The sequence below is a fragment of the Apus apus genome, chromosome 4 (assembly GCF_020740795.1).
Source record: "Apus apus isolate bApuApu2 chromosome 4, bApuApu2.pri.cur, whole genome shotgun sequence".
Lineage (NCBI taxonomy): Eukaryota > Metazoa > Chordata > Aves > Apodiformes > Apodidae > Apus > Apus apus.
In genome coordinates, this window is record NC_067285.1 from 102,373,631 (window position 1) to 102,429,563 (window position 55,933).

The 55,933-nt window shown below is 43.7% G+C and overlaps 1 protein-coding gene across 2 annotated transcripts; it reads right to left on the reverse strand.

The window, feature by feature from the left end:
• Nucleotides 1-2,761: 2,761 nt before the first annotated feature.
• CRMP1 (collapsin response mediator protein 1) lies at nt 2,762-52,798 on the reverse strand. 2 transcript variants are annotated; one of them, XM_051619569.1, is made up of 14 exons: nt 51,889-52,798; nt 35,175-35,263; nt 29,938-30,122; nt 28,217-28,381; nt 23,109-23,170; nt 22,116-22,196; nt 18,760-18,828; nt 16,651-16,771; nt 15,418-15,574; nt 10,861-11,002; nt 9,093-9,263; nt 7,690-7,869; nt 4,988-5,153; nt 2,762-3,797 (listed from the first exon to the last, which is right to left on the reverse strand). In XM_051619569.1, exons 1-14 carry the CDS (start codon nt 52,258-52,260, stop codon nt 3,706-3,708), a joined length of 2,052 nt encoding a protein of 683 aa, XP_051475529.1. In that variant the 5' UTR covers nt 52,261-52,798; the 3' UTR covers nt 2,762-3,705. The 2 variants fall into 2 exon arrangements, with proteins under 2 accessions (XP_051475529.1, XP_051475530.1); XM_051619570.1 differs by lacking the exon at nt 51,889-52,798 and adding an exon at nt 49,290-49,688.
• Between the last annotated feature and the right edge of the window lie 3,135 nt (nt 52,799-55,933).

Genomic DNA, 55,933 nt, shown 5'->3' on the forward strand with positions numbered 1-55,933 from the left:
CAACAGTCATGTGCTGAGACCTAACTGCTTTACCCGTATCACTGCAAATACTTCATGAGTTATACAATGCTCAAAGAAACAGCATCACAAAACCTGCATATTTACTTCATTATAAACCTCTTCCACACAGTTTCTTTTTAACTGATACCTCTCACTAGCGTCACTGAAACATAATCTGAAAAGCTTTTGCAAAGTTCACCAAAATCATGGTGGAAAACTATCCTCTAGACTGTTTGTTCAGATGACTCATATTTAATACTGGCCAAGTCTACATGGCAAGAATTAGCTGGTGCCAAGTAGACTTGCTTGACAGTGATGGCAGAGTCAAAAGGGGACCCTTTGTCATCGTGCATTAAGCTGTGCAACTCCTTGCTCCTGCAAGCCATAAATGCCAAGATTTTAAATGGGTTTTAAAAGCACCTTGACAAATAAATTCATGGTATAAAAATGCCCTGTCAGCCACAGAGATGCTTCTGCTTCTCAAGAAATTACAACGCACTGGAAATGAGGAAAACTTTTAGAGTACTATTAGGATTATATGTTTGCTCTTTTATTCTGGCTTTCTTCTGTCCAGAGAACATGGTCATCTGACCATCGTAAGGATTGCTAAGATAAACATTTAATGGCTGGGACAGCTGTCAGTTTTGGTACAGTCATCATAAGACAGTACAGCATAATTAACAGGCTGTGCTACAAACACTAAAATTCAAATGTAACTGCATTGCTCTGGAGCAAACCGTAACACAAGACAAACTGGTCAACTCATTCAGGAAACAATCCATGGATCCAGCCTTCTCTTCCACATCAACTGACTGACAAAGATAGTCCTCAGGCTGGTCATCAGGGCTAATTTTTAAGGGGTCTGCAGTTGGCAATAGGGAAGAGCTAGTTTTACATCATTAGGACTGTATCAGGTATTAAAAGGTCACAGGCTTCTTGCAAATTTGTAGAAGCTTGATGATTCAAAAAGCATGAAAACCTTTCATTGTTTTCATGTCATTAACAGCAGCTCCCACCTGCAAGTGTCCAAACTGAACGTCTCCCAGCTTGGTGCTCCAAGGGAGCAAACTCAAGGATAGTTTCCTATTCTGCAGATGTATTCAGCATCACCAGCTAATCCACATTTTATTTACTGTTTTACAGATGTAGGGGCAGGGCATTGCTGTGAAATAGGACTTGAAGTGGTAAGAGAAGCACCACTTACCTTGCTTGGTTTAATCCCGTGTGCACATGGCATAGCATGTGCCAGCTGAGTTGATCACAGTAACCATCCAATTGAGGCATCCTTCACTTCACCTGGTGAACATGCAGTAAGTGCTCCAAAAAAAATGCTGCTTCAATCACATCCAGGTCGTATTGCATGTCCAGAGTGGAGGGACCCAGGCTCAGGACAGGATCTGCAGGCTTCCTGCAGGCTGTCCCTCAGCTGTGGCACAGGAGCACTGGTCAGGCCACAGGGGCTTACGAACATCATGGCCACACCAACCTAATTAATTCTTCTTGGAGAAATCATTGTGGAGTTAAACTGACCTGACAAGTAGAGCAGTGTTTGCACAGAAGCACTAAACCATGAAGTGCCTCAAACACCCACATATGTATTTACGCATAGAGACTTCACCCAGGAAAATAAATGCGTCTTAACAACAGTGGATCTTGACTAGCTTGGAGGGAAAGGGTTCTTTGGTTTAGGATGTTGTTTAGTGTGTATGAAAAATGCAATGTCAGTACTAGTTACACTGCAATCACTTCTGTCACCCCAAGCATGACACACCTCCTAGATCAAGTAAACATTTTAATTGGAGGTGAGCAACCATTGCTACCTGCACAGACACATGCAAGAAAAATCACTTAAGGAAACTTCAACTAGCAGTTTCAAATTTTTCACACTGTATTCAGTTTGCCACATGGTTTCACAAACCAGCCTTTTTTCTGTTTTCAGGGTTAGATTACCAGAACTGTTGCTAGGTCTATCTGTGCCAACACAATTTGTTTCTGCATGGAAAGGATGGACCAGAGCTAAGTGATCAACCATCCCAGCTAGATAAAACCATTCCACTGGCACCATGCTGCTACAAGACTTTTCCTGGTGCAGCTTTGTAATGTAGACAAAATAGTATAGGGCCAAGGGGAGGTGTTTTGCTGACTGCTTAATTTCACAGCATCCCACCCTCCATCGCAGCCCACTCTTCCACAACATCTACAACACAATCAGACAAGAAGCAAGTGATAGAAAAGGTTTCTTTACATAGTTTGTGAAAGAAAGCATTTCTTTCACTCAGGTCTGCTTTCCTCACCTTACCTGCAGCGTGTCTTGTTCATGCTGTGCCTTAACACTGTCCCAGTTCAGTCAGCAAAGAAAACCAGTATTAAGTCAAATACAGCTTAAATCAAACTGGAGCACTGCCTACTGGTTCTGTACTATAGATAAAGGTCTTGGCAATCAGTTACCATTCCAAGCAAATCAAATGCAGTCCTGAAGGTCTTAGGAGAAAGATGATTTAAGTCTCATTTGGCCAAAACTGAGGTAGCTGCAATGTAAATGGTAAGTATAATTTTACTGGGAGCTCTGTTTAATTAAGACAGATTATGGCATGCTACAGTATGCATATGCAGACATCCATACATTTAACACCCCTCGTGATATAAGGTGGTTCCTTCTTTCACATCTTGCCAACCAAAAAGACAAATTCTGGAGTTTCTCCATTTTAAGTTTTCAATCATCCAGCAACAGCCCTGGAAAGCAGAGGAAGACACTTACCCATCAGTTAATTTCCTTTATTTCACAAGCTCTGAATTCAGAAATTGAACCACGACTAGTAGATCTTTATACGGTAGAGTAAGTAAAAATGCATGTGATTACAAAGGAAAAACTTTGTACAAAAAACTTTAAAAATCCGACGGCAACTTGGATTATCTGTAAGTACCAAAAATCTCATGCAAAGGAGAGCACTACTGCCCAGGTGGAGAAATCCCTGCAGGGGTGGCAATGGCATTGGTATGTATAAATTATGGCTCTGTCTAAAATGGAAACAAGAAGGACACAGACTTGGAACATAGTGAGTGGGAACAGACGGGTGCTACAGAGACCATTTGTCATTACGTGTCCCAGTGATTTTTTGTGTCTGAGAGAAGAGCTTCTTGGGTTTATAATAAATTAAAGATGAAACAGAAGCTGCCTATACTACTCTACTGCATACTTTCAAGATGGCCATTTTCTTCCTTCATAAGTGTTTTTGGTGGTGTTTCTCGAATACGAACATTAATCTTGGCATTGTGTCTAGTCAATTGTTGGCAACGTGTTCTAAAGGGACTCACGCACAGAATGCAACTTGCATAAATAACTCAGTAACATGCATTAACTACTCTAATACAGCAAAAGGGTGCAAAGGAACCATCATTCAGTTACAAGACAAAGCTAAAACCTGTAGTCACTAAAGGAGCAATGGAAGCACCATGCTTTAAGGTGACTATGGCATGAAAGCACAATTGTGAGGCAAGTAGTTCCAAGCAAACACACCACACTATTATCACCTCTTCCTATACAAACAAAACAAAACAAAACAAAAAAAAAAAAAAAAAAGACATTTCAGGTTTTTATTTCCATTAGTACCAAATAAAACCGTGGGTTCGATAACACAGATATTGTTGGGAACAGACATTATTCCCATGATCTTTCATCTTTGTGTTTCTGTCCATCATCAGTTTTCAGCCAAGACTGGTAATATTAGAGCGACCACCAGGAGGTGCCACGATGCGGTGGCCAGTACGGCGTGGGTTATTGTCATCTATCTGAGCTCCTGCAGCAACAGAAAATCGGGAAACAAAGCTATGAAAAGGAAAGAACAAGCAGCTATGAGATTTAACCTGGCTAGTTCTTGCTATGCTTCCTGCACATCACCCTCAGCACATTTCTTTTGAGCCCATAGGATCTCTTAAAATGCTCTCAGTCTCTGGTTCTGCTTAATGTCATAGGAACACAGTAATGTGTTTTTACCTCATTCAGATCCAATTCATAGCACTAGATGCCTTGGTAATACCCAGATCCAGCAGTGGACTGAAACCACAACTTCAGATGCTTATGAGAATCCCATTTATCCGTAGCTATTTATTATCAGAGTTGAAATTTGTAAGCACTTTTTTTGCTTTATAGAGATGCATGTATCTGTATGTGCTCACCATAGCCCCAGGTGCATGGGTAGTCCAGCTCACCAGAAGGGTTTTTTAAAATGTTTGTTCTCTTTGGTCTTTCTTCCCAAAGTTTAATTTAGTTTCTAAAGACAGGGTCTGTCAGGGATGAAACCTCCACCATTGGCTCCCACAGGAGAGAAAATACAGTGACTTTTCTAACATCATAAGGAGCTTCTGATCTACCAGTTGGGCTGCAGACTTTTGAAGGATAAGGATTTGACACACTTGTAATTATCTTCACATTCCAAGAATTATTTCCAGCAACCCCAAAGGATAATTTTCCAATCCATTTCTTATGTACCATGGAAAATGTTTTGGGCACCAAGAGCAAAGAGAGACAAGAAATACCCTAATCTGCATATTAATAGCTTCTGCACATAGTTTGCCTACCATGGACAAGGACAGTTGAGGTTTCTATGTCTAGCAGTTTCTGCAGATGTTGCAAGAAAGAAATCTGAGATGTCTAAGCCACATAAGTTGTACCAGGCCCACGTACTTACCACAAAGGGCCTCAGACATATCCACCACAGAGCTCAGCTAAATGCAATGGGCCCAGTAAATAATATTAAAAGACCACATGGAGAAAAAAAAATAGCAAAAATTTTGAATATCTGACAGTTTGTAAAATACTCCTAGTGAAATAATGTAGAAAAACATATACATACATATATAAGCATATGCATGTATGAGTATATATAATCCTTTCATGTTTGATTAAAGAAGTTATTAGAATTGAAATTTATCACCCGTAATTCACCCTCACAACTTTAAAACATTCTGATGAGTCAGGCTGGCTTACCTGATAAGCTAAAATTGGATTGATGAAGGTTTCTGATTGGTGGGGGCTGGTTTTTGGCAGGGGAGGATTTAGTTGAGGGTGCAGGAGTTGCATATTTTGGCGTAGCTGGGATTTCATACACTGGGCCATCATACATTCCTCTGGAGACCCCTTGCAGTCCTCCCACCTAGATCAAGAGGAGAATAAAATGCCAGACACTGAATGTTCTGATTGATACCCCTGCCTATAGGCAGAGACCACTGACCACAGAGCCATATTCTGCATTCTCCTAATTAAAAACACTTCTATATTCTCATCAAAGCTACAATCTGTTTTATATACAAAGGAAATTAGAAAGCTTCCTCTGTCAATTTTTTAAAATATATATACAAAATTGGAAGACAGAGATCCTTCCCAGTCAATGAGAAGAAATCAGATTCAAAAGAACAACAGGTCTGGCCTGAGATGTTTCTTTTAAGTAAGATTAGTCACCATCGCCTCCTCTCTCCATTCAGAGGCTGTTCAGCTGCTGAATCCCACTGTGGTGGTTGCAAGACTGACACCCACTTCACTGACTGCAGCAATTTCAGTCCTACCTGTATTCTCTCTGCTCCTCCCCTTCAGATATCTCATGATCTTCGTTAGAACTCATGGAAAAAGGATGGCAAGCTTTGAATTAAAATTTAAGAACTTCCCACTTCTTGTAATTAACTAGAAGATCAGTTACACACTGTGGCATGGAACCTATCCTTCATATTTGTTAATAGAATGCCTGTCATTTGAGCTCTGCTTTCAGGTTGACATCTCTAGATTTTATCCCTGTACAGTTCCTTTAAGGAATACAAGAAGAAAAAAACAACACAGACAAAAACAAACAAACAAACAAAAAAAACCCCAAACAATCATAGCAGCTGTACTGGCCTTAAAATCATGGGAATATAGAAAATAGTATTTTTTAAAACAGTTCAAATTCTCAGGAGGAGCCCGAAGCCATTGAATCGCAGAATCCAAAGCTCATAAAAAAAGATCAGAAATTTGTGGCTTACAAGATTACTGTTTCAGAACAATTTCCCCAACAGGTGAGCAGTGAAATTAAAATACCATATAGGAAGGACACTATTCGCAGGGGTCTGATCCAGGTCTTACAGGAAACAATACCTTTTCCTTGCTTTTGGTGACAGGAACATCAGGCTCAGAAGAGCCACAGTTTCTCAGGCTGAGCTAAAACTTAGTGCCCAGAAGGGAGCAGCTGCTGATCACAGCTATGAAACCATCTCAGAGGGATCCACAAAGGCAGGAATTTACACTGCTATCCCTGTGCCAGGGATAAATTCTAACTGTTATTCTGTGCCAGTTAGAGCTCTGCAGACCCTTGTTTGACATGTTTTTTTCTATATTCCTTTGTCATGCACTGACATATTCAAATGGCTGATAAGATCATCACTGCATTTTTCTGAGTATTTCCAATCAATAGAATTTGATAATGGGAAAAGAAATGCAGACATGAATCTGCTCTCCCTTCCTTTCAGCAGGCAGCAGAGGGAGCTGCAAGAACAAAAATATCCATCTTTCCATCTTTTCCTTTTGCAGACTTAAGTATCTAAAGGTAAGTATTTCCTAAGAATCTAAAATCAACAATCTTTCCCAAAATCCAGGCCACACATGAGATGCAGGGTACTTGGCCCAATTACTTTTATGCCAACTCCTGGTATAAGACACCACTGTCTGATATTTATTTTTCCCGTGTTGTTTTCACTATGTAAATTAAATTTATATAATTTATATATGATTTATATATGTTAAGATTATACTAATATATTGTTTTAATATGAGCATTAGATTATTATAATCTACTTGATATAGCACTCCCATTTGCTAAACTCTTGAGGGGTGAGTCTGAAGAGACTTTCATCTAAATTATTAATGTAAAAAAAGTGTAATACTGATTGGTACTTTTGGTACTTTACAAAACTTTTGCAAATGCATCTGATTTTTACAATGCCTTTTCTCCTTAGAAGAGCAGACCTTTTATATGACACATCTTGACAGAATTTTTATGACAAATGATGAAAGATAAAACTTATCAACTTGCTTGTAGACTTAATTCCAGCTGCCATCCCCACAAGTTGTAATACATGCTTGGTTGAAGAAAATATGGGATTTAGTCAATTTATCCTGTTACCTGTCCTCATACAGTGAATTTCTTGCTCAGAAAGCTCAGTTGTTTATTCAACACAAGAGAAAAGTTTTCTGAGCTGTGAATGCTGCTAACACTCTGCTCAGAAATGCATCAACAACAGTTCAGAGATGCCAAATATCGTGAGTCTCCCTGGCTTGCATGCTTCTCTTTGCACCGTGACTGTTCAGTATGCAAAGTAACAATTTAAAATTCTCATTTTCTTCTGGCTAACCCCCCTCCCAAAGATGTTTTCCCTTTCTCCTGAATTTAAACTAAAAGTAAATTCTATCACTATTCCACCTCCCTTTTCCCACTCTTCCACAGCTGGACATAAGGCAGTTATGCCCAACTGGCCATGATACGCGCTACCCACTGAAGCTCACAGTGTCAATGGGGTTACATCAGTTCACACTTACAGAGGAACCAGAGTTTTGGTCACTTTTTGAGCAGGTCATATATAGTCTGATATGGACTCACTACAATAATGCTACTGAGTTTCTAGAGTGTATGGCTATAAAGAAGATTAAATAATATCTGGCATTACCTTATTCCTGATTTTGATGCGCTGGTAGAGATATTCAGGGAAAGGTTTGCGAGGGATGAAGCGGCCCATTCCCTTGTTTACGTGCAGATTTCCATCTTCAAACACAATCTTCCCTTGGCTTATGACCACAAGAGGGGCACCATGACACTCCATTCCTTCAAAGATGTTGTACTCAATGGCCTGCAGATCAACCAACATGTTTACTGCAAGTTCAGTACAAGCTCTCTTTCAGTTAGTAAATTATAATTTGTATATATAGTAATATTTTTAGACAACAGCTGTGAAGGGGTGTATACAATTGTTTTGTCTGAAGGAAAAGCAGTGCATTATGATAGTAAATGATTTAGAAGAATTTCTCCAATCAGACTTTCCTGAATCAGATTTTTTCTTTCCACTGCTCACTTACCATCAGAGCTTTACTTCCTTTCTTTTTGAGGACTTTCTATATTTACCTGGAGCCTCTAGAAGTGCAGTAGCCCTAACAAGAAAGAAAATTATGACGCAGCTGCCAGATTCCCACCTTGCATGCTCTGTGAATGGGTAAGGGAATTTCAAAGGGGCCAGCACACATATTTCTGCCTGAAAAAGCCTAGAAAAGACCAGGAAAGCCTGAGTCTAAATGGGAATGACTGTCAAAGGGCAGGTTATTATTACTTTCTTGGAAATACAGACAGATCCTGAGACAGGGAAATAAAAATTGAAACATCTAAACTTACTTTTTAAAGGTTAATAAAGGTTTTTGTCTTTTCAATACAAGGCATATTACTGGATTTCCAGTAAAACGCTGGAAGGAATTCTCCAATATAAAAGAGCAAAGCACCAAACACAAGTTTGAAATACACAACACAAGATAAAACCTGTCACAGTCAAAATCAAAGCACCTGTGAGTCACTGGTACTCTGCCCTAAGGGCAGAGAAGTACACAGCAAAGCTTTGGAATTAAACAGAAAATCCCAGCCATGAAGCTGCTCAAAGCTGTATTATCAAAATATTTAGTCATCTGTCATAACTTAGAATACTGTTGATTTAATTGTGCGATTTTAACATCAGGTGCTTTTCAGGTAAGCAAAACAAAAATAAAATTACTCATTTTAAATTTATCATCACAGCTTTACTAACCTCAGCTGCAGATCTGCTGATTCACGTCTTTTTACAGATCTGCCACAAGCACACAGAAAATAGTGCACTGGTATATGCAAAGAGAAATAAATCCTTCCTGATCCCAGTGCTTCCAAGGAAAGATTTCAATACATTCATTTTCAGAAACATCCACCTATTTTAGAATAGGAGCAGGCAGTAACCTCACTCCTCTATATCCCATATATTTGGTGTTCAGATGAATTAGATCAACATTTGAAAAGCAACAGAGACCTTTTTCTTAGTGGTTTTCCTTTTCTCCTTACCGATTTATGGCTTTTAGCTGTTATAGTCTTCACCTTATCAGGGTCCCAAATAACCACATCAGCATCCGATCCTACGGCAATCCGGCCTTTTCTTGGATACAGATTAAAGATTTTGGCAGCGTTGGTACTGGTGACAGCTACGAACTGGCTCTCGTCCATCTTACCTGTGGCCTAAAAGCAATGTGACTTGAGCAGAACATGCTTATAAAATGGGGTTTACACTTCAGAGTGCTGAATGGTCAGGGACATACAGGAAGGCATGTGGTTCCTATCTATATGGTGTTGTTGCATGGAACAGGTTTCATCAAGCAGGACTTCATACAAGGCACATTACTTGGGAGTTTCAAGTAAGTGTGTTACTCCTGGCATCCCAAAGAGCACCCAATAATACCCAATAACGCAGATGACACCATCAGGATGCTCAGTTATCTGAAGTCCCTTTCTCTACACACATGCCTGTGTCCTTTGTTGCTAAACCTAGTAATTCCCATTTAAATGTTTTAACAATTTAAAACCCAAGAAACTTATATGAGTATTAGAAGATTAAATAAAAGATTAAGATTCAGACTCTTTTAGAAACATTTCTTACTATTAGTATTAACAAACCTATACGTCTAAGTAATAACACACCACTTACTGCCATTCCTTGCCTGGAGAAATGTCACCATTAATTGAATTGAATTTTTTATACAGTCAGTGATGACTTAGCAGCTCTACACAACAGCACTTTCAGTTCCCAGTAGAGTATTTTGGGGTCTTCTCTGGCAATAAGCAAAACCAACATGCCAAGGAAGAACAACAGTGCCAAACATTTTTATATTAAATAAACGTTTATGTCCTGCCTGGTAAAAAAAGAGATTTGCAAAATATAAGCTACTCAGTGGTACAGGACCAAATATTACCACCTGTAAATCCCATGTTGCAGCCCTTGATGCAGCTCCTTCCTTTTGTGGGAATAACAGAAGGGAAATATCACTGGCTGGCTGCACTTTTTGCCTGCTCCCCCACCTTGCTCCTACACGGCATGTATCTGAAGCTGCTTCTGTGCTTGGAATCTCAATAGTGGTCCCTGAAGAGGTTATTAAACAGGGTCTGGGAGAAGTGTTCATGAGAGTATTGTAAATATTACCACTTCTCAGTTTGCAATATGCATTTGAGTGCAAGGCAGTGTAAGGTCATGAGTGGGTGTGTACACAGGTGCGTATGTGAAGATGGACAATGGAGGGAGAATATAATTATATTTTAGGATCCATGGAACCATCAACAAATTTCTAACTTACAGTGGCACCCCACTGCAAAATATGCCAGTTTGAATTACACGCAATGTTCTCCTTCAAAGCATTTTATAGTCTAGCCTCAGGCTCAGCTGCCATCCATTTGCAATTTCTCAACAACGATGAGGCACTTCTCAAATTCAAACCATCCATTTATCACGTTTATATGGGGTCCACTTAAAAATCATTAAACTGCTCCAGATCTCTGAAAAGCATCCACTCTGACACAACTGGAAAATTCAGCAACGGAATCTGTGAAGCCTCAGGTCTAATACAATATGATTGTGTTGTGCTGTCAGAAGTGAAACACAGCCCTGAGTTCATAAAACCAGAGAAGGTTTTTGAAATAAACAATTCACCTCACAGTAGCACTCTCTCTGGGAATTCTCAGAAATACATTAGAAAGTCACATTAAGTACTATCCAAGAGTCTCCTGGCTTTCATTATTCAGCCAACATCCAATTTCTTTGTAGTCCATAAAAGTAATTACTTACTACAGCTTTGTCCCATACAACAGTCATTCTTTCCTCAATTCCATTGACCCCTTCAGGAATCATAGTGAAGTTGTCCTTTCCAATGGCTTTCTGGGCAGTGCTATAGGGGCAATGTCCGCTTCCTGTCACCTGCAGGTCCCCACTGTGGAGTTAACACACAGAAGGGTTAGACCAGGCACCACCAAGATTACCTTGGTCTCAGACTAGCTGTGAATGGACGTTTCAAGCATACACACCAGAGACACAGGCTGTAAATCATATCAGCAACCTTGATATATTGGCTACAGATCACTGAAGAGCAATAATGGCTTTGGACATCTCCACTTTCCCCCAGGAGCACCCTGAACTCCCAGATTACAGCCCCCAAGGGTTTCAGGCTGTTATCAACAGAGATCAGGCACAAACCCACTAACCAAGACAAAGGATTATTCTAGGATTAAGGAAGTGATCAGGAGCTTATATGACATGTCTGCCACTCTCAAGATCAATTAATTCATAAACATGCTGGAAAAAAATAGCAAATTTTACAATGCAAAGTCATGACCATCAAGCTTGCTTCCCTGTATTTCTCCCGTGCACATATTTTCTTCTTGGAATTCTTACATAAATATTTCTTGTCTGACCTTCCAAAACAAAAACATGAAAATAAGAAATGGGAAGTTTTTAATCAGGTAGTCTTCTTATAAAACAAAAAAAAAGGGTATAGTTCAAATCAAACATGTGCTCTGGGTTTATCTAACTAAACATCTTACACCAAAAAAAGGATGGAGGAAAACACAAGTTGTTACCAAATAATTATGCTTTTATTTAAGAAGTCAGTTTTTTCAGCCTTTGAAACAATTTTTTTTTGCAGAGAGCAGAACTGCATCACAGCTGCTCTCAGGAAAAAGGAGGAAAAACACAACCAATATGCAGAATATTGCAAAAATAGAAAGACATCAAAGAAGACAGGTTCTTCAATATCCACAGGAAACAGGTGATATTTCCAGGTCTTGATTAAGCTTACAGGACTCAAGCACATTCAGACACACTATGATTTCCTTCTGGAGGACAACGTTCCCAAAAGCCTGTCATCCTTTCATTTAACTGATTAGCTAAGTTCCAGCTCTGAACCACATGAACAAACCTGGTCCATAAATTTAGATTCCAGAAAGCTAACAAACAGCCAAGAACAGAGGAAAAAAGTCACACATCAGTAATTCTAATGCAATTTTCTGAGCTGCCAGCCCTAATGATTGCTGACAGTCAGAGAAGAACCTTTGGCTTTTTTTCTAGTTCTTCAACATGCTCACAACCATCCATCCAGTTTTTAGCAGAAGCCAAAACCATGTATTTAATGGAGAAAAAGCAGCTACATTTTAGCTATTCCTGATCATAAAAGACTGCCTGGTGTTACTCCATAGGATTAAACCAAATCCATCAGTTAAACATTCATTTATTCCAAGACATCATTAAAGTCAGAGGATTGCAATGCCTCTTCTTCCTTTTTGTGGCTCTTCTGTCAGCTAAGCCTCTTGTGCCTTACCTCCCTTCTCTTTTATGCACTTTAATGACTACAAGCATGAAAATATGAATCTCACAGCCAGGCCCTGTATCACTGTCCATTTCCCTGAGGTTAGTTGCGCTTCTTACACCACACTATTAATTCCTACATCTGACACATAAAAAGGAGTTGCTTCCTCTGAACTCGATTCTTCCATCTCCTCTGACGTTTAATGACATGCACTTCACTCCCCAGTCTAATCACTAGAAGATTTCTGAAGCTGAAGTGTGTCACTCGAGAGCTGCCAACACCTCTCGGTCAACTCCACGGGCACTCCTCCAGTTTAGACATACTCTACTGTCATATGGGGGATAAGCATAAGATCAACCACAAAACTGAGAGACAAAAAGGGTTCACCATGGAAAATATCTCCCAAAGAAGGAGTGATCAGAATTAACAGTGGACAAACATGTAACTTTAAATACCACATCAATATCTCATCACCTTGTTCTTCCTCTTAAACAAGGCTTTCACAGCAGATTACATCTTCCATGAAGCACCAAGACCTCACATCTCTAGTTCAGAAGAGATGACCTATTATGGTGGCAATAACACAGCAGTACACCATGGGAGATGAAAGCTATCCTGGGCATATGGCCCACAAGTGAAACAAGGACCAAATATTCTGAGGCAAATCTAATCTGCAAACCGCATAAAACATGCTGGATTTTTATACATTCAGCTTTTCAGTGAAAAATCAACACTTTCTGTGGAAAACAGCAGAAGCAGTACGCTGCAGGCCTGCTGAGGAATGCTAGAAGGATTTTTTAATGAATGCAAAACACTTGTCTCCAAATTAACAGTACAATAGAAAACATCATCCTTGCAGAAAATTCCCCACAAATGCATGGCAAACTGATACAACACAGTTCTTTTTTTAGTTTCACAGTATAGATTTAAGGTATTAAAACTGAAAGCAGGCTAAGCTGCTGTCATTTAAGATCTAGGACTTTAAGCCACTGGAAAAAAAAGCCATTTTTGCATGCTTGAAGGATAATGAAAACTTCTGTGACTCCTCAGTTTGTATTTCTCATGTTAGTGTTAAAAAAGTCATTATTTGGATCCCAGTTCTAAAAATTTTCTTGCTATTTTAGTTAATGTGTTTTGACCCACATACTATTATTTTGGGATTCTCTTCTAGAAAACATATAGCTGTGTCTGATAAAGAACAAAACATTCTGAAACACTTTTACATATGCTGGCTAAGAGCTTCACCCACACACAATGAGCTTCACTCTTTCCAATGCTAATAGCAACGGATCAGAGCAGAAAAGTAATTTTTCTTCCTTGTCCTTATTTTAAGCAACAGAAAGCTCAATTATGGAAAATAATTTCTGCCATCAGACAGTCAACAGCAAAACAAATCCCTGCATATTCTGACCAGAACCACATGTAACTCAAAGCTCAACTGTGCATTGATAGTGCCCTCCATGCAGCATTATTAGGGCAGCTGAGTTAAAACCTGGGTTTGGTGGACTGCACAGCCTGACCCTCTGTGTGCAAGGAGAGATGTGTACATACTGCAGCAGTGGCACTGACTGATGGCAGCTTCCCATCACACGTATCTGCCCATCCATCTGAAAGGCAGTTCTGCCCAAGCCTGATTACACATGCAGGAGCCTCACATGAGCAGCCACACTGGCACTGCCTGCCATACAGCCTGTCAGTTAGTCAGCTGGAAAACTAACCTCAGGAGGCAATGGTTTCTGAAGATCAATGGCTCACTTTTACGTTCAAATTCTACTGCTCTATCTAGAGCACTGGAATCCCTAGAGACGGAAAGCAGCAGGTGAGATGAGTGCCACCACATGGCATTAAATAAGGTCTTGAATGGCAAGCTGAGTTTGTCACTCCAGCATTATCAATCTGTGCTGGTGGGACTTCAGCTGTGAATTCCAGTAACATTTCATAGGCAAGGAAATACTTTCAGGGATGGTTTTACAGTCTGGGGTGCTGGCAAGGCATTGCTGTTGTCTTCTTTTCTATACAAGAAAGACACTTCTCTGTTTGCTACCTACATTCCTTTCATCTCTAGTGATAATCCTCTCTCTGCTGATCTGAAGACAGCCAGCCCATACCCCTATCCTGTCAAGTGATGGCCTGCAGTCACCTACCTATCCCCACCCAAGTCCCTGACAGTCTCCTTTGTAATCCACTCTAGCCACTTCCTCCTCCCTGACATAGCTTCTCTATATGTACCACTTATCTATGCTGTCTTCCAGTTTGGGGATCCTGAAACCTATAAAGACACAAGGCGAGCTAAGGGTGAAAACAGGCTGCAAGAACTAAACACAAGTAAACTTACACAATTTTGGTCCATCCCAGGTGAATGCAAACTACCAAGTCAGAAGTTTTCAATGCCAAGGAGCTAAAACCACTGACCTCTGCTACAAACACTTGCAATGTAGTTTAGGACAGCCTAATTCTCAAAAGTGCTCACAGCTTACAGCCCCACACTAGCTTTGACAAAAACTGCACCAGGAAAGTTTTCTCAGTACTAAGTATCTCCATAGTCAGAGACAACCCTGATTTCAGAAGCTGTGCTTGCCAGATATAACCAGGGCTTAAAACTGAGTCTGTTCTCACAGATGGGCTTCTGTCCACCAGGCTGTTTCTTATGCTGGACAGTGAGGATGCCATCCAATCACACATTAGCAATTGGCTGGAGAAAACAGAGAACGAGAGAGGAAGCCAGTTTGAAGTCTGGATTAAAGACTATCTAGGTGTACAACTAGGAATCCCTTGAAAAGCAGAAAGCAAAATAATTAATTCCTGAATAGGCAGCAGTTGCCTCTCTCTCATGCTAACTAGGCATTGGAGAGTACATGCCTGCTCACCTCACTGACAGCCTAACCACAGGGATTTAACCACCTGGTTTTCTACACCCCTTTTATGCTTTTCTGTGTATGAGACCAATCTAAAGGAAACTGAGCTTATCCCTAGATGCTTCACCCCACATGGCTTTTGCACTTGCCTGATCATCAGCCTGCAAGAAAAAATAATTAAGGTCTTACCATGCTAAGAGTGAATTTAAGTGATCTGGAGTGGTAGGATCAGGGCTCAGAGGTGGCGAGGTCACAAAAGCTGCAGCCTTGGCCCAGTTTTTGCTCCAGTAATGTGTCCCATCTGTCCCCAGGCTGGCAGTGATCGGCTCTCCAAAAACAAGGGGACCTTGGGGAAAGCAAGGATATACAGGAACCCATTACAATCCACTCTCTCTTCAGCACATTATACTGCTTGCTGCATGCAGCCATGTATAATTTATGCATTATTACATGGCCACTGGAGTTCCCATAAAATTAAGCAGCCCTGGATTTATCTATATGATAAAAAATTAATCAGGAGGCTCTCTGGGCTACACATGGTTTTGATCAGCATATTTACAAAGCTCCCTTTTTAATCTAGAAGGAGACAGTTCAGATCTGGTTTTAATTTGTACTGTTCTAATCACAGCCATGTTCTCTCTGTTGCTCCAATTCAGGGTGCATTTAAGTGGAGGATGGGCTCCAGCAGACAGATGCCTTTTTACTACTCCCAGGTTGGGTACAGCACCAGCAGATAGCAGCATATCATCCCCAGCACCTTACTCCAAGTCTCCAGAAATACAAGTATCAAGACAATATTTTGCTCTTTAGCTTTTCCGTATTGCTCACGTGCTTTGTAGCACCAACCAGCAGAATAGTCCTGACTCACAAATACAGCTTCAAAAGCAGCTGCCTCCAGGATCACATGTCCCTTTTGGGTGCTTTGTAACCTGGATCCCTCCACAGCCCCAGCAAGCAGTGTTGATCCACAGATGTACCCAGTGCACATCTGATGTGGCCCTCCAGCAGCAAGGCCAGGAGGAAGCACCAGGCATCTCTAACAGCAGGTTCTCTGCCCAAGCCACCCCTTAGAGGGTAATACCCCCAACAGGCATAGAGGATGTGCTAGACTGTTAGAAAATGTCTCCCTTCCGTGAACAGAGATACAGCAGTCTCAGAGAAAGGTTAAAGGAAAGACAGGATAAAGAAGAGTTACAACATTCAAGAGCACAGTTAGCAGAAAGAGTTTTTCAGCTGAAACCTGTAGAAGGATTTCTCTTCATCTCTCCGAGCCATAAATATTTAGGGTCTGTGATGTGTTACCATTCCTTGGTAATCTTTCCCTGTATCTTGTAATTTGGGTCAAGATATACAGGTTTTTTCACTGAAGTTCTATTCAACAACAACAACAAAAAGTCTAGGGGGGAAAAGGAAGTCTCTTACCTTTCTTTCTGGCCAGTGCAATGATATCAGCTGCACTCTTGCTCATCACCTTGGTAATGTACACGGGGCAGTTTATTCGACTGGCAATGGTGATGGCACGGAAAACTGCTTCTGCTTCAAGCTGAGGAAAACAAGAAGGAAAAAGTTAACTGCAAAAGCAGACTGAAGAAAAAATTACCTGAAGGACTGAATCTTATTTCTCAGCGTTAAGCAACAACTCTTCAGGGGTTGATTCTGCTTTTTCCAGAGAGATGCAGTGCTGGGAAACAGGGAGCTAATCCAACCTCAGACTCTTTGCCTTAGGAGTAAGCACAGCCAGGCTGTACCTGCTAACAGGGTACAGCTGTCCTGGCACAGATACAGCTCCCTGGGTCACTGCACCCCAGGAAAGGTCACATCTAAGGAGCTAATGGGGTCCTCCCCATCTCCCTCACATCTTTCTGTTTCAGACTTTTAGCGTGCAGTTGGAAGGAGAATGAAGCAAGGAAACATTGTCCCAAGTCGGAGACAACACCCGAGCTCTCCCTGGCAGCTTACCCTATACAATATGTAAGGATAGGATGACAGTGAATGTAAAGTATTCCCAAACAGCAACTTCAGCACTATGGACTGAATTTAGCCCATAATCCATAAAAGCCTTTGAAGCATTGCCCAGTAAGTACCCTCTGTCAGCCAGCATAAGAGCAATGTCCTCCCAGGGAGCCATCTGCGACATAGGCACACAAAGCAGTTATCTTCAGACAGAGAAACAGTGTTTCCCAGTGGCTCTGGAGACTCCCTTTCCCAGTCGGACTCTCAGTATTCACATCTTAATACCTAAAACTCTGTTGTGACTTAAAATACTGACTCGATAGTACAGAAATTTCTCTCCAAAAGTTGTGCTAGAGAAGTTGAGCAGCTTAGCCTTTCCAAAACTACTTGACTTCATTCTTCACAGTTGCATAAATATTTTTTCTTAAATCAGACTGTCTGTTCAAGTTGTGCTAAGACTTCTATCACAACATTTGCTCTGGAAGCCTCAGATGCACCTGCAGTAGTGCTGGTCAGAAAGGACCTCTGCATGGTCAGAATGACACAAAATTCCTTTCTGGAAACTACAAATGCAGATTTTCCTTAGGCCTTGTTCTCATTAAAAGGAAACAACTTGATTTTTTTTTTTTTTTTTAAGAGTAATTTATGTGGAAAGTAAACAGCAAAGTTAGAAAGTACATAAACAGTTCAATAGAAGAATGTGACCAATTAAGCTGATTCCTTTTGCCTTGGGGAGAGGTTATATAAAGATCTGCAAACCACAACAACCTCTTCAAGTTTAGCCTCAAATCCCAGGACCTTGTCTCTTCAGTCTTGAAGAAAAGCAGTCACTTCCCACTACCACTCTCCATCATCCCATTAATGGTCTGAACTGCGTACATTAAGGGGCATCCATATGTCTCCACCTTTTCCTTCTCATTAAAGAAACCCTTTCCAGATGCCCAAAATGATTCATTCCAGAGCCTGCTTTTTATTATAAGAGAGCTGCATAAAACAAGCTGCTTCACAGCATCTTTCCATTTTCATATATTTGCATTTCTACAGCCTGCATTTCTGCTAAAAATATTTCTGCTGGCATAAATGTCAATTTATATGTAGGCAGATGCATATGCCTGGTATATATGTACACATGTATCCTATAGGAGGTTTTCAGCCAAAGCATTTTAATGAATGCAGTTACTCCAAAACCTAACCCACAAGCTCCACTGCTGATTTTTACCCTCATAAACCCATTTTTTGATAATCACAAATCACATCATAAGCGCTACACTCAAAAAATACATGTATGTCTGTGCCCAGGACAGCAGGAGTTGTGACTCCTGAGTGTACAAGGACCTGCTTATCCCCAGACTGAGGGAACACACCAGCTTCAGCAGCAAAGGGGATTTCAGGCAAATAAACAAGCTGAAGGGGACCTTGAAGGGGACTTTAAATAATACTGGAAAAGGCTGTGGGAGAAGCAGAATGTTGTCTTCCCCAGTGCACGCATCTAGCATCTGCACATACAGAAGCCAAGCTCCAACACTACGTGTTTGACAAAATATTTGCAGGAATGACAAAATGAATGAAGTCTCTCACCTCCTCAGGCCTGCTCAGGGCGTGTCCCTCAGGTCCAGTGATTCCCATCTCCAGGATACGCTTTTGTTCCTGCAACAGAAGAAATAAATGCTGACAACTTCTCCAGGATTAAACCCTTGCCCTGGCCATCCTCTGGCAGATTAACAGCCATATTGCCTGACTGCCCCTTTTTTCTCTGTGTAAAGGCAGCTGCATAAGCCTGTTGCTGGGGTAGGAGGACTGAAAACACTGGCTCTAAACTGGTCCCATGCCACCCTGGCATCTGCTCCAGGCAGGAGAAGATCAGTCTCTGCAGGGCAATAGAGCATTATTTGCATCTTGAGCCCTTGGGCTGCACCATCGGAAATCTGCTCTGTCCTCCTGAAGTCTTACTTGACACCAAGACACCAACCCAGGGAACAGGCTTCAATCCATACACTAAGTAGTAACTATGGATATTTCCAGCCTGCAATTCTGTCTTCACTCGCAGAAGTTCCTCCCTAGCTGCGATCCATGAAGCACTGTTATCTTCCCTCAACTTGTAGCATTGCTAACACTTCATCAAAGACTTGCCTCTGACATTCAGTTTTCTGTAACACTTTTTTTTTTCCTACAGAGTGAATCACTAAAATTATCTTTCTACAAAAGCAAAACAGTGCCCTCCAGTTCTGAGGGGATGGTGTCCATGCCAAAAAGCCCATCTCAGGACCAATGGAGGTTTGTCAGAAAAAATCTCCACTATCCAGCTTCACAGCAGTGCAATCAATTTTTAACATTAAATAAAAAGACTCACCTCTCTTTTAATTTAAGGTCAAGCAGTGGTATTAGAATCAATTTCGCTTTTTGTGGAGAATGGCAGTCAACCACTTCTGATCTGGTTGGCCCAGGTCTGTCAGCAGAGCAGAAATGGGACCAGAGCTGCTGATGTACCTCTGACCCTGCCCTACCCATAGGTCTCTAATGAGCAGAGTTCAACAAAGGTAATGACTCTGTGCCACAGACAAATGTCGCCTGGAGACCAGGATGAAGTTACCAAACATACTTTACTGTGTCATCTAATAAATATTTGATCCCAGGTCCCTGAGGGTAAAAAGCTCACACATAACCAACATACTCCAGCAAAATCTGAGCAAGTTAATATTCACTCATACTTTTGCCTTTGCTGCAACCAGTCAAGGCTGATGAGGCATTAATAGATATTTATTAACCTGACTTTGCATAATTTAGATTATTTCAGTTAGAAAATCATGTTTCATAGGGATTCTTAAAAATAGCTGTTCTAAATCACTAATGCAACAGCTCTGAATAGTGCCAGTTAAAGACTTCAGATAATTAAAATACAACAAAATCTAAAGTTGCAACCACATAATACAAAAATAGCAAGATGGCAAAAATGGAACACAGATTTGCATCTTGAAGGAATCATAAAAATCAGATCATATGATAAAATTACCCACTGTAAGAGTATTTTATAGTGCTAATAAGATAGAACATCTGTTTGATAAGATCAAATTTGGATTTTCACACATCATAGTCCTGCGAAACACTGCTGCAGGCAGCTTTCTTTTCACTATCCAGATAATTCTAAATAAATGCATAGGAAAGACTAATTTTACAAGACATGGCAATGGTGAAGAAATATGTTGATATATAACATAATTTCTTGACTACTTCCTCTTTTCCTAATAATGTGTGTTTATATTCCATTATGATATATTAAAGCTGATCAAAGAAAAATGTAACTGAAACATATTTCCATGAGAAATGCAATTCCACAAGTGCATCTTGATTCTAATGGGAAACATACTAGAACAACACAGGTGTTATTTGATTTTTTTTATTTTGCCATTTCTACACTAATACTGACTTACTATGCTTCTTATTATGAATTTTCATTCAACTGGATTTTTTATGTTGTATTAAACCCATCAATTATATATTTTGGTAATTTCAAATCATGCCAGTCTTCATGGGAATTTTTCTCCCCTCTTGAATCCAACTGATGGTTTTCATCTGGTTTCAGTGGGGGAAGGACACAACTGTACTCTATGTGTCTGTTGACACCCCACTAGTAACTTCAGAGCCCCATGGTTATTTTGGCCAAACTTGAAGGGAAAAGGAAAAGAAGGCTCTCAAAGGGGGTAAATTCCTACTAGGCAGATAAAGGACAGAATTTTCTTCTTTTTTGAAGGAAAAAAAAAACACAAATAACCTCACGTGAGCAAGAGTCCTTACACACTGCCCCAACCATGCAAACGTTCACTTGAGGTTTTCCCTTAACCATGAGATAAGGTGATTTCCCTAGTCTAGAGCTCAAAGACAATTTGTTGTTATCTATTGTAATTTCCCTGTCAGCTCTGCAGTCTAACCTTTAGCTGATAAAACAGCAGATAAAGAGCTCAACAGATAAATCAGTCAGCTCACTCAGAACCTTAAGGACCTTGGAGGGGCTCTATGCACATACATGGGATCAGAGGAGGGTGACATCCCTGCAACAGCCTCACAAAATTCACCTGTACAGATGTATAGAGTCATAACAACACCCGCCCAAACCCACTCATTCTGTGTTAAAAGGGAATCCTGGCCTCTGAAAGATGAGCAGGAGGCCTGCTATCAGCTGCTGTCCTTGGGATGCCTCTTTATATGTGCTGTGGCACAGACCAGAGCTACAGCACACTCCAGTGTGAGGACAGTACCTACATGGGGGCTTGACCTGCAAACAGTGCACTGCAGATCCGGGACACTGTAAAGGAACATACTGAATTGAGCCCAGTTTCCTGGTTCTGACACCCAGCTTCAAGGAGCAAGGCCTACATTTTAATGCACAGTTTTTAAATGTTTAGAAGATCATGGTGGTTTCTTAGTCTCAAGCTTCAGTGATTTATATGAATATTCTAAAAAACAAACAAACAAAAAAAATAGGTCTGCAAGCTTTAACACTCACTCTAAACTCACTACGTTGCTTATTCTGTCAGCTGCAGCAAGGGAAATTAGCATAAAGCTTCCCAGCTCCACTTTTTGTCCCCAAAATCTCAAGCAGGCCTGCTTCAAGGAAGTCCTGCTTCACTTGTCTCCGCCAGATTCAGAAGAGATCTGCATGCTTCCTTCTGACCCGTCACCCAGTCCTCATCTGCTGCCAAGGCAAGGAGCTGTCTGGATCACTGCTCTACCTCATGGATGCTCTGCCAAAGCATGCAAAAGGGCCTCCACCTCCTCATCCCAGAGGTTATACCAGCAGTGAGGAGGACATCAGGTCAACTTAAGGCACTTACCAGGTAGTTCCTTTTTTCCTACCCATATTCTGACTGGAGGATTTTACTTCTCCTCCCTCGTCTCTGTCTTCTCACAAAGTGAAGCAAAAATGACAGTTCACTCACCTGAGCTATCAAGTCTCCATTTTCAGCATGGACCAGGATAACAGCCCCAAGACTTTTTAGAAAGGTAAAGGCTTCATAAAGCTGCAGGTAGTACAAAGAAGGAAACACTGCTGAATAAGGAAAACACATGACTTAGCACTCAGACCTCTCTGCCTGTTTAGCTCCTTCTATGCTGGTGGAATTCACAGCCTGCAACATGCACATGTAAGCAAGGTAACAACAGGCATTACTCTAGCCACACATTAAATATTTTGATGTATTTCTCTTGGAAGTTCCAACAGGGAGTTGAATTTAACAGGCACTTCCTCTCAGAGCATATTTATATATTATTATGTCTAAAATTCCAATTAAAACCACATGGACTGGAGGTGTAACAACAGTTATTTAAGAGACCAAGAGTTACAGCTCTGGGAATAAGAAAGAAACATTTTCTGAACTGAATAAACAAACATTATTATTACTAACAGATGCCATTGTCCATTACAATGACCTGGTACTTCTGAGCGGGAAAGCTGAAGAGTCTGGAATCTGTAATGAGCTCTGGACAAATAAGCTCATTGTTATCTCCAGCCATAATGAGAAAAGGCCACCTCCCCCAAAGAGCAACTCCATTTAGCTGTTTGCAGCAACTGGGAAACACTTGAAATCTCAGAACTGCCACTGCCTTGAGTGTTTCATATTTTCTTCCCCCTCTGACCTAGAGCTCTTGAAAGATAACAGCAAAATAAAGTGAGGGCAAAATCCTGAGCAGCGCTGAATGGTTGCAATGTTGGGAGACACCAGAAAATCTTTGCAGCAAGTGAATGCCATGCAAATGTACAACACAGCTCAGGACTGACCCTCCAGAGAGAACTCCTCCACTGCATATATCCCCAGTGCCACTCAGGCCAGTGGGAACATTTAACTGGGATTCAACCTTAACAACCCCTCAAGTGTTGGGAGATCACAGAAGAGAGGACAGATCACAGCAATGAAAAGCATTCAGAGCAATACCTGGCTGTCGGACATTTGGTACAGATCTTTGTAGGCCATGTAGACTTGAAAAGAGTTCACACCTGTTCCAAGACAAAATTCAAAGGTGTTGCTTTGTAAGTGGATTCTTAAATTGTGTTTGAACAAAAGCTTCAGGTAAAATAAGTCATAGAATGTGTCTGGACTAGGCTTTTCACCATTCATTTCCAGAAATACAGTACGGCTCCACAGCTTCAAAGACTAGAAGCTTGAATCCTCTCTTCTCTGGGGCAATTTGTTGGACTCTGTGGATTACCCGTGTTCAGCCCTGCAGCAACCCAACCACCACCACATGAGATGGTAGCTAAAGCAAGCATGTAAAATTTCTAAAGTGTAAAAAACCTTGTGTAAGGTTCTGTGAATCACTGGTTTTCTTTTTAGCTTTCTTTATCTAATCAGGAAAACATTTCAGCTTGACCTGAAACTGTCCTTTTAAGTAGATAAACTGCTAGTTAAATTCCTGCAAAGTGCTAAGAAGCTGTAGGACCTGTGTATCTGAACTTGCACATAAACTTGTGAGTTTTTTGACCCTACTGCCCAACGTACCCAGCTTAGCTGATGGCAGACACTGGGAAGGCATGGAAGCAAAGCCTGAAACCAGCTAGAAGAGCAGCTCACCATACCTCTCCTTTCACCTTCCGAAAACAGAAAGATTTATGTTGGCAGTCATACAAAACCATTAAAGATGACAGCTTCAAATATAAGAAATCAGTAAGAAATGCTAATGTTGAGTATCAGTGGCTAAGAACCATCTGTATTCAAACCAGTACAAATTTCACTATTGATTTAAAATATTTGCTCAGAGGGATGATATAGTTTTGTATTTTAAGGGAAAAGGAATACCACACATCTTCTGTTCATATCTTCTATACATATGATTTCATATTAATTTATAAATTTGCCTTATGCTTTACTCTACTGACAACATTCCCCATTTGGTAGAGGGACCGATCTCAGATTTTTCTAGCATAAAAGAAAAGTAAATTCTAAGCTGTCTAAGCTGTGTATGCTGCATTTCAAAATAGCTGTCTTGAAAACGGCGCATCCTGGGGCAAGAGGAAAGAGATCTGTTCGTGTTGGCTACACCAAATGGATAAGGCTCTCTGATGAAGATACAACTCCTTCGTGAGTCTAAAAGGCACAGAGATATCCTCAGGCAGAAGGTATGACTGTTCACACTCACACAAAGAATTTTTTTTATTCACAATCACAAGATTAATATACCCCAGGATACATGCAGGATGAAACCTTGAAATGATCATGGAATCACAGAATCTTAGGGGTTGGAAGGGACCTCAGAAGATCATCTAGTCCAACCTCCCTGCCAGGCAGGATCACCCAGAGCACATCACACAGGAAGGCGTCCCGGCGGGTTTTGAATGTCTCCAGAGAAGGAGACTCCACAGCCTCTCTGGGCAGCCTGTCCCAGTGCTCTGTCACTCTCACAGTAAAGAAGTTTTTTCTGATGTTTACGTGTAACCTCCTATGTTCCAGTTTGTACCCATTTCCCCTTGTCCTGTCACTGGACATCACTGAAAAAAGCTTAGCTCCATCTTCTTGACACTCACCCTTTACGTATTTGTAAACATTGATGAGGTCACCCCTCAGTCTCCTCTTCTCCAAGCTAAAGAGACCCAGCTCCCTCAGCCTTTCCTCATAAGGGAGATGTTCCACTCCCTTAATCATCTTTGTGGCTCTGCGCTGGACTCTTTCAAGCAGTTCCCTGTCCTTCTTGAACTGCGGGGCCCAGAACTGGACACAATATTCCAGATGCGGCCTCACCAAGGCAGAATAGAGGGGGGAGGAGAACCTCCCTTGACCTACTAACCACACCCTTTTTAATACACCCCAGGATGCCATTGGTCTTCTTGGCTACAAGGGCACATTGCTGGCTCATGGCCATCCTCCTGTCCACCAGGACCTCCAGGTCCCTTTCCCCTACACTGCTCTCCAGCAGGTCAGCCCCCAACCAGGACCTCCACATGGGGTTGTTCTTCCCCAGATGCAAGACTCCGCACTTGCCCTTGTTGAATTTCATCAAGTTTCTCCCCACCCAACTCTCCAGCCTGTCCAGGTCTTGCTGAATGGCAGCACAGCCTTCTGGGGTGTCAGCCACTCCTCCCAGTTTAGTGTCATCAGCAAACTTGCTGGGGGCACACTGTTCTCTCATCCAGGTAGTTGATGAAAATATTTAATAGTACCCTGGTATTACTTCTTCCTGCTAAGGCCAGGCAACTCAGGGAGAAATACAAAGCAGAAGCTGGCCTCTCCTTGCCGACTTCCATGCTGAGCAAATCCAGCCTGGACCATAGAGCCTCATCAGCCTGTAAGCCTGTCCTTTCTTCTTATTTTCCATGTTTTCTCAAGTTCCCAGAAAACAAGGATGGCCTTCACTAACTGTAATCCCTCAGCCTATTCCTCATTATACTGTTTCAGTGTACTTAGAATGTACCATCCTGTCTTGCAAAGAGGGCAGTAAGGCACAGGAATAGGTTGCCTAGGGAGGTTGTCTATGCCCCCCCGGAAGTGTTTAAGGCCAGGTTGGATGAGGCTTTGTGCAGCCAGGTCTACTGTGAGGTGTCCCTGCTCATAGCAGGGAGTTTGGAACCTGATGACCTGTAAGGTCCCTTCCAACCTGAAACATTCTGTGATTCTATGATTCATTGGAAACACGTGGCTTTTCAAAAGACCTGGTCTATGGCCTATTGACCTTAATGCTTAATATTTGTTATATAATATATTGTTAACATCCTCCTTGCTCTCACACCAGGAATACTCAACAGGATCCTCTCCAAATTCAGCCACTGCTACAGGTTTGTTTGAACAGTGACAAAGTGCAGTAGTTAAGGGAATGAGTGAGGTATCTGTCAACACATTTCAAACTGTTGTTACTGTGCACATACTTGAGAAGCCCAGTCCCAAATCAGCTGCTGAAATTCTAGAAGCCTAGAATCAACATTTAGTGCTACAAAATCTCCAGGCCCTTCCAAAGCCCGTGTCTCCTCAAGTTAGCTTTGTATTGATTGAAAACTGATTAATTATTCAATTATACTGCATGACAAAGCACCTCAACAGCAGCTCCGTGAGCTCCCCGTGCTGTGATTCTATTAGGCACACACAGCACTGAAACATGATTAACTGTGCCGTTATTTGGCTAACTCACCCAATAGACAATCAGCTGAGGACAAATTCAATCCAGATTTGCAGATGATGAAAACCAGTGTCACTCCATTGACATCAAGTCTATTTGCACCAGCTGGCTCAAAGGTTCCCAGTTATCAGCAGGTATTATCCATTAATTTGAAAGCCCCTGCCACACTGAAATATTTCCTATTGTGCTTGTGCTGTCATGCTGGCCCTTACCTTGTGTCTCCTAACACATAATTCACATTGACTGCCCGAGACATACTGCAGCATCCATGAGAACGTGACCTCCCAGTGCTATTGCCACCAAAGACGCCACCAAGGCCTCATCACACACCCCAGTTTGGGAACCAATGAACAGATCCCTGCTTCCCCTGAAGAGTGAAAGGTAGGTCAGACTTTTATTGAAAATTCACATTTATATAGCTGGAGAGAACTATTAACCTAACTGTCTGCACCAGGCTTTTAATGTAAGCCCTAAGGCAAATTTGGGAGTGCTGAGCCATCTGTGATCCAGGAGCTCTGGAAAATGGTATCTAACCTTTGAAACAAGGCATAGTACACTTGTCTGAGAGTACAGTCAGCTAATGCACAGCAGCTTATCCCTACTAATGCTGAGAGCAGGGAAACAGCACAGATTTGACACCATCAGTGTTGATAAATGTCACCACCCTGTAAAAATCACCTATATTATAAAGACCTGTGTAAGAACAGCTGCAATTTATCTAAATTGTGTATAATCTTGCTGACTGAAGGGTTTTGATGCCTAAAATCTGGTTATAAAGCACATGCTGCTAGCATGCTGCAATACAGAACAAATTCCCCTATGTGACTGCACCTCCATAGTTTGTCAGTGAACAACTGCTAGCTCAAAAACAGGATTTTGCTTTGTTTTTCTACTTTGATAGTACATTTCTGTGTAAAGAGATTTATTTCAAATCTAAGTCATCACTAGCACCAAGATACCCTCCATATATGAAACTGCCACACTGACCTGGCATGCATGGAAAAGGATTTATGAGAGGTTTTATCTCCACTATTCTGGAGTGGTAGCTGGAGTCCAGACAGGGTAAACTACAGCAACTCACATGATAGTAGACCTGTTATTTGAATTGAATCAAACCCATAAGTATCTTAAATAGATTCCTAAATAAATGGCCTGTTTTTTGTATGTCCTGAAAGAAAGCATCTTCTAATAACTTCAGGAAAAGCCACCAGAGACCAAGCACTTGAGAAAACCAGGACATTTTGTGAATATTAGGTACCTAAGTTTAGCATCATTTTTTTCTAATAACTTGAACCTATTCTAAAAATATAGGCATGTTTCACAAAAAAAAAAAGAACAGTCTTGCAAATAAATTATTTTAAGCCATTACTGAGAAATGAGCAATAGCCTGTGGAGACCATTTCTCAGACATATATGCCCTTCATATTTGGGCTTAATTTGAGGCAGCTAAATGGGCAGATTCCAGTCCAGTTAAAATCTGAACCACTACATTTAAATGTCTTATTCTCTCCATTCATGAAATAGAGGATGTAAGGTGACAGGGCTGATTACGCTAAATGCTGATTTTTGAGCTTTATCTTAAAGCAAAACGTAAGCATGCAATGTCTGAAACTATTTTCCACCTGTACAGGCAAGCATAAAATGATACATTTGCATCAGACAAAATACACATCTTAATCTTCCATGCCTATAGTGATGTAAGCAAGGCCTCCATCCATCTTGCTGCTGACTAGCACTGATGCACACAGCTTTAGGTCCATTTTACAGAGCAAAAGTGAGTATCAATGTTCAAGGTAATGCAGACCCTTGGGCAGCATGGCCAGTGCCTGTGCACTTCTGTTCTGGATAATGCATTCATTAAAATAATTCAAAATTTCACCTCTATATAGCAATTCAATAAAAACAAAACAAAAAAAATTACTAATTTTCGTTCACTAACCTTTGTCTTGCACCAGTATTTCCAGCTCTTCTCGAATCCCATCAGACCAGCTGGTGATGTCCACATGGAGAGAGTAATCACAACAGGATTTGGTGTCAGCTGCCTCATGCCACTTCTCAAAGGAGGCCAGTAAACTCGATCCAGGTTCTGGAAACACGTGGTCAACTGAAAAAGGGATGAAGCGTCTGTTACCCAGAATGCACACTGTTCAGATTCAGTGCCTGCAAGTAGCCTTTCAGCACCTTGGCCAAAGTAGCAGCCTGGCAGGCAGGCTGTATGCAGACCATGACTTTGGGGTGTCAGCCAGGTCCTGCTGCCTCAGATGCAGTAGACTTTGTGGACAGACTATACTAAAGCTGAGTCTGGCAACCTGCTTGGTGCAGCATCAACAGACACACTGTGGGAGATCCAAATATCTCACACTTCAGGGAACATCTGTTTTTCCCATTACTGTTTTGTAGGAGACCACAAGTTCTGGACTTCCCTGTGTTTATTGTCGGATGTGTTCATTTCCATGTATTTCATAGTAAGCATTATTATTAACCAGTGCCTTGCAGTCACTGGATTGGCCCACTCTGCCTTAAGAATGTATCAGTGGAGGTGCTGAATGCTTTCTAAGCAGCCAGAATTGGGAATATAGCCAAGGGTCTGAACAGAGATGATTTAGAGCACAAACACTCAGCCACGCTACATGGCAGATCAAGTGGGCTGCAATTATGCATCTTTACTGCCTCAAGGCTTTCTTCATCTTATGATGCCACAACGTTTATTGACACAAAATAAAGACATAACTACTTGTGCATATATAATTGTATTTGCAGAGCTAGGTCAAAAGTAAGTATGGAAATAAAGCATGATGGGTTTATTGGTGGCATTTGCAAACTCAACGCTGCACAGGAAGCCTCAACGGAAGGACATAAACTAAAAAAACAATTAACAAAAGTAATACACAGCAGTGCATTTTGTGCTTATTGCCAGAGATTCTTTCAGCAACATAGTTAAGAAATAACACCACTCAGGAAAAAAAGAAAAAAAAATCCACATTCCAATTCAGTGAGAGTAAAACCCCACTGAGAAGCTCCTCTACACAAGGAAGCTAAGACAATCTATGTCACCTGAACAACTACTCCACAAAGTCTAACGAAGAGCCAAGCCACTGCTAGTAAGGAGGAGATATATCTCATCCTGCCATCTGGCAGACAGAAGAAAGGTCTTTAACAACTAGAAACACTTCTCCCTTCAACTGAAAAAGATATTTCTCCAGGACATCTCTTGTAAGGACTTCCTCAATTCCTGGTGCCAAATCCAAGTTCATAAATAAGCACCTTGCTAGTTCCAAAGCCCCTGAAATACCACTAGGTGGGAACAGTGCATCTTAGTCAGATTTTCTGTGCCATATACTTACAGTACTAATTACATTGTTTTTCAAAAAACTCAGAGTAGGTGTATTATCCCTCAGTCCTTGCTCTGTATTTCAGAGAAAAATCCAAAAGACAATTCCCCATGCCTCTCTTTCTTTCTGAGGATAGATTCCTTTTCAAGACAACCCTGGCTGACAATGATGAATGGATCTCCACACACAATGCCCAGAAATTTGAAGATTCATTGCAGAAAATCTCAGAAAACCAGTATGAAGCCTCCTGTAACTATCCCTGCTGCACCCACACGTACTACACCAGCTGCAGCCTGAGGTGGGCAGAGTTTGCGTTGCCAGTACTCACTGATCATTGTGGTGCCCCCTGCTAGTGCTGCTTTTGTGCCTTGATAGAAGTCATCAACAGCAGTCATCCCTTGGTAGGGCTTTTGTAGGTAAGTGTTGACATCTATTCCCCCAGGAATAACCATGCGCCCATTAGCCTCTATGGTCTTGACTCCTCCAGGAACAATCAGATTCTCTCCTATTTGTCTAGGCAGCAAGGAAAACCAGTATTAATTAACAAAGAAGCACAGGGGACAGAAGCTATTTGAGGCAGAGAGGGGAGAGGAACATAGGGGCCATACAGAAAGAAGGGGGACCCCAAAGGCAAGATGAATTCCAAACACCAGCTTTGGCCACTGGGCACAGCACTGGCAGAACGAAGCACCCATGAGCCTGCCCATCTGGACCATGTGCTCAGGCTGCTTTGCATTGATCTAGTGGCCAATCAAGAAGCCATAATGCACCAGCATTAAAAAAAAAAAAAAAAATTTATATTATTCCAATCTTCAAATAATTACAAATATGTACAGTTAGCACTCTCTTGGGGGCTCTGATTTTGTATATTAAGTTCTTAAATGAACACAGAAAAACACAGATCAAATATGACAGCAAGCTGGATTTGTAAATACAAGGCAGAAGCACAAGACACATCAGAAAGGACTTAGAATTACTTTGTAACCAAGGAATGCAAATTTATTCTTAAATCTAAATATCCTAAGACACTTAAATACATATTCAAGAGACCCAAATACCTTTCATCTACCATGTAAAAAATTATTCATCCTCCCCTTAAAACTTTAACTTAGTGAAACATTCTGCATAATTGTGTGGGAAAATGTTAATTAACTGTTGCAATATTTTTCACTTCAAAACAGTTATTTTTTTTTCATTACTGAAATATTAATCTGTCCCCCATGCAGATATAAAGCAAACTCCAGATCCTTATAATCAAAATACTTTTAGTGTCCATGGACACAACTGTAAGTAAACTAACCTTTAAGTTTTAAAGCAACATTATATTTCTATTGTCTACCTCACATGGTGCCAAAACAGGAAAAGGAATGGGTCTGTGTGGAAGCCATGTCTCTGCATTGCTGCACAGTAATATATTTGGGCTTAGAGAAAACTATAAGGTAGTTTAAGTTCACTTAGTTTATCTCATATTACAGACACACAGTCCTTGTCTTAATTTCCTTTTGTCTGGCATAAAATAACATTTATACACAGCTAGACAAATATCCCAGACATGTGAGCTGCTGAATCTGTTTCTCCCATACTAAAATTCTACTCCCACCTATGAAACAAAACACAGCAACTGATTAACATCCTATCGCAACAAGCTAGAACTGAAAACAAGTATGACTGTTAATTAAAACCAGTGAAGAAAAAAAAAAAAGGGGGGGATAATTATTCACACTGGAATTTGACCAAACCTCCAGAGTTAATAAATAGCCCCAAGAGGTCAAGAATTTGTTTCATATACTATGCAAAAATGTCACCTCCAGCAGCTTGGCTCCCCCAGTGCTCCAGCTTTGGGCTGGTGGGAAGCAAGAGCCGTTTGGCTAGCAAAGCCCCCGGCAGTGTCCCGAGCTGGGCCTCAGCTGCTCAGCACTGAACTAATCCAAAAGGGCTTACTTGTGAGAGCTGGTAGCATCACGGCTTGAAGCCATACAAACTCCATGTCTGGCCTCTGATATTCATCAACACGTGTAACACTGGGAGCAGGCCAGAGCCTGATACAGCTGCGAGGAGTGTGAAGGACACTATGACAAACTGGGCATTGACAGGTGTGCCCAAGCCAGCAGCAGCCCAGCACACCCAATTGCTCAAACTAATGGCAAGAAGCTGCTCTGCTATTAAAATCTGACTTGCAAAGGAACACCACAGGGCAACCCAAACCTCGAGCACATTGAAAGCTTGTATAAAGGCAGGGAGCCCCATGGATAATAACAGTGTTGCAACAATTTTCATTAGCTGAATCCACACCCCATATTTTAATCAGAACAATCCTCAACCTTTGTTCAGTGTTTGTGTGGCTAAAAAACTGAACTGGGAAAAAAATTAAATTACTGTGACCAATCTCCTTTAAATGCATTTAAGGTGGAACTGCAGTCCAAGGACTACCACACCATCTGAAAATAACAATATTAAACAAAACCTAAATGAAAATATAAGAGCAATTCATTTTTATTTTCTTCCACCAATTCCCTATTCAAGAAAACACATCCTAATGAAGTCAAAGAGTGTTAAGTATGTACAAAGGTAAATTATTGCTCATTATTTTCAGCATACAATTTTGTTAACAGCTTATTTGGTAAGGGCTGAAGTCCTCCATGCTGTAGTGACATGGGACCAAATGGCCATTGTGCATGATGCTGTACTATTACCTCTTAGGAACCTGTCTCATTGCCTGTCCTGGCACCAAGATTAAGGCTGAGATAAGGCTGATCTTCAAGGTTATTTTTATTCTGACTGGTAGAGTAAGAGAGAATGTGACAGGATTCCTGAATTGTTCACTCATTAATGCTAAGTGTATGTTAATAGGAATGGGGCTCAGTTACTTGTGGGTGAAAATATACCATAGAGCAGACAACCGCATTCTGGACACTGTGCAAAAGATTGAGCTGGTTTTCTGATGCACCAGCAACTGGAAAACTCAGAATCACAGAAAGCTGGTGCTGTCTGCTGTCTTCAGTTGAACAAGCTGGTAAATTCTGTCGTACACAAGCTGATTAAAGCACAGCGGAAACAGCAGGTTTCAACTCTTCTAAGCTTAACCTGAAAAAGCTGAAAACCTGCCCCAGAACTCAGTGGAGTTATTTCTGTCACTATTAAGCCCAGATCTCTTTTAGGCATCTGAGGCTCTCTCTAATATGGCTTAACTGCCTGCCCAGCTCTGGAGACCTGGTCCCCAGCCACCCATCCTGGACACTTGTTAGTCCCCTCCAGCCAAGGGACCCAACCCTCCCCCTTGACAGGGACGGAGCAGGGGAAAGCAAGCACCAGACCGTGACCTGCCACTTGGCATGGAAACCTGGACTCACTTCCTCATATGGAAATGAGAGACAGGGTAGATGTAAGCAAAATATATTATTTACATACCAGTGGCAATTTAAATTACTAAATATCTAAATTACTACTTTGATACTGGAGAACTGCATCTCAGCTGCCACCTGAGTGTGCCAGGGTTAAGTTTCAGCTAGGAAAAATCCACATGCACCACTGCTCTTTTGTACTTAAAGAGTCAGTTTAAGCAGTGGTAGGTAGGAAAAAGCACCATCCTCCAAGCTATAGCTAATCTTCAAACATATTCAAGGCTGAGATCTCCATGCCTCTCTGCAGGACAACCTGCAGGGAATATAAACCTTAAATGACCCTACTCTGCTTCATTAGTCAGCAAGAGAAATTCAACTCTCTATTTTCCAATTGGTTTCCACTGCAGAATAAGAAAATTAACCCAAATCTTTTATATCCCAGCAAAACCAGAACACTATTGCAAATTCTAGTCTGCATGGTTTGGTGGCTGCCCCATTCTGTAGAAAGAATTCTGTATTATTAGCAGGATCTGCAGCTGGAGAGTCAGGGCATCAACCAAAATACGGATGCCTGAGGTTCAAGTTCTTGCTCCAAAGGATCTTGAGCAACATTTGACAATTATTTTAAATATTCAGGCACAATGGGCAGTTCCAGATGGAGAAATTAAAAAAGAGCAATCCAGAAAATACAGCACTTCCCTAGACTGCACAGTTTTTCATCTGACCACAGTTAGGACCCAAGCCCATCTCACACCAAGCTGCTCTCACTAATTAGCTGCTTTTTCAGAGAAGGACCTCCCTGCACAGTTTACAAAGAAAAACCTCAGGTCATCTAAATCCAGGAAACCAGACATGACTCAGGGTGTTCAAACTTGCCTCCTTCGGCAAAGGAAAAGGCATTTCAAAAATTAAGATCTTGCCTGTCTATTAATTATTAATGCTAGCTACCTGAGGCAGCTCTAATACTTGTTGGAGTGAGAGATCCATGCACAGACTTCAGAGGGACTTCAGCAGCCGACTTTAGCAAGTGCTGCTAAATGGCAGGGCTTGGCCTTGCTATCCTGCCTACTGAGTACCATTGCATTTCAGGAATCAAGGCAAAAAACCCAGCCAATTTCAGACTTAAAGCATCTCACTGTTGTTTTATCAGTTCTGATGTTACAAGTGTTACTAGGGAATCTACATCTGAACAAACAAAAGCAGACAAAAACATAAAATGCCCATCAGAGAGAATAACTTGGTTTATTGTTGCTATTTAAAAAATACTTTCATAATTTTGTGCCTTTTCCACTTAAAATTATGTTCTCCTTTCACCACTTCTGCAGTGTAAGTAACATAGCAACTAAAAAAGCAGAGTGGAGTATTAAAAAGAAAACTGCATAGTCCCTGGGTACAAGCATTCAGAATTTTTTCCTGTTACGATAACCTGAATCATTAATAATGTAAGTAATCACAGATATGTAAAGAATTGGACTTCTAATCTGATGACATATTTTTAAGAAGAGGAGCTCTGAAAACAAGTAGACAATTAATTATTTACCAGATAACCATAATTATGTTTCTGTGCATTAAATTGTAGCCTCTGGAGACCAGAGTTGTTAGGTCACTAGTGGAAATATTTAGCAGCCAAGAAAAAACCTTTGATCCTTCTGTGTATCAGACTGCTCATACACCCTACATGACTTTGCAAAACTGGGACCTCCATCTCCAATAAGACAAGGTAGGACCAGAAGAGCTACATGAATAATCATCTCTGTTACTTTTTTTCCCATGCTATTAGTAACATTTATTTTGTTTTTTTTCATCTAAGGAATACTTCCCCAGTTCCTGTATTTTAAATCCTGACAAAACAGTAGGATTTACTGTCTAACTGTGTGAAGATTTAAGATTATCTACCTTTGCTAAGCAAGAAAAGGGACATACAAGCAATGCATAACAATGTTGCATGAAGAGAACATGCCATGCTTCAGCATTAACTAAGGAGAACTGAGAAGGAGGAGGTCCCCATTAGCACTGTGTAACACGGGGGTTGTATCTGTGCCACACAATCCTTTAGAGCATGGATGGCTGAATTGGCCGTGATTAGGTGTGGGGAAAAAAGCTGTAACTAGCTTTCTGTCATATACGGACTCAAAACACTAGCTGCAGATTAGCACAATCACAGTATCACAGTAGTCTATACTAAAAGACATGCAAAAATAGTTCAATATCTAAAAGAACCAACTTTATAAGTCCATCTTCAAGGTATATGTCTGCATAGAAGGAGTGGTCATCATTGATAATTCTTCCACCTTTAATAAGCAGTCGGTCACTCTGGGGGGGAAAAAAAAAGGAAGAAATGTGGATTTGTTGAAAAAAATACACATAATAACATACTGATGATACCAAATAGTCTTATGTTATCTAGAAAGCCATTAACATTAAGCACCCTATATAAAGCTCTATGCTATAGGTTCACGCACATATATGGACAGCAGAGATGCAAACCATAGTCTGACTTTTGGAACATGAGGCCTCATGATCATCAGAGTCTTTCTTCGTTAAAGCAGAACGCATTACACATGGAAACACTAGTAATTCCACCACATCCCCTTTTTACCAACACCTTATTGTACAAAGGCCAAAAATGGAAGAGAAGGCCCCAAACTGAACCGCCCAAGCATGGAATGGCTATGCTGAGCTCTACCTGGGACTCTTGGCACCCCTGGAAGACCATCAGAACTTGAACGGGGAAGCGACAAGGTCAGGAGAGACTGCTGAGCTCTCTAAATGTAGAAATTCCTGCCCAGGGAAGCGGCTTCAAGCAATGTCAGTTCAGCAGGGTCAACTCGGCTGCTTCACTGAGATGGCCGCTGCTTGGACCTCCTGTACTGTGTTACAGACAGCAGAAAATCTAGTTTCTAGTGAGCATGAAGAATGAATTGTTGTTTAACCTTTCATTCCTGCAGGTGAAAGGCTGCTGATTAGCTGGAGGTAGTGTTCACAACAACTAGTTATTTCCATTTTTCTCTATTCAAGTGATTACACTCAGTTCTCAAAAAATACTTTTTACAGAAAGCAAATTTACCATTGTATATTCCTGAGAACCAGGATCTGAGTTTCCACATTGAAGAAGTTGTACTGGAATCACCAGCACTCTTACCACCTACCCAGAGGCAGGGACAGCCCATCATTTCAGTACATAACATTTTTTGAAAGACTTTTGCCAAGTGACAGTGAATGCTGGAAAACTCTAAAGCAGTCAGAACCTTCTTTTCCCAGTCATTTTTTTTTTTAAAAAAAGGCATTTATTGTAAATTATTTCCTTGGCTCATTAAACAATAACTCAGAATCTCCATTTTGTCCATGTTTAATACTCCCCACCCAGACTCAATTCTTGGTTTAATTACAGGATGACTCACCCACATAAACCACGCATGTCCCAAGTTCCCAGTTTAGAAAACATTTATACAAGTTTATATGTTCCCTCATCATAAAACCAGGGTAACGACACAGACCTCCTAAAAACGCATTGATTAAAAAGTGCCAAGTCAGAGTTAAGGATGTTACAACAACCTTTCCTCAATGTAACCTCTCAGTTACATGTAGCAAATTTGCTTTTCAGCTTGTACTTGGACATTTTGCAGGTTGGAAGCCTCTATAGCCCTCTGCATCATTCAAGAAAAGCAAAAGGGGTGAAACAGGTATCTTAAGGGGAAAAAGAAGGGAGAAAAAGACAGGTTAAATACAGTGCTTTTTTGCCTTTTTTTTGCTTTTTTTTTTTTTTTTTTTTTTTTTGAAAAAAGAGTACATTCACAGAAGGTTTGAGGATTTTCTCCATGTGCTGAAATAACAAGTTGACCTTGGGGGCAAACCAAGGCCTAGAACTACAATAAAGTATTTCCCTGGGATCTGCCTTAGATGTTGGTACCTTCTCATTAAAGGATGGAGATGAATGCAAGTTCTCAGTCTGAAATTGGCTACAGCAGGCTCCCTGTTCTCTTCCCAGCCTCTCTACTGTCACCTCTAATTGCAGGACTTGTGAATTAGCAATCTGAATGCTCCCAAGTTATTTTGCCACATGCTGGCAGTTGCAGCTCCTCACCACGATGCCTTACTCCACTGCCTGCTGACCTATGGAGACCACCATGTTGTGAGCTCTTTTTAAGCTCATTCAATTGCCTTCCTAAGCATTAATACTGTCCCATTACAAGAAGCAAGAGCTTACTGATATGGGCAGGGAATGTTACCAGAGCGCTGCATCTGTCACTGCTAATGAGTCAAAAACCTACACACTCATCAAGATGGTCTACATTTTTCTTCTTTTAAAACAGGAGAAGATGCATAATAAATATAAACAAATGTAGCAGGCCAGGAATAACACAGTCAAAAATAAAGCAGAAGTACAACCCCAAACAAATAATTGAAGACAAAAGTATTTCATATTTTTTATACATAAATATGCATATGTAAGTGTCAAAGCTAGGTATTAGAATAATATGAAACTAAAAAGGATATAAATGCAGTTTCAAGAAAACACTCAATTATGTGAGTCATTCACTAAAATAAGCTTCACTTACAGTTTATAAAGGATTACTGAATGTTTAACTACAAAGTCTCGCCTCCTTCAATATTTTGGAGTGTCTAAGAAATTCTGGTGAAGAAAGAAAACTGCACATTATGGAGACTGTCAACATTTTAATTCTTGACACCTTCACGCTCATAAGAAAATACAAACTGTTCAAAACTGTTCAATAAGGAAGTAGATCCTGCACCTGATCTGGCCTGCAGCTAAGGTTGCCCCCAGCCAGGAATAGGAAGCCATGGGAGACAAAGCAGCCAAAACCCCACAAATTTTTATGCTCTCCAGGTTTCCCCAGTTGGCCAAGCCAGCAGGAAAGGTGTGTGGAGCCTTGCCCAGCTTCCACCAGGACATAGCAGATGTGGAAACATCCCTGACACACATTTCCATTTCAGCAAATCAGCAAATTCAAAAGAAAAAGGGGTTTGTTGGAATTTTTACCAACCAGCATGTCTGCAGGATACAGAACAGATCACTGCAAGCCAGGAGCACAAGCAAAGCAGGGTACATTTACACAGACAGTGCAGATGGGCACAAGCAACCCAGGCAGGGTTTCAGTGCTACCTGTACACCTCAGCAACACACTGTGCCCAAGCAAACAGGCACACCCTGCTCTGGCCCAGGTGTGGCTTGTCCTTAGCCAAAGCAGCAGTCCCAAATGCCTGCAGGCACCTGCTCGTATATATGCATTTCCATTAACATGCTGGAAAAACTACATTAACACATCTGACTTTCAGGGAGGTGCAAGTTCATGTTGACCAGCAATTTGCTATACCCTTCATGAAATAAACTCTCATACAAACTCTTGGCCAACATGTGAGTATTGATTTCCCATCACCAACTAAGCAGGGGCTTCAGGGACAGGCACAGCCCCAGTCTGAGGCAAAGGGATGCTGTCACCCTGCACTGCTACCAAGGCCACCAATACTGGGCTGCTGGGCACTCCTGCACTGTTTTAGGTGGCTGCTACTTGCAGCAGTGAAATACTGGACAGAAATCTGGGCACACACAGGGTCTGTGAAGTAGGTTAGCCTCCTCCAGCATGTAGCACACCTGTGAATGATGAGGGGCCATTTATTTTTTATCAGGGGCTTGATGTCTGGCAGGCCGCTTGCAGTTTTCTTGCCAAGTGCCAAATGTTCAGAAAAATTAGGGACCAAAGTCCTCACCTACCTGGACAATGCTGCAGGATTGAAGAGCCACACTGTAGAACCCTTGGGAAAGCGGGAAGCGGGGGGGGGGGGGGGGTTGGCGGGGCGGGGCGGGGGAGCTGGGACCTGAAGCTCATGAATTAATCATGCAGCACTGGCCCATATTGCCCCTTCCTAGCTGTAAACCCCCCCCCCCCCAGGCAAGACCCTTTCTTTGCCTAGTACTCTCAGCCACTCGGGTGACCTTTTGAGGCTCTCACAATGCAAACAACGATGCACTCATTACTAAGCTCAGGAGACGCCAATAGTGGAAGCCTTTATAGGGTGGCTGCCACCTTTATATTCAGCTAACAGATGTCTCAGTCACTGCTGCCCTGCCTGCTGAGCCCCAAGGGCTCCATACCAAGTTTTCAGTGTACTGCCTGGCACAAGAGGGTGCCAGTCCAGCTCTCTTGGCTGCAAGCCAAAAACCACTGCTGAGACCCTCTCCTCCCTCTAGCCTGCCAAGGACAGACAGCAGGAACACAGCAAAACAGAGAGGGGGTATTCTATTGAATATATAAACTGAGCAATTCACTAGGTGCCAAGATTCAAGGAGGAAAAAAATCCTACTCTCCTTGACACAGGCAGTGTGGAAAGCACCACTGTGCATCCACACCATTGCTCAGCACTCACTGCCGAGGCTGGGAGCCGAGGTGTTTCTCCCCCACCCATCGCTGCTGCAATGATGCGACTACATCCACGCAAAGCTGTTTGTTTGCTTCCGGGGTACATGTCTGGCTGTGACACAGCATCAGCACAGCTATGATGCTATCTGCTCTCTCCCTGCAGCTCCATTTTACAAACGCTCTGGCACATCTCAGCTGAGCTTGCTGCTTAGTCCGATACAACCATTCCTAGTACCCACAAGTCTTCACCTTCAAATCCTGCGTACTCCCTTCCTGGTGATTTTTTGCTAATCATCCAGCTTTGCCTGCTTAATCTGGCTGGAAAGCCACAGAGCTTAGTCTGTGACATGACAGCAATTTTCATGGCAGCAGAAGGAGATGCCACAAACTCAGCATCATTTGCTGCAGGAGGAGGGGCCGTGTGCTCAGACACCAGGTGGTGGCTTCTCTTACAACTATTGTTTGCGTTACAGTAAGAGCAACACGAAATATCTGTAAGCTGGTGACTGGCACAAATTGTACAAAGTGCCTGTTTTGCTGGTTTTTTAAAAATTAGATTGGCTCAGCACTTGTGAGGTGTGTCCATATCTTCATGCACTCCCAATGGTACAAGGCCAGCTGAGACAAGCAGCATCTGCATCAACCTGACGGTTGATGAGCCTGAGCCCTGCTGCAGTCCCAAAATCTGCAGTAGGCTCTGTATAATTACAAAAGAAGTCAAATTCTTTGCTTAGTAAATCACTCAACCTTAGGATATTTGTAAATATGATTCAAATGTTAGAGCAGTGTATGCAACTGCAAAGAAATTTAAGATTAGCTTTTTCTCATTCACCTACTCCACTTACAGCTAAAGGTATTAAAAAACATTACACACAACAAAATTAAAATACATTTTCTACACATGGAGTTCTCAATATGCTTCTGGAACAACTGAAAACACAGTAACAGAAGAAATAAAATTGCCATCTTCTGACATAAGATTTACTAAGTAGGTATTATTTCAAATTGGAGCAGCATGTCAAAATAAAACACAGCACAAGTCACAGAAAAACCACTCACTTCTCTTCAGTATTGATACCCATGGCACTGAACCTACAGGCACCTTTCTGAATCTACAGGCACCTTTCAGACAAAAACCACACCTCTATCACACTAGATGCGACTTGGGAGGGGAAATTAAAAAAATCTGCCATTGTCTATTCTAGCTATATTAAAATATTCAAAGAGAGTTCAAGAGCCACGCTTTCATGAAATATCAGCATCTGTCCAGGCTGCAATTCTGATAAATGCTATGACATTTTTCCTTTTCTTCCGTGAAAGGAATGTCTACCTACTACAACTCCAGCTCTAAATCAAGTAAATAATGTCCTTTTAATTATTTACATTTTGCTTTATACTTTAGCTACAATAAACTTCATATAACATAGCCAGCACATGGGTCTAAGTGCTGCTTCATTCTTGGATTTGGACTTTTACAATGGCTGCATTGCAGCCACTGCCAAGTGAAAACGTCACAGAATCACAGAATGGTAGGGGTTGGAAGGGACCTCTGGAGATCATCGAGTCCAACCTCCCAGCCAGAGCAAGACACCTAGGGCAAGTCACACAGAAATGCATCCAGACAAGTCTTGAAAGTCTCCAGAGGAGACTCCGCAACCTTTCTGTGCAGCCTCTTCCAGTGCTCTGCAACCCTTACAGTAAAGAAGTTTGTGCTCATGTTGAGGTGGAACTTCCTGTGCTCTAGCTTGCATCCATTGCCCCTTGTCCTATCACACAGCACAACCGAAGAGAGATTGGCTCCTTCTTGACATCCACCCTGCAGATATTTATATACATTAATAAGATCCCTTCTCAGTCTTCTCTAGACTAAACAGCCCCAGGTCTATTAGCCTTTCCTCATAAGGCAGGTGTTCCAGCATCTCACAGCCCACAGTTGGACTCTATCAAGTAATTCCTGTCCCTCTTGAACTGGGGAGCCCAGGACTGGACACAACACTCTAGACGTGGTCTCACTAGGGCAGAGTAGTCTTTGCAACACTTTTAGCCTCAGATTTTCCAGGCCTAAAGGAGAAGGAAACACTCAGCAGTGATTTCACCCTTTTCATAATTTTAGGATTTAATAGAATATACCATTGCCTTTACATCTCCAGAGGAACAGTGGCTGTATTCTCTAAAATCCAGATTAGTCAATGGCCCTGAAGATGATTAATGATTTTATGCTAAATAGCCATTTGAAAACAGTTTAAATTCCAAATCCACCTGTATTTCCAGTTCTCTGCCTATAAATGTGTGTCATTTAAAAGACCTCAGATTAAAGGCAATAGACATAAGAAGGCATTAGGCTACATTATCACACTTGCAGCCAAGGCATTCATCTTTCATTTTGTTTCCTTTGTTCTTAAGGCTTTAAAAAGGCCACTGAGAGTTAGAAAAGACAAAGAACCCCAGTTTAGAGGGAAGGTTCAAAGGCCGAAGTTTGTGTTCTCCTTGATTATCCAAATCTCCACAATAAGACAATTTGCCAGGGAAGTTTCTCAAAGACAAAAGTCTCACTGACAGACAAGGGAGGGAAACACTCAGAGCTCCTCTGCTTCTGTGTATTCCATATTGCAGAGTTATTTTCCATAACATAAAAGAGAATTAAAATACATTTTCTTTGTAGATCTGGTATATTTGGTTGTCTATTGTCAGAGATGGTCAGATACAGATCCAGTTATGATATAATATAGTTAAATTACCTTGCTTTTAGCAAAGTATTTACAAATAAGGAACATTTTTTAACTTAATGCCAAAAAAGAAAGACATCCTTCCTAAGAGGAATGCTTGCTTAAAATCCTTTCACAAGGATCAAAGAGCTGTAAATAGGATTTCATGAAGTACTGTCTGCTTATAAAAGATCTGCTTTTAATCAGAACTGTCCTTCCTTTTGATTTCACATCTAGGTTATTCTCCATGAGAAGTAATTTTTAGCTAGGGTCATCCCTGAACCAGCTCAGGAAATTGCTTGTAAAACATTGTATCCTTGAGGCATCATTTCTGATAGGCCACTAATGGAGAATCCTGCTTCTTAAGGTCCTCTTCTTAACAAATGCACTCCAGTATATAGCAATTAATTTAGGAAGGATTATGTTGATTGTAGTAATGCTGCATCTTGGTCTGTAGCCAATACATTCATTCATCTTTATTCATTTAAAAGATTTTATGTTCTTTGTTTCCCCTTTGGAGCCCTGACTTTCTATTCAGCTAGCAATTTTACTCCTTAATCGTGCAGTTTAAAAGGGTTACTCCTACAGCTACTAAGTCCATGGGGGTTTCTTCACTGTAAATGTCATCTTTGTTTTGCTTTTAGAAAGGAAGCATAACAAACATCTTATTGATGACAGTATTCACTGGCATCAGCAGGAGTTTCACCTAAGTACAGGCGGGAGTGTTGAACTCTCCATTGCGTGTGGTTAGACATCTCTTGGGTTTCATACAGGTTATATCAATTAGAGCTTATCTCAAAATCTCAGCAAGCCATTCAAAGGAAAGGTTACACTTAGGAAAAACTAATTGCAATGTACAGCATGGCTGGCTGCAGTGTGCCACTGAACTGAAGATGAGTTTTATCTAAGTTCTAGTGAGAAACCTGCACCAGGTTACTGGGACACATCAGCCTTGGCACCAGTCATGGTTGAAAACCAGCTAAGACCGTAAGGAATGCCTTCTCTGACAGAGGTGGTGGATGCAAGGGAAACAGAATATCAGAAAATGAGAAAATGTCCTTGAATATGATGTTAGCAATGGTATTTCATTATCAACTAAATGTGGTGGATACAGGTGCATATCAATTGCATTTAGACACTTTGTGCCACCTTACTGGCTCACATACCTGATTTTCCTGAAAGTCATAGAAAGTTCCCACACTTGCTGCTTCCCCCTCCAATGGTATGAGAACGGGTCCATGAACAAGGCTTCCAGTTTCTTAGCTCTGAGCACTGTGTACTCCTTTAGCCTGCCACGTGCAACGTGGGCAAGGGTGATCAGCTTTACTTAAGGGATTTGACATAGAGACTTTACTGAAATCAGTGGGGGCATTTATTATTCAGTAAGAACATAAGCAGGAGCTGAGGCCCTAAACCTCATCAGGACATACACTAGAGATTGATTGTGATAAGTGCATCAAGTGACAAGCAAAAGTAACCCCAAAGTATCACTCCCAGGCGACAAGGCCACCATATTTACATGTTGCAAGATTAGAAACCTGCAAATAACTGCTGCTCATCTCTGTTCCATCTCTCTCATACCTACAAAAGCAGCAGTTTAACCCAATTAAATCTCAGTGCCTGACCTCTTCACACGCCAGTGGGCTCTCCTGGCTCCTGCTCCCACCAAGGAAAATGAAGCTTCTCCCTTTTACCACACATATAAACTTGCTTATGAAAGAAATAGCAGCAAAGCTTAAAACAGATCCTGACCTCATGTCAGGAAAGTGGTTTATTGCCAGCAGTCACTCTCAGCACTTTTAAGGATGTTCAGACTTGCAACAGTCACCTCACTGCATCAGTTGTCTTCCCAGATAGCCACCATCCCCTTTCCAAACCTGCCCAGCTTCCCACAAAATGCAGCTCTGTTCCCCATGGTGGCACCAGCTATGACACTGAAAACCCTGATGCCCTGCTGAGGGCTGTGGCAGTTAAAGGAATTGCTGACCCCAAATCTTTCTGTTCCTCTGCCAAAGGTTTAAATCTCCATAGAAATGTCCCCAGAAGGACCTACTCCGAATATAATTTATGACACCAGATGGAAGTGGCTTTAAACACTGAGGCCACTTTTTCCTCTGCAGAAAAAGGAAAGGAAAAGGCTTATCACAGAATCACAGAAATGGTGGTTGGTAGGCCAACAACTTCTACTGAAGCAGCTAAAGCATGTCCAAAGCATTTCCAGTGCAATACAAAGTCACAAATGTTCATTGACAGACAAGTAAAATAAGAGGGGCCAAGTCTCCTGAACAGCTACAGATAGAAATATGTAACTTTGAGTATTAAGCAAAAAATCAAGAAAGACTAAGAAGGGAAGCAGAAGTCCCAGGCTTTGGTGTTTTAAAGTAGGACAAGAAGAACTGTTTAAATCAGTCCAAACCTTGTACTAGTAGCAGAATAATAATGTGAGACACTGTTCCCATGCCCAGCACTCAGCAGGCTTTTCAAACACTTTGGCAAGTCACACAAATCTGTGTGTAGCTTCATATTGTTAAACAATGGTGGGTGAAGAAAAAAAGCACAGCCAAGGAGATACAGAACAGATCCACAACTAGATGAGGACTTCGGTTCCCCATTTCAAGTACTCACCACACCTTGCTTGTGGAGGATGTGTAACCCCTGGTGCCCAAAGTGAATTAGATGGTGGCTGGCAGCTCTTGCAGTGTCTCACACCAGGACACCTCATGTTACCCTAGCATTTTGCTCAGGCCAAACAGAAAGTTTCCCATTTTGACCCTCAGTAGTTAGCTTCAGACCAAAGTCTCACACAGCAAAATTCCAGACAAATGCACATTTTCCTCTCTAAAAGTATTCTGCCATGTTCAGCTGAAGCCTACTTATTCCTCAGCTCTCTTCACATCAATCAAGTCAAAAGGCTACAACTAAAATTATTCTGTGCCCACTACTCTGAATTTCTCCAGCCTCTCTTCAATTTTCTGCATCTGCTTCTTCTCATCTTGTGCCAGCTCTTGATTTCCTAAGCTCAACAGTGAGATCCTTCCTCTGTAACACCACACTTTTAAGTTGTATCCTCATGCCTTACACTCTGCCAGCTTAGGACCAGCAACTACTTCCCCCATTCATACGCCAACTCTTGGACCATTTCCAGGAATATTATTGCCTTTTCTAAGAGTTTCAGGCACCATTTGCCTTTCCCATGTCCCTCCTTGCATTTGCCTTTCCCACGTCCCTGCTTGCATTTGCTGTGGTAACCAGCTATTCTCCCTTTGCTCTGTAGAGTTGTCTTCACACCTCCTCTGCACTGTACTCACACTGATTATGTTTTAATGGCTGCAATCGCTACTGGAACAAACAAGTCCTGTAGCAGACCTTTTACATGCCACATGCTTTTTTAAAGTTGTGCTCTGTATATACTGTAATTTTGAGTTCATCTAGGCTGAGGCCTTGCTTGAAAAGTGCTAAGCACTACCAAAACACACATGCCAAAATAATTTGTAACAGATCTTTCAGTGTCATCATCCCCATTGATTCCCTGTACTATGCTGCACAAGAGGAGTATAATAGCGACGTTAAAAGCAACGGGCTGGGGGATGTACCCTGGAAAATCTGGTCTGCATGAGAGCTGCCTGAATAACTGAAGCACAATGGATTGCCACCTCATGCAGAAAAACACCTCTGCAATGGATGTGGTGGCTGACTGCACCATACAGCCTGAGAAATATGCTCCTGCAGATGCATGCTTGACCACACTTGCATTATGCACACTCTGCTCTATCCCCAGATAACATGCCTGAACCGGGGGAGTAAGATCCCCCCAAGGACTTCCAGGCAGTGCAGAGGACATGACCAAAGTGCTTACACTCACTTATTTAGTGCATCTCTATTTTACATCACCCAGAGACTAACTCTATTTTACAAGCACCCAGAGTGTTTCAAATACATAAGTACTTCCCACAGCAGCTGCAGAAAAAGAGACCCTGTTTCTCCAATCTGACTCACAACAGAATGGCACCTTACTCTGGAGCAGTGCTGGTGCTCAGCTAACAACAAGAAGCCTAGGTGCTGTGTAGGATGCATAAAGGGCAGCAGGAGAGTCACAAACAGGATGAACTGCAAGAAGCATGAATTTTCAGGGGCTGAAATGAAAAAAGCGGGTGCAGATTGGGAAAACAAGAGTAGGGAGATCCTCTATGCAAAAGGGCAGCCATCTGCAACACAGCAGCTCTGCCATTCCAGATACTTCTAGGAGAAACGGGAGAAAGGAAGGTGGCAATAAAGCTGCCTGGGGGAGAAGGGGTGAACGGGTATCGGGCAGGCACTGCTGATGTTCTGAAGGGGTTAGCAGGCAAGGCATGGTCAGGCAAAGCACAAGGAAGCAGTTATGCCCAAGAGGAGTAACTCAGAAAAGACACCACAGGATTGTCTTCCCAAGAGCACCCACAAAGATCAGAGCTGAAACCAGCCTCCACTTCTTCCTTCACAAAATTCCTGATGCTGCAGACCTGACCTCAGAGGGAAGTTTTGGCCAGGTACTGACTGCAGGGAGTGGCTGTGACAGGATGATGCAGCAAGATCCTGGGTGCTGTTCTCCTTGTGTGCTCAGGACAGCTCCTGGACCCTGCAAGGAGCTCAGGCTTGGTACAGGAAAATCCACAGCTAAGTATCAGTGCACGGGACAGTGTCAAAAATTAGTTTATTACTACTCCAATGAATCCAGGAGCTGGTGTAGCTCAAAAGAGCAAGGTAGAGGAGGAGAGAATTAAGCACAGTAACAAATGACATTTTAATGTGATTTCATCATCACTGTTGTTATTGCATAACTTTTTATGCAGAGCCCAGAAGACTTGAAGTTCCAATGTATTTTCATAGTGGAAAGACAAAATACCTATTTTATCATATTGGAACAGGGCTTCAGCCTTTCAGTACCTGAAGGTGTCCTACAGGAAAGCTGGAGAGAGACTTTTCAGCAGGGCATGTAGCGATAGAATGAAGGGCAATGGTTTTAAATCAAAAGAGGGTAGATTTAGACTACATACTAGGAAGAAATTCTTTCCTGTCAGGGTGATCAGCCACTGAAACAGGTTGCCCAGGGAAGTTGTGGATTCCCCCTCCCTGGAAGTGTTCAAGGCCAGGTTGGATGGGGCTTTGAGCAACCTGGTCTAGCGGGAGGTGTCCCTGCCCATGCAGGGGTTGGAACTAGATGATCTTTGAGGTCTCTTCCAACCCAAACCATTCTATGATTCAGAAGAAACATGCAGACAAATCCAGTGGGCTCTTGTGGGATAGACAGCGTGTATAACACAAGAGTGTTTGATTTGTTTTTGCTGGAGAAGAAAGGCCAGAACTGTAAAATGTTAAAATAAAATTTAAAAGGCAGTCCAAGACTGATGACCACCAACTTCACTAATGTTAATTTATGCCTTTGATTTGCTCAAAACACTCAACACTAGCGTTAATGAATATTCATTTATAGAAGCTTCAACACATCCTATTTCAAAGAGAACATGGTGAGGTTTGGGCTTTCTTTTTCCCAGTAATACTCTCACCAGCTCAGAGAAGTAAGTTTGTGAGAAGAAATTACAACAAACTGTTGATTCTAAGGCAAACACTCATAATTCTTCCAGTTTCTTCTTGCTCTCCAAATTGGAGAACAAATAACAAGCTGTGGGTGGAAACCTGTTACACTCCAGCTTCAAATGAAGGTCGAGCCACACACAAAGCACCTGGCACTCACTCAGAGGGCAGCCAGGGCCTCCCCCACTCCAGAGGTACTCTGACTAACTGCAAGTCACAAGTGCATTGAGGACAGAGGCAAGAGAAGACACAACCCAAAAAGCCACTGCAACACCCATGCTCAGCCTTGGCCACCAGACACTGCTGCCTGTTGATAGTGAAGAACTATATAAATGCAACACTTTGGTATCTGCTTTTAGAAGGAGGCTGTTTCCCCCCGACCAAATATTTTGGCTAAATTATTGGGGTTTTTAATAACGAGAAAATCTCGGGGTGCTTACAAGCCTTGTAACACTGGCTCTTACAACGCCTTTTTAACCATCGCCTTTTGCTCAGGAAGCTGCCACACCCATCAGACAGCCACTGAAGCTTACCCTGCCTTCCCAGTGCCCTGATGGTGCCAGCTTTTCTGGGAAAACTCCACGAACCCAAGCCTCTTTGAGCTCACCCCACTTCCCCACTCATCTCTGCCCCAAGTGCCCAAGCAGCACTGACCCCATCACCTGCTGATCTGGCCCCTTGAGATGAAAGCAGGTACCAGCCTCGAGACTAAAACTGGCTCTGTGGAAAATCTCTGTGAGACCAAACTCCGGGGGATATTTCCCCTGAAACCCCCTCCCCCTCCAGCTCTGCCTATTTTTTATCCCCAGCCATGTCAATCTGGTGTGTCTAAGGGAAACAATTTACTGAATCGAAGGACCCAGACCCTTTCTTTCCGACATGGAAAGCACGCTCTATTGTAGCCCTGCTGGGGAATAAAAGCATCTAGCGGGAGACAGGCACAGATAGGAAGAGAATGGTTATGATTAACTCTTTGACTTCTGATCCCTACCATGTCTTCTGTATTAATTGTGCGCAGAGGTACTGGTGCTGGCATCATGGCGCTCTTTGATTTTCCACGCTTCTCCCCTCCCCAACTTTCCCCACCTCCCATCCCTCCGCACCCTCAGCCCCCCCATAGCCCACCGGCCCCTGCCCCCTCCGGGGGGCTGCGCTGCCGCTGCCCGCTGCCGGGGGGCGGCGGCACGTTGTGCTGCGGTTCGTCCCCTCCCTCTTTTGTTCTGCCTCGCCCGGCGGCCGAGCCTCCCCCGGGCCCTGCTCCTCGGGAGGGCGGCACCACCGCCCCCGGCCCGCGACCCCCGACCCAGCCGGCGCCGGGGCAAGCCTGCCTGCCGCCCGCCCTACCGCTGCTGCCCGGCCCCCGGGCTGGCGACAGAGCAAGCAGCGGTGAGCCCCGGCTGCGAGGAGAGCGAGGAAAGGGGAAAAAATAGAATAAGAAATAAAAATAGAATTTAAAAAAAAAAAAATTACAAACACTCCCATGCTAGAGCTCCAGCAGGAGGAGGAGAGGGCACCAGCGCCCGCACCCACCCAGCCCCGAGGAATCGCGGCCCCGCACCCTGCGGGGTCCCCGCCGCCATCCGCGGGGCACTGCGCGGCCGCTGCGCTCCCGCCTCACGCCCTTCCCTGCCCGCTAACAAAGGAGCGAGGGCAGCGGCTCGCTGCCTGCCGGGCTCCGCTTACCGTTATGTGGGGGATGCTCTTCTTGCCCTGGTAAGACATGTTGGCTCTCGCTAGCGCCGGGCGCACGCAACACACCCCGAGGAGCAAGCCGAGCCCGACGGAAAATATCGGTGGTAATAAGAGAAATAATAATTCAGAGCCTGGTCGGGTGATGGGGTGGGGGGAGGGCCGGCAGAGCTGTGTAATGGAGGCAAAGTTTCCTCGCCTAGAAGAGGAACGGGAGCCAGGCAAACCCGGCACCTTTTTTTCCGGCTTCAATAAAACAGGGACGCGACTCCCGGGGGGTGGGGGGGGGGGTGTCGGCGAGCGCTGCCTCTCCCGGCGGCAGCAGCGCCCTCCCGGCTGCAGGTCGGAGCAGGATTCGCTCAGCTCAACCCAGGAAGCGTTTCCTTTCCTCCTGTCCCCCACCCCTCACCCCCTCGGCCCCCCTTTCCTGCCCATCAATCCAGTCGGAGCCTCCCTCCCTCCCGCACCGGCGCCGGGAAACGCCGCCTCCTTCATTTGTGCCGCCGCCCCGCTCGAAACGCCGAGGTCACCGGCGGGGTCCCACGTGTGGGCTCCTGCAGGGTGGGGGCCGGGGGGGTAACCGCAGGCTGCGGGTCCTATACGCAGCACATGGCAATAGCACTGTCTGCTCTGTAACCATGGCACTGACCCCTGCGGCACTGCCCTGCTCTGTCCCCATACCAAAGCCTCCTCTGTCCTCAATGGCACTGACCCAGATAGCACTGTCCACTCTGTCCCCACCCATGACTCTGACCCCAACAGCACTGCCCTGCTCTGCCCTCCTCATCATGGTCCCAGTGGCACTCCCTGCTCTTCCTTGTCTCCAGGGAGGCCTGTGGGTGCTGGCACAGCTCAGCACAGGCAGGCCAGGCCAGGTAGATGCTATGCCAGCAGCTACTGGGGAGGAAAAGTGGCTGATTGAAACCTTTCCATCTTTTCTGACTCACAAAGTACCTCCCTGCACCCATCGAAGGCTCCACGGACAACTGCAGGAAGGGTAAAAGGCACTGCAAAGCTGCGCTCAAGTTAATTCCCCCAACAACGAGCAGCCAGGGGCTCTTGGTACACACACCCCTGTGACGCAGACACAGATCAAAGGCATTTCCGACCCAGGCCACATCCCTGACACATTTTCCCCAAAATGACCATTCAAAACCTGCAAAAAGCTCCATCCACTGCTGCACAGAGGTCAGGCACATGGTTGCTGCTTACAGCATATCCTCCGAAGACAGTGATGAAATAGTACCCCCAACCTCCTCCTCATCCATCCAAGTCCAGTCTAGAGCCAGACAACTTGGGAAGTACAGTGGGGTCCAGGGAGGTCACATGCAATGTATTCACTAGCCTGAGTTCCAGGCTGAACTAAGTAAGAAGCAGGGAAGATGAGCAGGAGGCACTGGGGATGTCCCAGGAGACAGGAAACATTCAGGATATGTCATGCTCTCCCACTGTCCTCGAGTCTCGATGGAAAAGACAGTAGCAGGGCATGGTACACCCTGAACAGGGGTTCAGGTCAGCCAGTAATGCAAAGACTGCACTGCAGTTGGCAGCCTCTGAAGGCAACCCTGAGGTTGCTGCAGTGAAGTGGCACCATTGCAGGTGCAATGTCCCGCCTGCTCACCCCAGTGTCCCACTGCAGTGGGCACCTACTGCTGCTGTACAGGAGGCTCTGTGGCACCTGCACCCAGCCCCCAGCCCAGAGAGGATCAGTGCCCTATTCATGCTCAAATCAAAGTGGGGCAAAAAAAGAGTGGAAACTCAGTTCAGCCTATAGGGAAGAGCAGAGAGTGTATCAGCCATACTGCCTCTAGGCTGGATGCTAAGGAAAAGGGTGCATCTATGCAGAGACATGACAGCAAGGCCGCATTTCTTCCTGAGGGGAAATCAATGGCAGCACCGGCTCTCAGGAGATCCAGCGTCCCAGGTCTGGCTCCCAGCCTGCGTGCCACAGACAGGGGTCAGATGGAGAAGCACAGCTGGCAGGGGCTTGCCAGCCCCACCAGACTCACTTTTTCCCTTAAGTCTACAATAGGAACGCAGGTTGCCGCCCCAGAGGTGAGCCCCCGAGTAAAGGTTTCAGCATATGGTCCCGCCTTACGCGGGGGAGACAATGAAGGCACATGGAACCCAGGGGGAGCCAGGGCAGACCCGGGCCGGGGTTTATGCCCGGGACAGGCTCCACGGAGTTTTCCTGACGAGCCCAGAAGTGCAGCTGGGGCTGCTTTGTTCGGGGGGATGGCTGGGAGGCGCCGAGGGGGACCCGGGCTGCCCTCCAGCCTATCCGGCACGGGCAGCTTTTTACTGGCAGGAGCGGAAACGGAGAAAACTCATCGCCATCACTTACAAAGGAAAACGATTTCTGGGGTCGCTCCCCTCCTCCCCCACTAAGCGCGGGCAAGTGAGTTTAGGGGCCAGCCGGGCTCTTGCTACAGCACCACCGCGAAGGGGAGGAGGGGTCCCTGCCTCCCCGACCTTCCGTAGCGAAACTCCTCCGCGCCGGCGAGCAGGGCTCTGCGGCACGGCACAGCTCGGCTCGGCTCGCCCGCCCGGCGGGGGCGGCGGCTCCCGCTCCGCGGCCCGGGTCCCCGCTCACCTGCCCATTGTCCTGGCCCTGCAGCAGCTCCTTCCCCATGGGGTATCTGATCTCCACTCCAGGGGTCTTGTCCTCCCTGTCTCCGGGGGAGCTAATGACGGAGCCGGAGACTTCGCTGATGTCGCTGGCGGTCTCACTGTAGTTGTCCCCTCCGTCCAGCATGTCGTGCCGGCTGCCGCTCCGCGGGGTCCGGGACCCCTTCTTCCCCACGCTGTAGGCGTCGAAGTCGATGGTTTTGTTCTCGTAGGCCCCCTCCACGGAGGCGAACATCCCCCCGTATTTCTGCCGCGGGGTCTGAGCTGTCGTACCCGGCCTAGCTAGATACACAGGCAGGTCATCTTCTTTATTCCAGTTCCTCTTTCTCTCGGCCATTCTCGCGGTCCAGATCTCTCCCGTCCTCCCTCTCTCTGCCTCCCACTTCTCTGCACCTTCTACTACCGGGATAGGCTGCTAGTGACCATAAAAATGAATGGATGGATGCAGCAGTGGCGGAGCTGGGTTGGCTGGTGGGATCTTTCCCTTAGGGAGATGGCAACGTTAACCTTCCTCCCCCCACCCACCCCCCCCGGAAAGAAAAAGAAAAAAGAAAAAAAAAAAAAAGAGAGAGAGAAATAAATAAATCCAAGAGGAATTTAAAAATAGCCGTTAGTAAAGAGCACGTGAAAATAAAGTACAAAGAGCGGAGCGGAGAGGGTGGCAGAGGCAGGTGATTGGAAAGCCCTTGACGAATAGGAAGAGCAGCAGCAATTCCCAGAGCAAGGACCGCAGTGCACACGCTCCCCCGGTATAAAGAATGATCCGGGGGGCGGGAGGGAGGAGAGGAGGGAGGCCTTTACATGCGCGCACAGCCGGTGCAAACAGGGTCCTTCCCGGCGGGCGGGCGCCAGTCACCTGCTGCTACGTGGCTAAAGGGGGGAAAAAAGGGGGGGAAAAAAGGGGAGGAAAAAAAAAAAAAAAGAGAGAGGAAACAAAAAAGCAACCCCCAAAATCTCCCCAGCACCCCCGAGCGAGCAGGAGGGAGTTTCATCTACTTCGCACACTCACAGCCCCTCCGCCTCCCTCCGCAGTCGGAAGCTGCGGCGGTGCCGGGAGGGGAGGGCCGGGCGGGGGGCGCGGCCGCCCGCCGTGCGGGTGAGGGGCGGGCCGGCTTCGTGCTGCCCCCGCCGCTCGGGGCCGGCCGGCGGCCGCAGGGGGAGCGGCGGGGAGAGGAGGAGGGGAGGGCGGGATGGGAGGAGGGCGCACAGCAAGCCCTAGGGCCCCGGGGCAGGAGGGCTGGTGCTGGCCCATCCATGCCGCAGCAGCTGGTGCCCGGGGCCCCGCCGCCCCCGGCCGCCGTTTCCCCCAACGCAGGCAGCGGGCACGGCGGCGGCAGCCGGCCTTGACACGGAAGTGATCGCGCCGAGAGCTATCTGAGCTGCCGGCTCCACCACCGGGGACAGGGCGCCGGCGGTTCCCCGGAGCGCGCAGTCCAGCCCGGAACGCCCGGCCCGCGGCTCCGCCGAGCCTCCCGCGCAGCCTGGGGTGCCCACCGGGCCGGTCCGCCCCAGCCCCGCGGCAGGCGGGGCGGCCCCGCGGAGCTGTCCCTTCAGCACCCGCAGGCATGGGCGGCCGGGCAGCCCCGGCTGGTTCTCGCCCGGCGAAGGAAGGAGAGGCAACCAGGGAACCGCGAGGCCGAGGGCTCCGTTTCACTGCGAGGGATACTAGTTCCCCAAGTCGAGGAGGGTTTCTTGAAGCGGGAGGGGTGGAGAATGTGTTACCCTAAACTCTCTGCACAGGTCACTGCAGAAACTCGATCATTACACCTCTACCTGTCTTATAATGCCTGAGGAAATCATCTGCTGAAACCACAAAACCTTGCACACTCCCCTCCCACACATGCAGCCAATCTCAGGCAGTTCTGACAGGCCTTGAAACACCAGCAGTTACATAAAGGACATTTTCTCTAGCTCTGAAATCATATATTGGGGCAAACCAGTCTGACATTGATTAAATGACTTAGCAAATTGAAAGCAGTGGATCAATCACAAGACCTGTTTACTACCCTTGTGCAACATGGTTATGCCATGGCTGAGGGGAGACCTCATGGCCCTCTACAGCTACCTGAAGGGACATTGTAAAGAGGTAGGTGCTGGTCTCTTCTCACAAGTAACTGGTGATAGAACAAGAGGAAATGGCCTCAAGCTGCCCCAGGGGAGGTTTAGATTAGACATTGGAAGAACTCACCGAAAGGGTTGTCAGACATTGAAATATGCTGCCCAGGGAGGTGGTTGAGTCACTATTCCTGGACATGTTTAAAAGTCATCTAGATGTGGTGCTTGGGGATATGGCTTAGTGCTGGGCTTGGAGGAGTAGGGTTAATGGGGGGACTCAATGATCTTAAAGGTCTTTTCCAGCTTAAATGATTCTGGGATTCTATTATTCTATTTGAGTACAAGCCCAGCCACACAGCACTTTTGTCTATGGACCACAGGCACGAGAAAAATCACAAGTTAAAAACTGATCAGGAAAAAGGGAGTTTAAAGACAGAGATCCTTGGGATTTCATCAAGTGCAAGTCCAGATAACCATCTTTCTCATTAACAACTACACATGGACCAAAACCATGTGAAAAAACAGTGATGTAACATACCTGAGCATTGCTAAAACACAAAGGAAAACATCTTCCTTTTCTGAGTTTGTTATAATTCAGTGGTACCTCCTGTCTTGAATGCTCTGTCTGTGCATTTAAAACTGTTGTTTACATGAAGCAAGTTAGGAAATCAGCCAAAAGTTCACAGATTATTGGTTATCAACACTCAGATGTTATTAGTTGCAGCCTTGTGACTGACATTTCTGAGCCCAGGATTCCACAGCTCATGGAATAAACCTTGCTATCACATTAATATCATATGGAGGTTTCACTGGTGTGTGAAAAAATAAGTATAGCTTGCAGGACATTGTTTTGTTGCTTCCTTAAATTCTTCTATTATATGTGGCTAAATATTGATTTTTTTTTTGTTCCTGATGGTAAGAACTTCATCCTGGACTGTATCAAAAGAAGTGTGGCCAGCAGATCGAGAGAGGTGATTCTGCCCCTCTACTCTGCCCTGGTGAGACCTCACCTAGAACACTGCATCCAGCTCTGGTGTCCCCAGCACAAGAAAGATGTGGAGCTGTTGGAACGTGTCCAGAGAAGGGCCACGAAAATGATTCAAGGGCTAGAGCAGCTCTTATGAGGACAGGCTGAGGGAGTTGGGGTTGTTCAGTCTGAAAAAGAGAAGGCTCTGGGAGGACCTCACAGTGGCCTGCCAGTACCTGAAGGAGGCCTACAGGAAAGCTGGGGAGGGGCTTTTTACAGGGGCTTGTAGTGAGAGGACAAGGGGTAATGGTTTTAAGCTGAAGAGAGACTTAGGTTACAGATCAAGCATAAATTCTTCAGTGTAAGAGTGGTGACACACTGGAACAGTCTGCCCAGAGATGTTGTGGGGGCTCCATCCCTGGAGGTGTTCAAGGGCAGGTTGGATGGGGCTCTGAGCAACCTGTTCTAGTGGAGGGTGTCCCTGTCCATGCAGGGGAGTTGGAACTCGATGATCTTTAAGGTCCCTTCCAACTAAAAAAAAAATTCTGTGATTCTGTGATTTATTGATCATCTTGGGAAAAAGTAAATTTGTTCCTCCATAGGACACCAAACCCTGACAATTAGTGAAAAAGGCAGGTGGTACACGGAGTGTGATGTGTCACCTGCTTGTCTTCATTAGTATTGGAAACATTATTCATTTTATGAGATATTTCTTTCCAATCAAGAGATTATTTTGAACCTCCAGAAATACAATTTCTGATGGTTGCACAGTAGGTCCAGTATGCTGTACATAGTGCATGCATCTGCTAAATGAAGAGCATCTTTCATTTAACATCATAATGCTAAGACAGATGGACTCTGTGTACACCTGGGTCTAGTTAGATAACATTGTTCAGGTTTCAAAGAACTGCTGGTTTTTGAAATAACAAAGGATAATGCTTTTTTTTTGGTATTAAGCTGGGACATTCATTGTAACACTAATAACATA

What these genes read in the sequence shown, in the direction of transcription:
- CRMP1 (XM_051619569.1), bottom strand. Translation starts at nt 52,260, where the DNA reads ATGGCCGAGAGAAAGAGGAACTGGAATAAAGAAGATGACCTGCCTGTG. An exon ending in AGGGGGCACCACAATGATCA is followed by an intron (nt 28,382 to 29,937) that starts GTGAGTACTGGC and finishes TCCCTTTTTCAG; the next exon opens with TTGACCACGTGTTTCCAGAA. An exon ending in TTGTATGGGACAAAGCTGTA is followed by an intron (nt 9,264 to 10,860) that starts GTAAGTAATTAC and finishes CATTGCTTTTAG; the next exon opens with GCCACAGGTAAGATGGACGA.